Raw genomic sequence first — 72,089 nt, 5'->3', positions numbered from 1 at the left:
CGTGTAAAAACCAGTTTCTTTCAGAAATAAATTTGTGGTCAGACAAAAATTAGAAATGTCAAACTCCCTTTTGCCCAGGGTTACTTGCATCTACCCTACCCAAAGGGAGGGGACAGTTGTTGACACCTAATTTTTGTCCTCCTCGACTAAATTTAACCCCAAATTTTTTTAATTTTGAATAAAATCAAAAAATTTATTTCATCCAGATAAATGCGCTCTAAAATATTTATTTGGGTTAATTTTGTCATTTAATTGACAATTATACGTTTTTGTATTTACATATGCAAAGTTGTATAAATTTTTTTTACTTAAATGGACATTTTTATCAAAATTGGACTTTTACTGATTAAGCTAAACCGATAAAGTCTTGATTTAAATAAAATTTGTTCTCCAAATTAATTTATTTGGATAAATATTTATTTGATTTTATTAAATCAAGAAGCTCAGGATTAAAAGAAGTATTAATTCGTATTGAATTTTTAATTTAATTAAGTCAATCTATAATATTTGGCCATAATTGAAAGCAAATTGGTCATAATTGGAATGCAATCGGTCAATTGATTTACAATTTGGTCAAAATTAAATAAATTTAGCTAAATTTTAAATCTCAATTGGGGTTATATTTTAAATAACCCTAAATTACCAAAATCTCTCCTAATTTCTACCCAATTCCCACCAAAATCAAATTCGATTTTAGAAATTCAAAAATTGTACTACATTGCAAAATTCTCCCTCAACCTTGTCCTTTCTCCAATTTTGAAATTCAAAAATAGTACTACATTATACAATTTCCCCTCAACCATGTCCTTTTTCCAATTTTGAAATTCAAAAATAGGACTACATTGTACAATTTCCCCTCAACCTTGTCATTTTTCCAATTTTGAAATTCAAAAATTGTACTACATTGTACAATTTCTCCCACCTTATCTTCAATTTTAAAAATTCCAAAAACACCTCTAAATTTTTTATCCCACATTGGTGGATTAATAGAATTGAATCTCCATCCTTTCCTATAAGTACTACCATTATTTTGGTAGAAAGCAAGTCTCAAAGTCAAAAAAGTTTCAAAGTCAAAAAGTATCAAAGAGTGGAGAAAACTTTGGAACAAATAGTTAAATTTCTTTTCTTTGGTAATATTTTTTTAAGCAGTAGTCTAATCAGGGTTCTCAAAAGATTGCTTTTCAGTGGTGATCAAGACTTCGAAAAAATTTTGAAGTCTCGTTTTGCTGCCTCAAGAAAGGTAAACACACCTTTTTCTTTTAGTTTTGTTATCGTTTTCTTCTTCATCTCCTTCTTTGTAGTTTCGTAGTTTAAATTTTATTAGCTAGGATTATTTGTTGTAGATGGCCTTGAAGGCCATAAGATATTGTGATGTCAATAATATGCTTATTTTCTTGTTCATGGGATAAGATGAGCTAAGAATAGTTAATATTGATTGTTTCACCTTTTGGCTTTATTCTTTGATTGTTATGGATAAAGTGTTGATCTTTGCTTAAAATATATACTCATGCTTTGTTTAAATTCATTGTTGGTGGATATGTTTGTTTTTTGCATGTAAAGTTGTTTCCTTTATGTTGAAAAGAATAGTTAATATTGATTGTTTCGCCTTTTGGCTTTACTCATTGATTATTATAGATAAAGTTTTGATTTTTGCTTAAAATATGTACTCATATTTTGCTTAAATTCATTGTCAGCAGATATGTTTGTAGTTTTGATCTTTGCTTAAAATATGTACTCATGCTTTGTTTAAATCAATTGGTGGCGGATATTTTCGTTTTTAGCATGTAAAGTTGCTTCCTTTATGTTGAAAAGAATAGTTAATATTGATTCTTTCGCCTTTTGGCTTTATTCTTTTATCATTATGAACAAAATTTTAATCTTTGTTTAAAATATGTACTCGTGTTTTGTTTAAATTCATTGTTGGCGGATATGTTTGTTTTTAGCATGTAAAATTATTTTCTTTATGTTGAAAATAATATTTAATATTGATTGTTTCGTCTTTTGACTTTATTCTTTGATTATTATGGATAAAGTTTTAATCTTTTCTTAAAATGCATTCTCATGCTTTGTTTAAATTAGTTATTGGTGAATTTGTTTGCTTTTAGTATATAAAGTTGTTTCATTTATGTCAAAAAAGGAATGGTTACTATTGTTAAGAATCTGTAAAATTATTTCTCAATTTGAAGTAGTGAGTTACTCGTTTTCGTGGTCAAAACTTCTTTGATTTTCTCTTTTTTAGATTGAAAAGTAGTTAGGGTTATAGATTTTGTTGAAATGGTATAGAATTAAAATAGGATTTGGCATAATTGTACATTTTTTCTTAGAATTAATCTTTTACTATTTCTCCTATCTTATTTTCAAATATCACTTCACAAATATGCTTAATATATGTTATTTGCTTCACCTCTCTTAATGGTTTACTTCTTAAAGTGTTTTTATTCGTTTAGACGTCCCATTGTTATTCACATGCTATAGTAAATTTTTCTTCTAAGTTATAGATATGTTGATTGACTCCACTTTGTATTGAAAAAATATTGTTGCATTAGTATGTCTTGTATTTCATATTTGAGGTGTTATGAAAAATTTTCTCATCTCTTGCTCATTCTCCTTTTCTTTGTTTAATGAAAACATGCCTTAGACTATATCATATCTTAGTATTTGAATCAAATATGTGTTGATCTATAGGGGATATTTGTCTAAAGTTTAAGCAACTATGCTCGTGGATCCATGTCTTTCTTTTCAAGAGCTAGTTGATTATATTGTGCTACATTTAATTTTTGTAAGATTGTTTAAGAGATGACTTAATTTCTTTTTAGTAAGATAATTTGGTTTACTTTTATATCATAGTTTACTATTTCTTTATGCTTGAGAATGTTATTACTTTCATCTTATCATTTATCTATTAAGTGTATAATTTTTGAACATATATTAATTCTTTTTCTTTTACCTCTTTTTGTGCATGAATCTATTTTGGAGTCCAAATGAAATCCATTCCTATTGTATTTCGTAATGGCCCAATGAGACCCACCTCTCCGAGTCAAGTCCGAAGTTCAAATCCAAAGTCGATAATATGGTGTGCAGATGCAAAAAAATAAAAGAAGACGAAAAATAGGTCAAAACCCATTGATGAGGTAGCTAAGAGACTTGAAAAGTCTCGATTTTTATTATTGCTTTATCTTTATTTATTCACTTAGTCATTTATTTATTTATTCATTTGGGTCTCGAAGCCAAAGTTGTAATTTAATACAGGTGAATTGAATTTTACGCCTCAAAAGTTCAAAAATTAGATTAGGACAGGTGAAGATGGGCCAAAAGACCAAATTAGCTTAGGACAGGATTTATTAATTTGGACCAAATGGCTTAAGTCATTTAGTCTTCCCCTTTCTCCTTTATATGCTCATTATTCTTAGTTTTCTTAGACTTAGTTAAAATCCCCCCTAAGAAGTTAAATTTGTTTTGCACAAATCTTGAAGAAAATTTTTTTCCTAATCATTTTCTTTTCAAAAAATAATTTTTCTTTTTAAAGTTAGTCAAAAAAGTTATTTTCAAATAGTCTGAATAAACGCAAGTTAGCGGATACTCTTGGTGCCTTAACAACCTTCCAAGAGTATTAATAGGAACCACTTACTCAGAATTTCTAAACTTAAAAGATTTTTTCTGTTTTGAATCTTTTAAATAATAATTTTAGTTTTTCTTGATATCTTCGCAAAAAGCAAGTAGTGACTCTATAATTTCTTAAATTATTCAAAAAAGGCTCAAAAATACCCCTGAACTATTCGAAATAGCTCAAAAATGCCCTTCGTTAGATTTTTGGCTCAAAAATAAGCCCCCCCCCCCCCTCCGTTAAATATTTGGCTCAAAAATACCCCTCCCTCTAACGAAATTCGGAAAAAGATCAAAAATACCCCTCTGTTAAATATTGGCTAAAAAATACCCCTCACGTAACAAAATTAAATTATTTCAATTATTTCGTTAATTTATATAAAGTTCATCATTTAATTTATATTCCATTAATTTGTTTAAGTGAAAATTCATATTTCGTTAATTTCGTTAATTTCTTAAATATTAAAAAGATGTAAAGTGAAAATACCTTTTTAGAATAAATGTATGTTTATTTTTCAAATCAAATTCAACCAATTTATATTATAATTCAAATACTTTTTTTCATTATCTTATTTTTAAAATTAAAAAATACTTTTATGTAAAAAAAATTAAAGTATTAGGGTTAAAAGGTTAAAGTTATGGTTTAATTCAATCGAAATAATTTAATTTCGTTAAGGGAAGGAGTATTTTTGAGCCAAATATTTAAGTGAGGGGTATTTAATGAAATTAAATTATTTCAATTATTTCATTAATTTATATAAAGTTCATCATTTAATTTTTTATTTCGGTAATTTCTTTAAGTGAATTTATATTTCGTTAATTTCTTTAAAGATTAAAAAGATGTAAAGTGAAAATACCTTTTTACAATAAATGTATGTTTATTTTCCAAATCAAATTCAAACCAATTTATATTATAATTCAAATACTTTTTTTTATTATCTTATTTTTAAAATTAAAAAAATACTTTTATGTAAAAAAAATTAAAGTAATAGGATTAAAAAGTTAAAGTTAGGGTTTAATTCAATCGAAATAATTTCATTTCGTTAAGGGGAGGGGTATTTTTAAGCCAAATATTTAACAGGGGGTATTTAATGAAATTAAATTATTACGATTATTTCGTTAATTTATATAAAGTTCATCATTTAATTTTTATTTCGTTAAATCCTTTAAGTGAAAATTTATATTTCATTAATTTCGTTAATTTATATTTCGTTAATTTCTTTAAAGATTAAAAAGATGTAAAGTGAAAATACCTTTTTAGAATAAATGTATGTTTATTTTTCAAATCAAATTCAACCAATTTATATTATAATTCAAATACTTTTTTTCATTTTCTTATTTTTAAAATTAAAAAAATACTTTTATGTAGAAAAACTAAAGTATTAGGGTTAAAAAGTTAAAGTTAGGGTATAATTCAATCGAAATAATTTAATTTCGTTAAGGGGAGGGGTATTTTTTATCCAAATATTTAACATTGGGTATTTTTGACCTATTTCAGATAGTTCAGGGGTATTTTTGATCCTTTTTCGAATTCCGTTAGAGGGAGGGGTATTTTTGAGCCAAATATTTAACGGAGGGGTATTTTTGAGCCAAAAATCTAACGAGGGGCATTTTTGAGCTATTTCAGATAGTTCAGGAGTATTTTTGAGCCTTCTTTGTAAATTATTTTAAAATTTTCTTTAAAGTTTTGAAATAGTTTAAAAAGTCAAAACCAAATTTTTTTCAACCCTTCGAATAGAAAAAAGGGCAAAAGAGCGACTACTAGACACCCTGTGATCTTGAATCGTGCTCTAATACCAAGTTTTTCACAACCCAAATCGAGGCCCTGGATGCGACGGGCATCCCGAACTATGATGGCCCGAGAGACCCCTTAGCTTGTAATCATAAGCGTAACTTATCTATTATAATAATGTGGAAGTAAACTAAAAACATGATAATTCTATTATTTCAACTTTACAATGCGGTACATAAGTCCATAAGAAAACCCAAAACCATCTATAACAAGTCTACGAAGTCTCTACTGGACTGAAAACAAAAATCTGTCTGAAATCGGGATAAAACCCAGTGGGATAAAACCTTGGTTAAGAAAAAAAGAGTGCAGTGCGCATTTACTCCCCTGATAAAAACAACACTTAATATTTGGGAGACGACGCATCCCATTCTTGTATCTCAACTTCTCAAAGGTTGATGTTGACAATACTTTAGTGAACATATCTACTAGATTATCACTTGAATGAACTTGGTGTACATCTATTTCACCCGTCTTTTAAAGATCATGATTAAAGAATAATTTTGGTGAAATGTGTTTTGTTCCGTCTCCTTTAATGTATCCTCCTCTTAATTGAGCTATGCATTCGGTGTTGTCTTCAAACAATATTGTTGGAATATTCTCTTTCAAAGTAAGGCCACATGTTTCCTGAATGTGTTGAGTTATTGACCTCAACCGAACGCATTCTCAACTTGCTTCATGAATGGCTATTATCTCTACATGATTTATAGATATAGCAATCATGGTTTGTTCTATTGAACGCTATGATACAGTTGTACCTCCACATGTAAATAAATATTCTGTCTGGGATCGACCTTTATGTGGTCAGATAAATATCCTGCATCTACATAACCAAATAATTATGAATCGTACTTATTTGAGTAAAATAATCCCATATAAGTAGTTTCTCGGAGATATCAAAGTATATGCTTTGTAAGACCCTGCAAAATCCCCATCGTTTCAGTCATATATAGTATGCCAAAAGAGGTTCCAGACTTAGAAAATCTCAACTAAGTATTGACACTTAGTCTAATTTTTGGCCTCGATAATTCAATGAATTTATTTTAGATCTTTCCGACCTTAGAATGACGATTTTAAAGTTGATTCGTGATCAGGGACGTCAATAGGTCACCTTGGGTGAGTTTTGGATTTTCGGACGGCGTTAAAAGATTAATTAGATGTCCAAAACAGTGGGTCGACTCAATGGCCATCGCGTCGATCCCTTCGATGCGGCACGTTGGGTATCGCATCACTGGGTAGTTTTTGCTCATTTAAAAATATGACTTTCCAAGGGTAATTGAGTCATTTTTCCCACTTTTATTCAGCCCTAAATCAAGAAATTAAGCTATCATAAGGGCAAAATCACTCACTTTCTCTTAAATCCTATAAAGAATAAAACCCTAGGTCATTCAATTTCAAGTCCAAGCTTTAAGAACGCACCAATAATTTTCACTAATTTAATTACCAAGGTATGTTAGGTTTTCATCCTTGAGTTTCCTTCCACCCCTGGAGTTCAAGAACCTTTTTTAAAAAACTATAAGTTTATTGATTTCTTGATTTACATGTTTAAATGGGATTGTGTTCATGTATGTATGGATGTTTGGTTTTCAAATCAAGATTCATTACAAGTTTCAATTGAATTAACTATCATGTATGTAGAATTATGTGATTCTCATGTTAAACTCTTGAATTTACAAGATGAATGTTGTATCTATGATGTTTATATCTTGATGAATTCCATGTGCATTAATTATGCTCCCCAAGTGTTTGATAGAATGTCTATATGAATTGAGTAGTGAATTCATGACATGTTATCATGTGGGCCCATTCATGTACAAGTTCATGCCTCTCAAGTCTTTGACAAAATGTCTAAATGAATGCATGGTGAATAAGTAGTCAATGTAATGCTTTCAAGATTTTTCCAAGTTTTTGCTATTGATGAAATCGATTCCTAGGGGTATTTAATACCAGAAAATCTAGTTGTTTACTTAGAATTACAGTAGCTAAAGAATAGTCTCAGTAACGTCACGATCAGTAGTACCCAGTAAGTTACAGAACTCACCGAACTCAGTCTAGTTCAGTCAGTCAGTTTACACGATCAGTAATAGTTCAGTCAAGCCTAGTACAGTCTAGTGATCAGTTTAGTGTCTATTCAGTTGGGAGTGGGATTCAGCACCGAACGAACCTATGGATGGGGCTTACCTTCCGGTTGAGGGTGCGACCTTTAGTAGCAGTCCCTTAGTTCTAAAACTACATAGCCAGCGTAGGTTAAAAGTATCAACCTGCCAGTTAAGGGTTGATAAAGTGTTCACCTACCAATTGAGGGTAACATATATCTCACCTGGCAGATGAGGGTGATTCTTTAGTGGATTCACACAGCCATTGTTAGTACTCGTGGTACGGTGCTAAAACCCTCCTAACTAGGGTCACAGGTTGAACCCCAACTCAGTTTATAATCGGGGTATATCAGTTAGATGAACACTCCCACGGTTATAGTTTCAGTTTTAGACTCAGTATATAACTCAGTTCAGTTTTATATAATAATGACTGTCAGAAAAAGTCACCCAGATATCAATAATACAGTTATCAGTAATCTCAGATATCAGTCACTCAGTTATCAAAACTCAATACTCAGTTTCAGTATGATCTCAAATACAATATATATATGTGTATATGCACAGTATTACGTAATCAATAGTTACAATAGTTTCAGTTATCCATGTACTCTGGTTCAGTTATATTCATATCATTCAGTCAGTAATTGTTCATGCATACGAACCCAGGCATATCACTCTACCTCACTTAGTATACCAATACATTCAAAGTACTGACACATACTCTTTCTTTTACGCTATGATGTCTCATATCATAAGTTCAGATGAATAGGCTCCTGACTGTTATTAGACAGAGTTATTATTTCAGCATTTCAGTAGTTCAGTATGTTCAGTAGTCAGAGTTAGTTGGTGACTTATCCCATCAACTCTATATTCAGACAGTTGAAGCTTTTGAACTAGAATATTTCAGACAGATGTTCAGTTTTTCAGTATTACTATTAGTATTCAGTATTTATTTTAGTATATTGAGAACCTTATGGAATTTCAGTTATATTTCCACATATGTTATCAGTATTATTATTCAGTGCTCACAGTAGGTACCAGTCAGGGGTTAGCTTATGGTCCTTTGGGATTGTAAGCACCGTGTGACATCCAGGGTGCAGACTCGGGCGTTACAAACTTGGTATCAAAGCCTAAGGTTCAACAGAGTCCTAGGTAGTCTGAAAGTCACGTCAAGTAGAGTCTTGTGCATAGGTGTGTAGCGTGCCACACTTATTAACAAGAGACTATAAGGCATTTTTAGGAAAAGTTTCCCTTCTTTCAATATTTATGTCGTGCGAGTGAATTTAAACTCTCTTTCTAATCCAAGTTTCCCTTTTGTTTACATAATATTCCTACCAAAAAGACTAATGGAAAAAAAACTGGAAACCAGCCAGCACCTCTGCCCGTTCAGGCAGATCCCCTAGATGAGCATATTTCTCACACATAATTCAGAGCTGCTTTCACCACTATAACCCATTCTATAGCATCCCAGAATAAATGCCTAGCTACTATTTAGGCCAATCTAGTGGCCAATACTACTGCAGCTAGAATTCGAGACTTCACCCGAATTAACCCTCATGTATTTTTAGGGTTTAAGTCTGAAGAGGATTCACAGAAATTCCTTGACATGGTACAGAAGGTCATAGATATTATGGGGGTAACCACTAGTGAGAGTGCTGAGTTAGATGCATATCAGTTATAGGATGTGTTTCATACATGGTTTAAGTAGTGGAAAGCAAATAGGGCCGCAGATACAGGGCCTATAGAATGGGAGGAGTTTGTTACTGTCTTTCCAGATAGGTTCTTCCCATTGAATTTAAGGGAAGCTAAGGTATTATAATTCATTAACTTGAAGCGGGGCAGCATGATAGTGAAAGAGTACTCTCTCAAGTTTACTCAGTTAGCCAGACATATTCCTCATATGGTAGCTAAATGCAGGTCTAAGATAAGTTTATGCCTGGGTATCCAAAAGTGTGGTCAAGAAATGCAGGACCGCGATACTAATTAAGGAGATGGATTTAGCTAGGTTGATGGTCCATGCACAGCAGATAGAAAAGTAAAAGACTAAAGAAAAGGAGAGGGAGAGCAAGAGGGCTAGAATGGGTAGCTTCAACTTCACTCAGCCTAAGTCAAATGGGAGTAATCGTCCTCAGTTCTTGCCAAAATCTTCAGTTCCAGCTCCATCCGCAGCCAGTGCTCTAGTGCCTAAGTTCAGAAATAGTAATAAGGATAGGGCTCCAGGCTCTAAGTCTTAGGGTAATGTTATCAATGCTCAAACAAATTATCTTAGCCAAAAGTATGGCAGAAACTATCAGGGTGTCTGCAGAGTTGGCAGCGATGTGTGTTTTGGGTGCAGCAAGTCAGGTCATAGAATTAGATATTGTCCTCAGTTAGGTTTGCAGGGTCCGTACAATTGTCCCCCAGCCCAGCCCGGTTGCCCGGATCAGCAGGGTGCCACTTCCATTGCCACTAGTGGGCAACGCCCAAGTAGATTCTATGCACTTTAGTCCCGACAGGATCAGGAAAGTTCTCTTGATGTGGTCACTGGTACATTACAAGTTTATTATTCAAGTGTTTATACTTTTCTAGATCCAGGAGCTTCTTTGTCCTTTGTAACTCCTTATATAGTTGTTGACTTTGGAGTCAGTTCTAAAATCCTAGCAAAGCCCTTCTCAGTCTCTACCCTAGTGGTAAGTCTATCATAGCCCGACGGTTATACAAGAACTATTCGGTTACGTTATCTTAGAAAGTTACTTTAACAGACTTAGTAGAGTTAGAGATGACAAATTTTGACATCATTCTTGGCATGGATTGGCTTTATTCATGTAATGGTTTAGTTGACTGTAGAAAAAGAGTTGTCTATTTTCTAGATGACTGTTGTAGACATGATGCTTATAACTTGATGAATTCCATGTGCATTAATTATGCTCCCCAAGTGTTTGACAGAATGCCTATGTGAATTAAGTAGTGAATTCATGGCATGTTATCATGTGGTCCCATTCATGCACAAGTTCATTCCTCTTAAGTGTTTGACAAAATGTCTAAATGAATGCATGGTGAATAAGTAGTTAATGTAATACATTCAACATTTTTCTATGTTTTTGCTATTGATGATATCGACTCTTGGGGGTATTCAATACCCAAAAATCTAACTATTTACCTAGAATTACAGTAGCTACAGAATAGTCTCATTAACGCCACAAACAGTAGTACCCAGTCAGTTACAAAACTCAGTGAACTCAGTCCAGTTCAATCAGTCAGTCTACACGATCAGTAACCGTTCAGTTAAGCCTAGTATAGTCTAGTGATTAGTTCAGTGTATATTCAGTTAGGAGTAGAATTCAGCATCAAGCAAACCTAGGGATGGGGGCTCACCTGCCAGTTGAAGGTGTCCTTTAGTAGCATTCCATTAGTTCTATAACTACGTAGCCAGCGTAGATTAAAAGTATTAGCCTGTCAGTTGAGGGTTGATAAAGTGTTCACTTGCCAGTTGAGGGTAACACATATCTCACCTGGTAGATGAGGGTGATTCTTTAGTGGATCCACACAGCCATTGTTAGTACCCGTGGCACGGTGCTAACACCCTTCCAACTGGGTTCACAGGTTGGACCCCAACCAGGGTATGTCAGTTAGATGAAAACTCCCATAGTTACAATTTCAGACTCAATATAAAACTCATTTCAATTTTATAGAATCAAGATTGTCATAAACAGTCACCCAGATATCAGTACTGTTATCAGTATTCTTAGATATCAATCACTCAATTATCAGAACTCAGTATTCAATTTTAGTATGATCTCTGATAAAGTATATATATATATATGCACAGTATCGCATAATCAGTATTTATAGTAATTTTAGTTATCCATATACTCTCATTCAATTATATTCATATCATTCAGTCAGTAAATTTCATGCATCCGAACCCATGTATATCAGCCTACCTCACTTAGCCTACCAGTATGTTCAAAATACTGACACATACTCTTTCTTTTGTGCTATGATATCTTATATCATAGGTTCAGACGCACGAGCTCCTGACCGTTCTTATTAGCTTAAGTTATTAGCAGCAGTTATAGTAGTGAGTCCTCATATTTTGAGGATAGAGTTATTATTTTAGCATTTCAATAGTTTAGTATATTCAGCAGCTAGAGTTAGTTGATGAATTATCCCGTCAACTCCATATTCAGACAGTTAGAGGCTTTTGTAGTAAAATATTTTAAACAGATGTTCAGTTTTTAAGTATTCAGTATTTGTTTCTATATTTTGAGAACCTTATGGCATTTTAGTTATATTTCTGTTTATGTTGACAGTATTATTATTTAGTACTTACAGCAGGTACCAGACATGGTTAGTTTGTAGTCCTTCAGAATTGTAAGCACCGTATAATGTCCAGGGTGCAGACTCGGGGCGTTACAAAGTTGGTATCAAAGCCTAAGGTTCAACAGAGTCCTAGGGAGTCTGAAAGCAACGTCAAGTAGACTCTTGTGCATGGGTGTGTAGCGCGCCACACTTATGGACAAGAGATTATGAGGCATTTTTAGGAAAAGTTTCCCTTCTTTCAGTATTTATGTCATGCTAGTGAGCATGAGCACTAGTTAAAATCTCTCTATAATCCAAGTTTCCTTTCTATTTACAGAATATTTCCCCCAAAAAGACTAACGAAAGAAGAAATAGAAACCACCTAGCACCTCTGCCTGTTCAGGCAGATCCCCTGGATGAACATGTTTCTCACATGAAATTCAAAGTTGCTTTCACCACTCTAGTCCATTCTGTAGCAGCCCAAAATGAATGCCCAACTATTGTTCAGGCCAACCCAGTGGACAATACTACTGCAGCTAGAATTTAGGACTTCACCCAAATAAACCCTCCTTTATTTTTAGGGTCTAAGTCTGAAAATGACCCACGAAAATTACTTGACATGGTGAAGAAGGTCAAAAATATTATGGGGGTAACCGCTAGTGAAAGTGTTGAGTTAGCTGCATATCAATTATAGGATGTGGCTCACACATATTTTAAGCAGTGAAAGGCAGATAGGGCCGCAAATGCAGGGCCTACAGAATGGGAGAAGTTTGCTACTTCCTTTCTAGATAGGTTCTTTCCATTGGAGTTAGGAGAATCTAAGGTGTTAGAATTCATAAACTTGAAGTAGGGCAGCATGAAATTAGAGGAGTACTCCCTCAAGTTTACTCAATTAGCCAGATATACTCCTCATGTGGTAGATGATAGCAAGTCTAAGATGAGTAAGTTTGTTCTTGGGGTATTCAATAGTATGGTCAAGGAGTGTAGGACCATGATACTAATTAAGGAGATAGACTTAGCTAGGTAGGTGGTCCATGCGCAGCAGATAAAAGAGCAATAGACTAAGAAGAAAGAGAGGGAGAGTAAGAGGGATAGGATGGGTAGCTTCAACTTTACTCAACCTAATTTAGAGAGTGGTAATCATCCTCAGTTTTTCCTAAAATCTTCAGTTCCAGCTTCGTCCTCAGTCAGTGCTCTAGTGCCTAAGTTCAAAAATGGTAACAAGGATAGGGCACCAGGCTCTAAGCCTTAGGGTAGTGTTAGAAGTACTCGAATAAATCCTCTTTGATATAAGTGTGGTAGAAACCATCGGGATGTCTGCTGAGCTAGCAGCGATGTGTGTTTTAGGTACAGTAAGTCAGGTCATAGAATCAGAGATTATCCTCAGTCGGGTTCACAAGGTCCGTACAATCGTCCTCCAACTCAGTCTGGTCACCCAAATCAGCAGGGTGCTACTTCTAATGCCACCAGTGGGAAATGCCTAAACAGACTCTATAGACTTCAATCCCGACAGGATCAGGAAAGTTATCCTGATATGGTCACTGGCACGTTACAAGTTTATCATTTACATATTTATGCTTTGTTAGATCCAGGAGCTTCTTTGACCTTTGTAACTCCTTATGTAGTTGTTGACTTCGGATTTAATCCCAAAATCCTAGAAGAGCCCTTCTCAATCTCTACCCCAGTGGGTATGTCTATTATAGCCCGGCGGGTATACGGGAACTATCTGGTTATGGTATCTCATAAAGTTACTTCAATAGACTTAGTAGTGCTAGAGATGATAGATTTTAACGTCATTATTGGCATGGATTGGATTTATTCATGCTATGGTTCAGTTGACTGTAGAAACAGAGTTGTCTATTTTTAGTTCTTGGATGAACCTGGCCTAGAATGGAGGGGTAGTACTTCAGCACTTAGGGGTCAACTTGTTTCCTACCTTAGAGCGAGAAAAATGACGTCTAAGGGGTGTGTTTATCATCTCATTTGAGTTAAAGACTCTAGTTCCGAACCCCTAAACTTGAGTTAGTTTTAGTAGCATGTGAATTTCCAGATATGTTTCTTGAAGAGCTTCTCAGAGTTCCTCTCGAAAGAGAAATTAACTTCAGAATAAATCTTCTTCCAGATACTCAGCCTATCTCTATTCTGCTATACAGAATGGTTCCAACAGAACTAAAAGAGTAGTTGAAAGACCTTCTAGATAAGGGATTTATCAGACCCAGTGTATCCCCGTTGGGGGCACCAGTTCTATTCGTGCGTAAGAAAGATGGTTCTCTCAAAATGTGTATTGACTACCGTCAGTTGAACAAAGTCACCATCAAGAACAAGTACGCATTTCCCAAAATCAATGACGTGTTTGACCAATTTCAGAGTGCCAGTTACTTTTCTAAGATAGACCTCAGATCAGGCTATCATCAGCTCAGAGTCAGAGAATGTGACATCCCAAGAACAGATTTTAGAACTCGGTATGGTCACTTCAAATTTCTAGTCATGTCATTTGGTCTTACCAATTCCCCAGTAGCTTTCATGGACTTGATGAACAGAGTATTCAAGCAGTACTTAGACATGTTCATCATAGTCTTCATAGATGACATTCTTATCTATTCCCGCAGTGAAAATAAATATGCAGGCCATCTTAGAATAATATTAAAAGCCCTCAGAGCCCATCAGTTGTTCTCCAAATTTAGTAAATGAAAATTTTGGCTAAGGTCAGTATATTTCCTTAGTCATATAGTTTCTAGTGATAGCATTAGAGTTGATCCTCAAAAGACTGAAGTAGTGAGAAACTGGCCCAGACCCATCTCTCTGTCAGATATCAGGAGTTTCTTGGGATTGGTTGGCTATTACCGATGGTTTGTTAAAGGATTTTCATCTATTGCATCACCTATGTCTAGATTAACTCAGAAGAAAGTCAAGTTCCAGTAGTTAGATTCTTGTGAGAAGAGTTTTTAGGAGTTAAAGACTAGACTTACTATAGCCCTAATTTTGACTTTACCAGATGGTTCAAATAAGTTTGTTATATATTGTGATGATTCCAGAGTTGGTTTGGGGTGTGTTTTGATGTAGAGAGGTAAGGTCATAGCCTATTCCTCTAGACAGCTTAAGCCCCATAAAAAGAATCACCCCACCCATGATCTGGAGATAGCAGATGTAGTGTTTGCCTTAAAGATTTAGAGGCACTATTTATATGGGGTATATGTTGATGTGTTCAGAGACCATAAAATTTTGCAGTATGTATTCTCTCAGAAAGACTTGAACTTGCGCCAGAGAAGATGGTAAGAGTTGTTGAAGGACTATGACATGAGTGTTCTATATCATCCAGGCAAGGAATATATAGTGGCTGATGCTCTCAGTAAATTGTCCATAGGCAGTGTTACTCGCATTGAGGATGGTAGGAAGAAGTTAGTTTAAGAAGTTCATCAGCTTGCCAGGTTGGGTGTTCGTTTGGTTGATTCAGCTGAGGGTGGTGTTTGGGTGTAGAATAATTTGAAATCTTCCTTAGTTTCTGAGGTGAAAGAAAAGAAGGACAGAGATCCCAGTTTAGTTAAACAGAAAGAGTCAGTCAGATATCAGAAGGTAGAGATTTTCTCCCAAGGGGGAGATAGTGTGTTGCATTGCCAGGGAAGGCTATGTGTGCCATGTGTGGATAGCGTGAGTTAGAAAACTCTTGCAAAGTGCATGGTGCGCGTTACTCAATTCACCCAGGGGATACTAAGATGTACCGATATTTGTAGGAAGTCTATTGGTAGAGTGGGATAAAGAGAGACATTGCAAAGTTTGTGGCTAAGTTCTCTACGTATAAGCAGGTTAATATTGAGCATCAAAATCCTAGTGGGTCTATGAAGGAGTTCAGTATCCCCACTTGGAAGTGGAAGGAATTGAACATAGACTTTGTGATGGGTTTGCCTCGTACTCGTCGTCAGCATGATTCGATTTAGGTCATTATGGACAGGATGACCAAATCAGCCCATTTCTTACCAGTTCATACCTCTTATTCAGGCGAGGATTATGCCAAGCTCTTTGTTAGAGATTTGGTCAGATTTCACAGAGTTTCGTTATCCATTATTTCAAATAGAGGTACGCAGTTCACCTCTTATTTTTGGAAAACCTTCCAAAAGGGTCTTGATACCCAAGTTCATCTCAGTACAGCCTTTCACCCTCAGACATATGGTCAAGCAGAAAGGACCATTCAGACCTTAGAATATATGTTAAGAGCGTATGTCGTTGACTTTAAGGGTATTTGGGATGACCACTTTCCTTTGATTGAGTTCGCGAATAATAACATCTATCTTTCCAGTATTCAGATAGCTTTGTTTGAGGTGCTTTATGGGAGGAGATGTAGGTCTCCCATTGGTTGGTTTGAGGTAGGCGAGACTACATTGGCAGGGCCTGACTTGGTGTTTTACGCCTTATAGAAAGTTTAGTTGATCAGGGGGAGGCTTAAGATAGCCCAAAGCCGACAAAAATCATATGCAGATGTGAGAAGGAAAGATCTCAAGTTTGAGATTTGAAAATTTATGTATTTGAAAATCTCTCCCATGAAGGGAGTAAAAAGGTTTGTCAAGAAGGGGAAGCTCAGTCCCTGATATGTCGGTCCTTACTGAATTCTCAGCCATTTCAGAAAGGTAGCTTACTATCTTGAGTTGCTTTCAGACTTAGCTTCAGTACACCCAGTGTTTTATGTCTCCTTGCTAAAGAAATGCATTGGTGACCCAGTAGTTGTAGTCCCTATAGAGGGTATATATGTTCAGAACAGTCTCTCTTATAAGGAAGTCCCAGTCAAAATCCTTGATTTTCAGATTAGCAGACTAAGGACTAAAGAAGTTCCTTTGGTCAAAGTTCTTTGGTGAAATCAGTCCATTAAGGAAGCTACTTGGGAAAAAGAAGCAGACATGCGAACCAAGTATCCTCACCTCTTCTCCGCAAACTCATACTCATCTTATGGTAACAGTTTTCCTTAGATTTACTCAGTTCCATGCTCAGATTTCCTTTACGAGCTTAGTTATCAATTACAATTGCATATCATCCCCATGACAATCATGCATTCATAGATCAGTTCAGTCATGTAATCATGCTTCAATTGTGAATGTTCAGTATGTAAACTCAATCTATTAGTATCACAGCTTAGTCAGTCTCATTCGAGGATGAATGTTCCCAAGGGGGAGATATTGTAAGACCCCGCAAAATCCCAGTCGTTTCAATCATATATTGTATGCTAAAAGTGGTCCCAAACTTAGAAAATCCCAACCAAGTATTGAAACTTAGTCTCATTTTTGGCCTAGATATTTCAATGACTTTATTTTTGATCTTTTCGACCTTAAAATGTCGATTTTCAAGTTTATTCATCATCAGGGACGTCGATAGGCCACCTTGGTGAGTGTTGGATTTTTCGAATGACATTAGAAAGCTTAATTGGATGTCCAAAACAGTGGGTCGACGCCATCTCGACACGACACGTCGGCCATTGCATCGACAGTATGTTTAATTTCTAGTGAGCCAATGCAATCTCGATGCGTCACGTTGGCCATTGTATCGATCCCATCGACGCGGCACGTCGGGTATAGCGTCACTGGGAAGTTTTTGCTCATTTAAAAATACGACTTTCTAATGATAATTGAGTCATTTTTTCCACTTATATACATCCCTAAAACAAGAAATTAAGCTATCCTAAGGGCAAAATCACTCACTTTCTCTCAAATCCTCTCAAGAACAAAAAACTAGGTCATTCAATTTCAAGTCCAAGATTCAAGAACGCACCAAATATTTTCACGAATTTAATTATCAAGGTATAATAGGTTTTCATCCTTAGGTTTCCTTCCACCCTTGGAGTTCAAGAACCCTTTTTAAAAACTATAAATTTATTGATTTTATGATTTACATGTTTGAATTGGATTGTGTTCATATATGTATGGATGTTTGGTTTTCAAATCAAGATTCATTACAAGTTTCAAATGAATTAACTAACATGTATGTAGAATTATGTGATTCTCATATTAAACCCTTGAATTTGCAAGATGAATGTTGTAGCCATGATGTTTAAATCTTGATGAATTTCATGTGCATTAATTATGCTCCATAAGTGTTTGATAGAACGCCCATGTGAATTGAGTAGTGCATTCATGACATGTTATCATGTGGTCCCATTTATGTACAAGTTCATGCCTCTCAAGTGTTTGACAAAATGTCTAAATGAATGCATGGTGAATAAATAGTTAATGTAATGCTTTGAAGATTTTGCCATGTTTTTACTATTGATGATATCGAGTTCTGAGGGTATTCAATACCCGAAAATCTAGCTATTTACCTAGAATTATAGTAGCTATAGAATAGTCTCGGTAACGTCATGAACAGTAGTACCCATTCAGTTGTAGAACTCAGTAAACTCAGTCCAGTTCAGTCAGTCAGTCTACACAATCAATAATAGTTCAGTCAAGCCTAGTACAGTCTAGTGATCGGTTCATGTCTATTCAGTTGGGAGTAGAATTCAGCACCGAGTGAACCTAGGGATGGGGGCTCACCTACCAGTTGAGGGTGTAATCTTTAGTAGTAGTCTCTTAGTTCCAGAACTATGTAGCCGGCATAGGTTAAAAGTATCAACCTACTAGTTGAGGGTTGATAAAGTGTTTACCTACCAGTTGAGTGTAACACATATCTCACCTGTCAGATGAGGGTGATTCTTTGGTGGATTCACACAGCCATTGTTAGTACCCGTGGCACGGTACTAACACCCTTCCAACTGGGGTCACAGGTTGGACCCCAACTAAGTTTATAATTGGGGTATGTCGGTTAGATGAACACTCCCACAGTTACAGTTTCAGCTTTAGACTTAGTATAAAACTCAATTCAGTTCTACAGAATCAAGACTGTTAAAAATAGTCACCCAGATATTAGTAATATAGTTATCAATAATCTCAGGTATCAGTCACTCAGTTATCAAACTCAGTATTCAGTTTCAGTATGATCTTAAATACTGTATATATATGTATGTGTATGTATATATATATGTATATGCACAGTATTGTATAATCAGTATTTATAGTAGTTTCAATTATCCATGTACTCTCATTCAGTTATATTCATATCATTCAGTCAGTAATTTTTTATGCATCCGAACCCATGTATATCAGCCTACCTCACTTAGCATACCAGTACATTCAAACTACTGATGCATACTCTTTCTTTTGTCCTATGATGTCTCATATCATAGGTTCAGATGCACGGGCTCCTGACCATTCTTAGCAGCTCAGATTATCAGTAATAGTTATAGTGGTGAGTCCTCATATTTCTAGGATAGAGTTATTATTTAAGCATTTCAGTAGTTCAGTATGTTCAGTAGCCGGAGTTAGTTGGTGACTTGTCTCATCAACTCCATATTCAGACGATTAGATACTTTCGTACTAGAATATTTTAGACAGATGTTCAATTTTTCAGTATTACAATTAGTATTCAATATTTATTTTAGTATTTTGATAACCTTATGGCATTTTAGCTATATTTCCACATATGATATCAGTATTATTATTTAGTACTCACAGCAGGCACTAGTCATGAGTTAGCTTATGGTCCTTTGGGATTATAAGCACCATGTGACGTCCAGGGTGCAGACTCAAGGCGTTACATGCTTAATTCCATTCCAATGTCTCCGTGTTGGGGAAGAACTAAATTTTGCTAATAAATTTACAGCAAAATATATATATTGTCATGAATTTCTAGCAAGATACATTAATGCCCCAATTGCACTAAGATATGGTATTTCAGCACCAACAAGTTCTTCATCATTTTCATAAGGTCGAAATAGATCTTATCAAGTGATCTCACAACCATCAGGGTACTTAATGAATGTTCTTTATCAATATAAAATCTCTTTAAAATGTTTTCAGTATATGTGGATTAATGGACAAAGATTCTATTTGTAAAATGTTTAATTTGTAGACTAAGACAAAATTTTGTCTTTCCAAGGTCTTTCATTTCAAATTTTCTTTTCAAACATTCTATTGTCTTTGGAAGCTCTTCAGGAGTTCCAATGATATTCAAGTCATCAACAAATACAGCTATTATGAAAAATTCAGATCCAGACCTTTTAATAAAGGCACAGGACAGATTGGGTCATTTTTATACCCTTCTTTAAATAGGTATTATTTAAGGCGATTATACCACATGTGTCCTGATTTTTTAATCCATATAAGGATTTGTGAAGCTTGATTGAACAATTTTCTCGAGAATTTTTATACGCATCAGGAAATTTGAATCCTTCAGGAATTTTCATATAAATATCACTGTCTAATGAGCCATATAAATAGGTTGTGATGGCGTCCATCAGATGCATATCAAGCTTTTCATGAACTGCCAAATTAATAAGATACTTGAAAGTGATTGCATCCACCATCGAAGAATATGTCTTCATATAATCAATATCAGGACTTTGCGAAAATCCCTGTGCTACAAATCATGCTTTATATCTTATGACATCATTTCTCTCATTTCTTTTTTTCATAAAAACCCATTTGTACCCCACTTGCTTTATACCTTCAGGTGTTTGGACTATAGGTCCAAAAACTTTACGTGTTTTAAGCGAAGCTAATTTAATTTTGATTGCATCTTTTCATTTTGGCCAATCATTTCTCTGTCTACATTCTTTGACAAATTTTAGTTCAAGATCCTCATTTTGTTTCATTATTTCATTTGCAACATTATAAGCAAAAATATTGTCGACGATTAAATTATTTCAATTCCATATTTTTCTTGATGAGACATAACTGACTGAGATCTCTCTATTTTCATTATTTTTAGGTACCTGAGCCTCTTCTAAGTTTTTATCAATTGTTATGTCTTGTTGCTCTTCTTGAGTAGCTTCCTCCATATTATGATTATTTTGATCATTTGCTCCTCTTCTTTTTTGAGAATTTTTATCTTTGGAATTTATTGGTCTACCACGTTTTAAGTGTAGTTTAGACTCATTTGTAGGATTCAATTATCCTACCGGTACATCAACTTGAATGGGAGCATTCGCTGCTGGAATGTGAGATTTTGTAACTCTTGATAGGTCAGTGAATGCATCTGGCAGTTGATTTGAAATGTTTTGCAAATGAACTATCTTTTGAACTTCTAGTTCACATTTATTTGTATGAGGATCTAAGTGAGATAATGATAATGCATTCTAGTCTATTTTCTTTTTCAACCGCTTATTTTCTCCCCCCTAATGTTGGATATATTGTTTCATCAAAATGATAATCAGAAAATCTTGCCGTAAATAAACCTACAGTCATAGGTTCCAAATATTTTATAATAGAAGGAGATTCATACCCAACATATATTCCCAACCTTCTTTGAGGACCCATTTTTCTGTGTTGTGGTGGAGCAATTAGAACATATACCGCACATCCAAAAACTCTTAGATGGGAAATATTTGGCTCTTGACCAAAAATCAATTGTAATGGGGAGATTTTATGATAACTTGTGGGTCTTATCCACACAAGAGTTGTTTCATCCAAAATAGCATAACCCCATATCAAAATAGGAAGTTTTGCTCTCATAAGCATTGGTCTAGCGATTAATTAGAGGCGTTTAATCAATGATTCTGCTAAACTATTTTGAGTATGAACGTGTGCAACCGAATGTTCAATTGTTATTCCAGTTGATACACAATAATAATTAAAAGCCTAGGATATAAATTCACCCACATTATCAAGACGAATTATCTTTATTGTATAATCTAAAAATTGTGCTCTTAACTTTATTATTTGAGCAAGTAATCTCACAAATACCAAATTACGAGTTGATAATAAACACACATGTGACCATCTTATAGATGCATCTATTAAAACCATATAATACTTAAATGGTCCACATGGAGGGTGAATGGGCCCACATATATCACTCTGTATACATTCTAAAAATACAGGAGATTCAATTCCCACTTTAATTATTGATGGTCTAGTGATCAATTTGCCTTGATAACATGCAGCACAAGAGAATTCTTTAAATTGAAGAATCTTCTGGTTCTTCAATGAGTGTCCATATGGATTCTCAATTATTTTGCACATCATATTAGAACCGAGATGGCCCAACCGGTCATGCCAAATAATAAAATTATTTGAATTAGTAAACTTCTGATTTACTATAGCATGTGTTTCAATAGTGCTAATACTTGTGTAGTATAAGCCGAAGAAAGAGAGGGTAATTTTTTAAGTATATATTTGTTACCCGATATTATTGTAGTAATATAAAGATATTCAATCTTTCCATCATTTGTAGTCTCAATATGATATCCATTTTGGCGAATATCTTTGAAACTTAATAAATTTCTTTGAGACTTACTACAATATAATGCTTCATCAATTTTCAAATTTGTTCCTCTGAAAAGTAATAAGTTAGCTTTATCGGAGCCTTCAATTAATCTTGTACTACCAGATATAGTATTGACATTGGCTTCTTTCGTTACCAAAAAAGAGAAATATTTCTTATCTTTTAAAGTAGTATCTATGGTAGCAGAATCTATAAGACATATATCATCATAACTGATTTTGAATCCAACTAGTAATTGGAGAATTTCCATATCCTTCAAAAAAAAGCATACTATAAGAAATTTGAAAAACTAACATAAGAAATTGCATTAGAAATTTAGAAATTAGAAATACGCAGTACTTTAATAAAACAAAAAAATATAATTGCAAACAAAAGAAAATAATAACTTTCTTTATAATTTATTCTTCAATAAGGTGATCAATTCTTCAATCAATATACTCATAGAAATCTTCAGCTCTCAAATGGGTAATATCTGAGAGTCCTTTAAAGTCATCATCTTTGTAAGCAAGGTTTGCCTCATTATCATTATATATATATTTGATGGAGTTGCTTCATCATCATCACCTCGAAAGGTCAAGTGCACTTCCACATCATTTTCTTATCTTTTAAGGAAATCTTGATAAAGTTTGACAAAATAATCAGGCGTACGATAAGCACGTGCCCAATATCCTTTCATACCACATCGATGACAAATATTAACTTTATCCTTTAAATGATTATTTTGAGAACCTTTATTATTCTCTTGTTTATTTTCACCATTATGATGAAAATTATTTCATCCTCTTTCACGTCTTCGCCCACGTCCACGGTCATGGCCTCGACCACGATCGGGATAATAATTTTGCCTTATTTCAGGCTGATCATGCATTGCTACAACGTTCACTGCAGGGAATGGAGCAGATCAAGTGGGACGAGCTTTATGATTTTTCATTAACAAAGTATTATTCTGATCTGCCACAAGTAGGCATGTAATCAATTCAGAATATTTCTTAAATCTTTTTTCACGATATTGCTGTTGTAGCAATACATTAGAAGCATGAAAAGCGGAAAAAAGTTTTCTCTAGTAAGTCCTCATCAGTGATGGTTTCTCCACATAATCTTAATATTGAACTTACTTTATGAATAGCAGAATTATACTCAACTACAGTTTTAAAATATTGAAACTGAAGGTGTATTCAGTCATGTTTAGTTTTTGGTAATACTGTCAATTTTAGGTGGTGATATCGGTCTTTCAAGTTGGTCCATAATTCGAGTGGATCTTTCACAGTTAATTATTCAGATTTTAATCCTTCGTGGAGGTGATGACGAAGAAAAATCATAGTTTTTGCCTTATCTTGACTAGATGCGTTATTTTCTTGTTTAATAGTATCTCCAAGACCTCTAGCGTCAAGGTGAATTTTAGCATCAAGAACCCATGATAAATAATTCTTTCCGGTAATATCCAGTGCCACAAACTCATGTTTCGATAAACTTGACATAGTGAAACTATCATAAAAAGATTAATAAGTTAGATATAATGATATTTTCCAAATAAAATAACCATCTCAAATAAGTTTAAATAGAATCATATATTGTTAATAGATTATTATCAAAAGTTGATTTCCTTTAGCAATTTATATTTTTTTTTTGTGTGTGTGTGTTTAGAATCTGAAAATAAATAATTACATAATAAATACATATCTTATAAGGGATCTCGTGCTGATAACGTATTGAGAATAAATACGCTATAATAAACTAAAATAAAAGGAAGGAGAGAGAGATGTATAGATATAAGAATATGATTTTATTTTTCTTTTGGTGTGTTTTTACAATGTAGAAGGAAATGCCTTTTATAGGCAATAGTATGTGTAATTAGTGTAGTATGTGAATGATATCCACAAAAGAAATACTTTCTTTACATGCTACAATGGTATGTGTAGTATGTGTAGTATGTGAAGTATGTGTAGTATAGTATGTGAACATCCACAAATAACTTATTTACAATATATGTCAATTATAAGTATTTCTTAAAAGGTGTGTAAAGTACAAACTAAACAACTAAAGATAGACAAAACTATTTTTATACTAAGTGAAAAACTATTTTTATACTAGGTGCAGTACTTTTTGTTGTTATTTTAAATTAAGTTCTATTTCTGAACGTTTTGTTCTGGCGTGGTAAATAAAAATAATAAAACCCTAGAAGGAAAAGAAGACGAAGAAAAAGTATTATATAAGGAAAAAAAATTGGGCAATTTTCATAAATCCCAATAGTTTGGTATCTAATTACATAAAATTTTGATTATATTACATAAAATTTTGATTTTTCATTCATTGTCGCAATACATAGTTAAGACTCGTTATACATCACCATATGATACATTAAGTACCAATATATAACTCTTATGTATTAATGTTATAGAGATATATTCAGATACAAATGTCATATGTCAACCAAACATGTCTTTCTTATGTATCTGTAACCTAATATTCAGTAAGATACAAATATATCTTTTTATTCTTTTCTATCAGATACATCATTTTTATGTATCTTCGAACTCTTTTAAAAAATATAACATTCTTATTTATCTTCATTAACATCATCATCTTCAACCTGCATTGATGAATTTTCAAACTCCCGTCGTACTCTACCCCCAACTCCCTTTGTCGTTGTCTCAGGCCCACTTCTCTAGTAAACTCTTCCGATGAGACACCAAATAGACCCCAAAAAGAGGTAAAGGAGGGTAAAATGAATGTAATTTTTTGTGACATGGGAAGAGAAGAATTTGGTAGAGATGGCAGCAAGAGCAACGGTGAGTTTAACGACGATTGCCCACACATACCCCTCGATTTATCAATTAAATGTCAATCTCACTTGTTCTGTTGAAAATTCATCAGACAAAACTATTTCTGACATTTAAGAAAGAAGAAATAATTCGTGAATTATTTAATCAGTATCGACGGAAACGAATGATTGGTGGATGGGGGAAATAAGGAGGAGACCTTTTAAAAAGGGAAATCAGGGATTTATGTAATTGGTTTAAAGAATCGAAATTTTAAGTATTAGTAATAAGTTAAAGTGTGGATTTGTGTAATTTTTCCAAAAAAATTCTTAGAGAAAATAAATAAAGTCTCCATCAAACTAGTACATTTTTTTTTTGAAAAAGACACTTAAACTTTACAAAGGTATAATAATCCTCTTGTTTTTGTTCATAGTGAATTTATTACCCCATTATAGGTCCACGTGGCGTGAAGAGTGTATTATACTCTCTATGAGAGCGTGAGATGAGCTTAAGACTGAAAAAAATTTACTTTTTGCTCCCACGTGGCGTAGAGTATGTTTTTTGCTTTCATTTATTCAAAATAGTAACTTTTGTTATAAATCTATTTACATTATAGTGAATGTCTATATAGATAAGATCTATCAAAAATCTAATAAAATCTATCAAGATCTAGTCGATATCTACTAGGATATGAAATATCTATCTTTTAGAGAGAAACTAGGAGTATTTTTTTCAATAAATAGAGGGATTTTGTTCATTGTATTCTCAATCATATGATCTCTCATCCTCAAGAGAAGTAAAGAACCCCCTCCTCTTCTCTCTATTTATTCTTCTTGTTCTTAATTTATATTTTATAACATGTTATCAACACAAAACTCTGTCTCCTTAAATTTGAAGGCTAAGGTATTATTTCTTTCTTTTCATATTGTTAATAATCTTACAAAATCTAAGTTCGTTGCCTCGAGCAAGAACTATCTTTCATAAGTGTTAAATGATGAAATCCAATTAGATGTTATGGGTCTTGAAGACACCATAAAGAAAGAAAATACAACATCTAATCAAAATCGTGCTAAGGCTATGATTTTCTTACGTCATCATCTTAACGAAATTTTAAAAATCAAATACCTTACTACTAAGGATCCACCTGTTTTGTGGAATAGCCTAAAAGAAAGATTTGACCATTTGAAGATGGTCATCCTCCCAAAAGCACGATATGAATGCATGCACAATGAAAATAAGATGTTGGATTCAAACCCCATCGATTTATACCTAAGACGCCTTTATATGGATAAGACGTTGAGTTTGAATCTAAATGCACCATATTAATGATATTATGATGGTGAAGGCAAAAATAATATGTATTTGGTAAAAAATCATGAAACTTGTCCATTGAATATGCTCCATTCCATGAAGTAAATGTGGTAGCAATATATGAGTCTGAAAGATGACAATTTTCTTCATTCTTGAAGTGAATGTGGCAGCAAAATACGATATACTCTCTAAGATATGTTAGAGAAAAATTCTCAACATTATATGTATGCCTCAATTTGCTCCTGAAGTAGCAATATTATGAAAAGGGTTATAAGCTATCATAATTTGATAGGCTAAAGGCACAGTTATATTTCATTTCTGGGGAATGAGAATTTTATTAATGCAAACGTGCACGTGATTGTGATGGTATCATAACTCATCTTCGAAAGAGGCTGAATAACTGAGAAGAGTTATTTTGAAATATACTTCTAAGGTAGTAAATCTGAAATTTATTCATGTAATAGTAAATCTGAAATTTACTAAAGTAAAAGGTACATGTCATGATAAAGTTGGAGTATGCTAGAATAAAAGTTCATAAATTGACATGAATGATTGCGACATCCCAAAGATGTGCATACTGATTCTTCATTATTTTTAATGTTGCTTGTTCTTATGATAAGTTGGTTGGACCAACTAATGTTGGGATTGAATCCCTTAAATCTGGAAAGTATAATAGGTGAATATGGGCCCGTTCACCTATTATGTGATATCTTGAAAAAATGCATCAATAAGATGATCACATGTACATTCATTGTAAACCTGCAGTTTGACATTCATAAAGTTGTTTGCTCAATAAAATTGAGTTGAGAGCATAACTGTCAGATTGTGTAATCAAGACAATTCATCTTGATGATGATGGTTTGGCATTGAATGCCTTCGATAAATATCTAAACCATTGCTAATAAGAACAAAGCTTCATGTGTTGGTCTGAAATATGATATGTTGCATATAATAGCACTTGTATGCATTAGACCAATAAATTATGATTATTTCTTTCCTATCAATTGGTTCAAGGTCATGAACCAACTATTACATCTAATAGTTGATGTGCGGTATACGATTAATGAATATATCATGATGCACAAAGATGGATTCCTCAAAGAAGTGAAGGATGTATGTTGGTTTTTCTAACATAAGGAGGAGATTATAAGCGGCTATGAAATATGTTAGGACTTATCATCAGATCCTCATTCAAAAGATAATTCAAGTCAAATGCCGAAAGCACCTCATATTTAAAGTTGCAAGTGCTCCTATTTTGCGTTCTTAAAGGACAAAATCTACGCATGCATGAAGCGTGGTAGACTAATCGATTCCAAATAAAATAATCGTTAAAAAATAAGGAGCAAATAATCATATTAAGAAGGCAATGTGCTCTTGAAGAGCCTATGACATAACACTTCATGAAACCTTATGAGAGGTTCAGGTACCTGAAAATAATAAAGTGATGAGATCTCAAAATGCTATGTCACATTGTGAACCGATATAAAATGTGAAATCATCGACGATATCATTGATACAATATTGACGTAATATTGTAAAATATTACGAGGATCTGAATTCTACGTTTATTTAAGTATGCTGACGTAGAAACATTTATCAAGTGACATGAAAGGATGCATCTTGATAAGTATAAAATTTATTTGATTCGCAATCCAAATACTTGACGATGTCACATGTGAAATGCTGAATATTGTCACTTGACAAAATTTATATGAAACTTTATAAGGATTCAAAATGTTTGAAGCATATAAAAGTTTCTGGGAAACTTATTTATAATCCTTATATTGCATAAGTTTATAACTTGAAAATCATTGGAACTCTTGGAGAGTTCTCAAAGCAATAGATTATTTGCTGACATGAGAAATATACCAATTTGGATTGTCTATAAAGTACCATATCTTAGTACAATTGATGTACTAATGTATCTTGCAAATACTATAAGGCCTGATATAGCCTTTTTTGATTAATTTGTTATCAATGTATAATTTTGTTCCTACTAGGAGTCATCGAAATGGGATCAAACACATGATCTTATTTTATTCTAAAGACTGCAGCCCCGATCTTGTTGATTATGTTAATGTTGGGTATTTATTTAACCCCATAAATCTCGATCTCAAATATGCAATGTGTTCACATGTGGAGATACTGTCATATCTTGGAGATATACAAAGCAGTCTATCGTAGCCACTTCATCGAATCATGCTGAGATAATAGCTAGTCATGAAGCAAGCTGAGAATTTCCACGGATCGAAAGAAAAAAGAAAGTTCGAGCAAATATTTATTTTTAGATTCTTTTGTCTGTTAGAAAAATGTATGGTTGAGGTTCATGATACATCTCATTCGAAAAAAATATGGTTTGAAATGCGATAATGTACCCACAATTTTATACAGAGATAATGCAGCATGTATAGCACATCTTAATGGAGGATTTATAAAAGGAGATAGAACGAAGCACACTTCATCAAAGTTTTTCTACATACATGAGCTACAAAAGAATCGGGATGCAAAGGTTCAAGGATGTTCTCATTAGGGGAAGTTACTGTGCGTTGTACTCTTTTTTTCTTACGAGGTTTTGTCCCACTGGATTTTCCTTGTAAGGTTTTTAATGAGGCAGCATATATGCGTATTTTTAGAGATGTGTACTCTTTTTCCTTCACTTGATTTTTTTTTCATTGAATTTTTTCTAGTAAGGTTTTAACGAGGCACATAATCTATCAATTAGACACTCAAGGGGGAGTGTTATAAATGTATTTACATTATAGTGAATATTTATATGGATAAGATCTATCAAAATCTAATAAGATCTATCAAGATCTAGTTGATATTTATTTTAGGATATGAAATATCTATCTTTTAGAGAGAAACTAGAAGTATTTTCCCCTATAAATAGAGGGGTTTTGTTTATTATATTCTCAATCTTATGATCTCTCATCCTCAAGCAAAATAAAGAAGTTTCTCCTCTTCTCTCTATTTATTCTTCTTGTTCTTTCTTTATATTTCATAACACTTTTTATTTTATTTGTATTTTACTTTTGTTTTTCTTTTTTCTTATCATTCCTACCAATCATTCTGTACCTCTAAATTTTTTTCATATTTATAATTCTTTTCTTCACTTTTTTCTTTCTCCTATCTGATTATTTTATGTGAGTTTAATAATGGTGATGGAGAAAGATTAGGCACGAAGGTTCTGCAATTATTTGCTCAAAATTATAAAGGATGATTTTCATATTTTATTTTGGCTCTATTGAATCAATTTTTGATGATATTTTCACAAAAAAGCAATTTTAATTTTTTTTCTTTCTTTTTTCTAAGGAAGATTAAATGGTCTCAATAGCTATTTTTTCTCCTGAAATGGAGATTGAGAGTGGTGATGTCGTGAAATATCTAATATGAAAAATAATTGTTTTACTAGAAAAGATGTTGATTCAAATTTCAAATTTGAATTTGGTGGTAGTTTGAGTATTTAGATTTCGATGAAGATGGATTTGATATTCATAAACTAGTTAGTGGTAGCTTGGCAACTATTTGGTCACCTTATAGTGGAATTGGTGACTGTTGCAGCAACAACGACGGAATTGAATGGCTATGGCAAAGGAACTTCAACGGAAAATGTGAAAAAAGGAAGAAAAGAAATAAAGAAAAAGAAAAGAAATTATTTAAAAATATATGGCTATAATTTCTAAAAAAAAAAAATTAAATTAATTTGACATGTGTCAAATGATGATTGGCATGTGATACACACATTGTTGGTATAACTGGTGTTAGCTGAAAAGGGAGATATATAATACTTTAAAATTATTTAAGAGGGTAATAGATCCCATTTTGAAAATTTTAAATAGCAGGTGTCTCAAATTCTTATTTAAGTGGATGAAAAAATTGATACATACACGAAAGTTTCAAAAGGGAAGAAAAACAAAACCTAGCAGAACATATTAGAGGTTTTCTCATGGGATTAGTGAAGAAAATTAAGACTAATGCCATAAGAAATTCTGCATTCCTCAGTATATTATTTTTTGATATATTCTCTAGACTATCTATCAAATCTTTAATGTGTTTCAAATGTGTTTTCGGATTATCTAATATTCTAATAATAGATTCTTTGTTAACCTCCATCATAGCCGCTCTATAATATCTCGTTCGGACCATAGGACAAACCTTCTCAGATTAATTAAAACCCTACCTTATTTTTACCCATTGACGCCAGAATCGATTTACATCGATGAACTTATCTATTTTTTTTGTTCGTTATTACTTGAACGGCTCAAAAATCAAGATAGCAGAGTTTAATGTTACGACTGAAGAAATCAGAACTATTTCACTATGAGACGATTGGGACGATACAGTATACAAGTTTGACATAGAATTGTTTTTAAACTTGATAGAAATTGATGGCAAATTAGCAGCAATTTCGTCAAATGCTTTTAGTCAGATACAAGTTTGGATGTTACAAAGTGCTGAAACAGAAGAATGGGTGCAGCATCCTCCCATACAACTACAAGATCAAGTGGTATCAATACATATGGTACATTCATCATCACGCTTTTGTTATACAAATTCTCGTGACGACACAAGAAGATTTTAATAATTCATGTCTCGGAAAAACTGATTTTATTACTCCCTCCGTTTCATTTTACTCGTTCCAAGTTTCTTAATTTGTTGTCTCATTTTACTTGTCCTTTTCTACTTATCAAGACAAGATAAATTTTTTTCTCATTACACCCTTAATATAATTGATTACTCCTTATTATTAGCATTCTTGAAAAATATTTTAAAGAGGAGTATCATGGTGTACTACATCATTAAAAATACAAATAATGCTTTGGTATTAGTCATCCATCAATATTGGAACTAACAACAAGACACAATTAAGAGGGACAAAATGGTAAAATTATATTACCAATTATTATTTTTTTAATAGTTATGTCATATCAATTTGAAATGGATAAAATGAGACGAAGAAAGTATATGACTTCAAGGAGCAGATGTTGAGAGGAATTGATATCTTGGGGCTTGCGAATAAGATTATTGGTATTTATAGTTTCGAGGAGTATTGGATTTACTCGTTGGGATGGATTTGATTTTTTTTCATTTCTATTACAATTTTGATGATGTTAAGTTTGAAGTTTTAGTAAATATTCCTTTTAGTTGATCCTCTTTTTAAAATATTTATTTTAATTTATTTGTCTAAATTATAAAATCAAAATTATTTTGCACATATTTTTTCTATTCCATCAAAATCAAGAGTATTTTACACAAAAAAATTTCATTCTATTCTTGATAATATTAAATATAATCATATTTTTTAAAATTATTGAAAGTAACAATTTTATATTTTCAATACTAACTTTAAATATAAAACTTTACTTTTTCTTCACTTTTCAAGAGTAGCATGTATGAATTGAAATAATTGCACCAAGTTTCTATGTTTAATTGACTATTGAATTTTATAATGCCAAAAAGGGTAAAAAAACACTTCTAATTATTGATTTTCTTAAAGAGTGTCAAGGCTAAAAGGTCGTCTAATTCGAAAAGAAGAGTAGGTTGCAGGTCCTTAATGTTTTATTAATAATAGTTTTGTCCGAAAATTTGCACTTTTGGTCCCTGAAATTGATCGATTGTGCAATTTTGATCCATCTGCTTGTGAAGCATTTAATATTGTTCGACTGTCAAGCTTCCTGCATCTCAAGTAATCTATTACTCTATGAATAAAGTTGCATAAAAAATACAATATCAGAACTATCAGTAGATAAATAGATACAAGATGAAGTTGCTGAGTGTGTTTGGGGATGGTTACATTAAATAATGTACAATTTTCTATCGTTTTCTTCTCAGCTGATTTTGCTACAATTTCACTAACCCAACTAGCAACTATAACTGAAGAATTAACAACGTGAGGTGAAAGAATACGTACACAGATAATTCTAGGTAATAGAGCACAAGGTTAAAGAAAAAAATTTGTACAAAATTTCAGCAACTCAGCTCTTTTTAGGTGCTTTTGGCCGTGTTCTCATCATGCTTGCTCTCCGGGCCACATCCCATGCCTTTTGAGGTGCCAAGACACCAGCCTGAGATGCAAAAAATGACTCATAGCCGGGTGAATCAAAGGCGAAACCAGTATGTTTAGATTTCTGTCCAGGCAGTTGCATTATGGCATATCTCCTTGCTTCAGCTGGAGAAAGCTCGTTACTCATCTCCAATAAACCAATCCTACCATCATCAATCTCGTGCTTGTGAATTTCCTGAATAATCTGATAATCATATGGCCAAAACCATCTTTGTGCCCTGAAATGAAGCAACTAGTACTGTTAACAGTGAGCTACTTAGGTGTTCACCAGGTGAGTTCCAAGCTTCCACCATGTAGGTATAATTCGACTCCACATGTCCTTCCCGTTTGAAAAAGAAATTAGACTAGAAAAGGTTTATTTTAAATGTATCAAGTAGGCTGTGCTGCCTAAGGACTTGCTGTGCCATGATCCTTGCAGCATAGAGCAGAACAAACAAAAGAAGGTAGATCTACGTTGGCAATGCGAGTGAGAAGAAATTATAGACATTGCATCAGTTAACTGTCATCTGCTGCCCATTCCTTAAAAGCCATATTAAGGTCAAGAAGTTTGGTGCAGTTATCATAGAATCACGATCAGCAAAACAGAATAAGAAACTCTTTGAGGCATAAGAACGCTAAAGGGAAGAAACAACAAATATTGGTCGTACAAATGAGTTTTCATGTGAAAAATGAAATGAAAATAAAATTGGTAAAGACATAAAAAAATGACTCTTTATGGCACATAATTTTAAGCAACTGTGCTGGCATTAATTATATGTAGACAGGTACTCCGGTGGGAAGCAATTGCTTTCAGATATCTCAGCTAGTCACTACGTTGTGAATTCACATTCACATATTCTTATTTAGACAGTGATATAACCTTGAGAGGCAGCCTACTTGTGAATTTGAAAGAGAATTGAAATAAAAGAACAATCTAGCAATATGTGCTATACTGCAATGTAATACATAATATTGATCCAAGCAGTTTAAGAAAATTTACTCCAGAGACTTACCCCTGATATAGGAAGTCAACAAAAAGTGCAGCAACTGGTAGAAGCAGCAGCACGAGGTAGAAATAAAGAGTGCTCATCAGGACAAAGATGACAAAGTAGATACCCTCCTGTGGAGAACAAAACCAACACGTTAGAAAGTGAATAATTGATCTTAGGAACATATCAAAAATGTACGGAAACTCACCTGTTGTTTGTTTAAGTGGATACCCGAGTAGATAAAGACAAAAATGAACCATAATAATATGCTCCCTCCAACACTAATGTGATGCCATCTTGTAATTGTGTTGCACATCATAAGGAGACGCAAATTGACAGTAATAACAACACAGGTGCAGGCCATTGTACTGACATCCCATACGCCAAACATCTTGCCAGATGAATTTATGCCCTTCGTACTCGAAGCAGTTACAAAACTATACAAGACTAATGATTGATATACTGCAAAAAAAGCCCACGTAGCCACAACTCTCCATTTGAAGAATGTATTTCTAATTCCTTCCCTGTATAACTCAGGATATTTCTTGGAGAGAGATGCACTGACATCCTAAATGCACAATAAATGTGTATAAACAACATCGTAGTTAGAGAAAGAGTCATCACTAACGTACATCCCTAAAGCTGAGACAAAACTTTTTAAAAAATCAGATACCTTCTCAAAAAGCCCAAGAATAATCACAGGAAGTGCTGTGAAGATCACATTGTAGAGAGACTGGAACCAATCATCATAGAACCTTTGACCAGAGAACCCAGTGCGAAAGGTAAACCAAAACTGAGTCAGTGTAAACATCAGATTCTTGTAAAAGAAATATGTCACCACCTGCATATAAAACTTCCAGATCACATAACTACCAGTGCGCATCATAAAAGTTTGCAGACAGAAGACCAGATGAAGGTAAACCTTGCATATTCTAAGATATGACCAGCGTCCATGGACAAGCAATAAATCGGTGAGAAAGCGGAACTGAGCTATTGCAAAATCACTAGACATCACGGCCTGCATTCCCTCCTGTCCACTTATTCCGACACCAACATGAGCAGCTTGAATCATACTCACATCATTAGCCCCATCACCAATACTAAGAGTAATTCTCTGTGCCCCCTTCCTAACCAAGCTGGTTACCTGAAAGCAAACAGGAAGTCGCTAAATATCTCCCGCGTAGAAGCTTTGACAATCAAAAAGCTCATCCTAACTTCACGAACATTACAGTGTTTTATATTTTTAACTTCAAGAATATCACCAAAACTCAACTGTAATGGCGACTCTTGAACAAATCAAACTGTTGATAGTGAAATGTGAACCCCAAAAGAGCATTTCAAGAAATACAAATATGCCAAAGTTATTAAAAAGTGATAGTGTGAGATAGGAACAGATTTGATGACTGCATCCATGTTTATAGCTAAGAAACATGTTTCAACACGAAGAAACCACAACCCAGTTGACAATTTCCAAAGTGGCCTAAGGACCTCACCTGAGCTTTCTGTAAAGGAGAAACGCGACAGCAAACCACTGCACTGCAATTCAAGCTCAAATTCAACAACATTACACGGAGACTTGGGTCTAAGGCGTACATTAAGACCTTCCCATCAATTACTAGAGCTAACTTTGGTCCAGATGGCAAACGGAGATGCTCTTGTGCTTCTTCATAACATCTCCTGAGCTCATTCTTGACTGTATCTTTCATAAAACGAGCAAGCTCCACTTGGTCACCCTTGTAAAAATTCACGGTAATTGTTAAATGTTAGTGGATTTGCCAACTGACAAACAAGAGAATCAAGAAATGCTGCTCACTCTATCTTCCACTTCTCTGATTTCATCAGTTTCTGAGCTAATAACAAATTGTTTCATGTTGTTGTTGATCAAATTACATGCTGCAATACACAAGTGAATCAGGACAAGATAGTAAATTGAAAGTAAATATCAACAAATCATAGTCTGCCTATTACTTATACCCACCATAAGCAATGTTTATTGCTGTTTCTAGTTTATCCCCAGTAAGCACCCAAATCTTAATTCCAGCCCTTGAAAGAGTCTCTATGCAGGCAGGTACACCTTCTTGAAGCTTGTCTTCTATAGCAGTGCATCCAATCAAGACAAGATCCTTTTCTATCAGTTCTGACACCTGTGTAAAGCTACACACTTAGAAAAAAATGACATGTGAAGAAGCACTTTAATTTTAACCACCAGTAAATTTTGGATGAAGAATAGTAAAAGAAGAGCTCTAGGGAGTGGAGGAATTAAACTGGGTGGCTGAAGAAAAGACTCTCTGCGGTGGACAGAGAACAAAGGTGTAGTCTCGCTACAAGGACACTAAATGCTACACTAACAATAGACTGGCCATGAAAGGCTATCTGGAAAACTAATAAGAAGGATTATCTCTCTGTGCAACAGGTGTTATTGCGTGAAAGGGAGACAGATTCAGTAAGCCATCTTTTTTATTCATTGCTCGGTTTCTGTGGAACCTAGTGACTGTTCATCTTAAGATGGACCAAAGGAGTTAAAACATGTTCTTTGGTGCTGGAAGGAATAAAGATCCAGAAGAACGAGAGGAACTTATGGCTATAACTTTGTGCATTCTGTGCGTGTTACGGAAAGCAAGAAACAACAGATTCTTTGAAGGAAGAAGCTCCTCGGTTCAACCGAAATACTCCTCTCTCATTCCTTTTTGGTTTGATATTCAAAATGTGAACAACGTAGATGAGTGTTAGATTTTATCAGCTCCCTCCATTTCTACAACAGATGCTCTTTTCAGCTTGTACATCTCAGCAAAGCTACACTAACTTGGTGCTATAAGCATATCATACCTTCTTTAATGAAAAAGAGAGGAAAGAGAGAAAAGAGCTCGAAGCTACAGTACATTCTCTTTTCGCGCATTAACCATTTGGTATCCAAAGCCTACTGGCCAACTAATTCTTTTTTTTTTTTGCTTAACCAGCTAGTGTCTAAAGCCCACCATCCAACTAATCCAGACTAATACTGAGTAGGACCACTAAGGGGGGTAAAGTGATTCATACCAGGAAGTTTTCCACTCTCAAGGCTAGAACCCAAGACCTCTGTTTAAGGGTAAAGAAGTCTCAACCATCCCACCACATCCCTAGATAGCCAGCTTAAGTACATAGTGATAAGAACTGGCATCATCAATAAATCATCAAAATGTATCTCTTAATATACAAACTCCATCCATTATATTCTTAAGATGTAAGAATTTTGTAACAGCTGTTAACAGTAGGCAACAATACTTGAAATCTACTTAAGATATTTTTGAGGTTTTGAACATGTAAAAGGAACATTGGTAGAAAGCTTCCTATCTGCAATTGTTTATTTGGGAGACCATACAGTTGGTAAAGTATTACCTATTAATATATAGAATGTTACCTTTCACCAACAAAAAAAAAAAAGAAAAACCTTGAAATCTACTATGGTCTATGAACTGTTACCAATAAGCTTCTTTTTTTTAATAATCGAGAAATCCCCAAGGGTCGCTGGCGCACAGCTTCAATCTTGGCGGATAATGGGCCCACCCCTCTACCCTTCTCCACTTAAATACCAAGCTTTTGTCAGCAGCATGGTTCGAACCCATGACGTGCACCTAACTCACACCTCACAAGCTGCACGGGTTACTAATAAGCTATTAATGAAGTTTCATTTACATCATCCATTCTCTGGAATACATCAAACTATACTTTGAAGATAATTTTGGAACCTGCGTCTGGCACCTTCAGCCGAAAGGATAACAACGAAGGGAACTTTTGATAATCTAGACTGCATGCTGAACCCAACAACCCTTGCCAAAAGGAACTAGCAGATTCTCAAGAAAAGAAGAATTTAACTGTGCCAAACAACAATTAACAATCATTACATAAAGTTCTTTTTTCAAAACACTAATCATTACATAAAGTCTCCTCCAAAATGTAACAAATCTGGAAAATATAACAGCAGTGTTTTCTTTTGATAAGGCAACAACAGTGTATTCCCACTTAGTGGGGTCTGGGGGGGTAAGATGTACGCAGTCCATACCTCTACCTCTGATGAAGTAGAAAGGCTGTTTCCGAAAGACCCCCGGCTCAAGGCACAAGATATCACACAAACACATAGTAAAGCACAGAAGCAGATGACATAACATAAATACGGCACCCATAAGGAATATAAAACAGAGGAAAGCAGAGGAAAGCACACAGATTCGTAATAAGCATGGAACACTGAATACGGAATCATAACGGGAATAAAAAATTAAAAAAAAACCACCAAGTAATTCCCTACACTAGCGACCCAATCTGGCCCTACTCTTCTGCCGTAATTCGCGTCTTCCAGACCTTCCTATCTAGGGTCATGTCCTCGGTGAGCTGTAACTGTTCCATGTCTCGCCTAATCACCTCACCCCAGTACTTCTTCGGCCTACCCCTACCCCGCCTAAAACCATCCAACGCTAGCCTCTCACACCTACGGACCGGGGCATCCATGCCCCTCCTCTTCACGTGTCCGAACCATCTCAATCGTGCTTCCCGCATCTTACACTCCACTGAAGTCACACCAACCTTCTCCCGGATAGTCTCATTCCGAACTCTATCCCCTCGAGTCAGTCCACACATCCAGCGCAACATCCGCATTTCTGCCACCTTCATTTTTTGGATGTGGGAGTTCTTAACTGGCCAACACTCCGCTCCATACAGCAAGGCCGGACGGACTACCACCCTATAGAATTTGCCTTTAAGCTTGGGCGGCACCTTCTTATCACACAGCACCCCCGACGCGAGTTTCCACTTCATCCATCCCGCCCCAATACGGTGCGAGACATCCTCGTCAATCTCACCGTTACTCTGGATCACGGACCCGAGATACTTGAACTTATCCCTCTTACATACCTCCTGTGCTTCCAGCTTCACTACTACCTCGTTCTCCCGCCTCACGTCATTAAACTTACATTCCACATACTCTGTCTTGCTTCTGCTCACCCTGAACCCTTTAGACTCAAGAGTTTGCCTCCACATCTCTAATTTGTCATTTACACCCCCTCGAGTCTCATCTATCAGAACTACATCGTCTGCAAAGAGCATACACCACGGCACCTCCCCTTGAATACGCCGCGTCAACACATCCATTACTAACGCAAACAAAAAGGGACTAAGAGTAGATCCCTGATGCAATCCTGTCCGGACAGTGAAATGCTCTGAGTCTCCTCCCGCCGTCCTCACCTGGGTTTTCGCTCCCTCATACATATCCTTAATTACTCTGATATATGCCTGCGGTACTCCCCTCACCTCCAAGCATCTCCAAAGCACCTCCCTGGGGACTTTGTCGTAAGCCTTTTCCAGGTCGATAAACACCATGTGCAGATCCTTCTTCCTTTCCCTATACTGCTCCACCAAACTCCGTACCAGGTGGATTGCCTCCGTCGTCGAGCGGCCGGGCATAAATCCGAACTGGTTTTCCGAGATAGACACTATCCGTCTCAGCCTCACCTCGACCACTCTCTCCCAGATCTTCATAGAGTGACTCAATAACTTAATCCCCCTATAGTTATTACAACTCTGAATGTCCCCCTTATTCTTATAGAGAGGGATCATGGTACTCCACCTCCACGCCTCGGGCATCTTTGCTGTCCTGAAAATTTCATTAAACAATCCAGTCAACCACCTTACACCAGCCTCTCCAACGAACTTCCAAAACTCCACCGGTATCTCATCCGGCCCCGTCGCCCTACCCCTACGCATCCTGCGGACTGCCTGTCTAACCTCTTCTACCTTAAAACGTCTACAATAGCAATATAAGGAAAATATAACAGCAGTGTGAACTACAGATACGCACCTCATCTAGTTTCTTCTCTCGCTCTCTTAGAGAAGATTTTGCTTGAATGAATTTTTCATTCCAACTTTCATACACATCAGGGTTTAGATCTCTATAGGCCAAGCAAAGTGTACGAAGTCCAGCAGCACCAAAGTGTTCCAAGTGCTCCCTAGTCCTTTTCTTCAAATCACTTTCTCCATCACGCAACCTCTCATAAATAACATTGTCTGCACCCTGTCAAACGAAGGTTCTATGATATTGTATACAAGTAATCCAGGTAAAATATCCTTCTTTGTAAGTGCTTACCTTGCAATAGAGTACCAATCTGCCATCAGGATAGCGACATACAACAGACTGACGCTTTCTCGTACTGAATAGAAAAATAAGGATAACAGTCAAACCTCATACCATCACGCAGATAATGAACATAGTCAGAAAGTCCAAACACCTGTTGAATTCAAGGACATTCAGAATCTCGTAGGGAATATCTTGAATCTGTCCCATCTTCTCAACATGTGATTCACGCACATAAATCAATGTTGGAGTACGCCTGTAAGACTGTAAAATTAACAGTGGACCAGAAATAAATAGAAAAGCAAGCAGAGAAACAATGACACAAAATAAGCAACCTTAACTACAACAACAACAACAACAACATACCAACCTTAACTCTTTCCATAATTTGATATCTGAACTATGTATTAGCAGACAATGCCTTTCTACTAACTGATCTACCAGAGAATTACTCTTTCAATCAATAAAATACCAGACAACCAGTAATATACTTTTTCCTACCTAATCCTACACCTAGAAAATAGCATGCAATTAAAAAGTTGACACCTCAAGAAAATAAATGACAATAATTTAGTTCATGTCATCGCTAGATATCTCAATTCTCCGTTCACTCTATACATAAAATCTCCTACCCCCAATGCAAACAAGTCAACCACCTACCAAAATGGTGATTATTATCCTTATCTAACCTGGACTATTCTTGGACTTATAGTAAGTGTAACAGAATATTCTGTTAAGAATCTGTAAATGTTAGAAACAGTTAGCACTAGAAACAGAATTTCACTTTCAATTTGAATCTCTTCTTTCCATGCTTGAAGAAATTAAGAATAAGTTTTAAAAGCACAAATTTACATGCAAACTCCCATGAAATGTTGATTGGTTTCACCACTTAGACTTGAAGAAAACAGCATCGTTAAGTCTTCCAGCCAAATAGTTTATGTTAGTACCCTCCTAGGATCCCACATATATTCACTTTTTAACAGATTCACAATGAAATTGTATCACTTCCAGCAGCATAAATGTAGCAGAAATTCTACTTTATCTTTCTGAAAGAGCTAACTAAAATTATAAGTTCCACGCACTTGTAAAAGAAGAATCCGAAGTTCTTTGCTGCAGCAACCAAAGCAGCTTCATCAGGAGACGCTGCCTGATATCGTATTTTTTCTGGGGTCTCTTCACCTTCAGGAAGCACTGTATGACATATTGCAAGGCATCTGAAAAATTCCTGAACAAACAACCTTGGTCATTGTTAGGTTAGAGGTCAGTGCGCACTAAAGAAGAAATCAGACTACATTTTTGTGAAAGTTTGCACCATATCAGCTCTAATGTGAATGGAGTCACAAGCAAAAGTTACTAACCGAGTCTTACATTCCCCCAAAAGCCATATACAAAAGTTGTTTATCTAAATGTTCACCATTTTTTATTAATATATGGCCCCAACTTGTTCCCCATATAAAAGGAAACAACAATGATTATCAAGTCTTCTCTTGATAATGCGGGAAAGATGGACATTGAGTTTAAGACAAAGGGAGTAAGAGAGCAGAAGTCAATACCGCTCACTATCTGGTCTTTTATTTTGAAACAGAAAGTTAATGATATTTCATTGTTCAGACAATAGGGCACACACCAACTGATTTTCATGGTTTTATTCCACCATGATACTTCAATAATATTTTGAAAAAAAAAAATTCTGATACTAAAATAATATACCTTGCATGAATCAGCATTAGGTTCATTCCTCCAGGCACCTCGCATCAGCCGAGCATCGTCAAAATTGAAACCTTTTTCTCGTGCCTCGTTTGATGATTTTTGAACCTACAAATTCTCTGAATCAGTGCAATGCAACGCCATGAATCCTTTTATATCCCTAACTTAAAGGCCATTTACCTCAACTCTCATTCCACTTCTTTGGGCAGTTCCCATCTCAATTTCAGTAACACCATTTCCATATGTCTCTCCTCCAATGGAACACTTAAAGAACTCCATCAAGTTCCTCGTAAGAGTTCCAGTTTTGTCAGAAAATATGTATTCCACCTACCCATAGAGATCAATGATCAAAGATTCACAGGTTGACAGTTAAATTCACAGCATAAATTAGAGCCAAGGGTAAACAAGGACACATTGCATTGCAAGCAAATTAATTTCACCATACTAGTCACCGACTCAAAATTACCTGCCCAAGTTCCTCATTCAAATTAGATGTTCTAGCCTGTGCAGGGGTGTTACTCTCAGCATGGTACATGTGTAAGTCATTGTTGATAAACTTTGTGGATTGAATAAACTTAACCATCTGTAAGTGAAAACCAGAGAAAAGATAAGAAAAAGAGAAAAGATGGTTCAAATTAAAATTATGCATATCACAACAACAAAAAATGCAATAAGATCCACCTCAACAGAGACATAGAGAGAGATGGGAATAATCGGTGAATAGAGAGTGATTAAGGTGAACATGGTCAAAGCAGCAACCTGAGCACAAACATAAAGAGTAATTAGAAACAAATACTAAGAAAAGACAGGAAACACTGAGAAGGTCAACAAGTCAAGAGAATCTAATAGTTACCACAAATCTATTGTCAGGATTGGATTGTGCGTCTGAGCTGCTTTCAAACCGTAAATAAAAATATTTCTTATTTATGAAGATACCACTGCAAATATCCAAGCAACCTTTTCAACACTGATAGGAATACAAAGCAGTGTTCTAAAATGATGTACAAACTAATCGAACCTGCCAATAGCTCCCAATAAACACATGCAGAAGAGAACAGTAAAAAGAGTTAGAATAAGCTTATCAAGTTTCTTCTCCAAAGAGCTTCTCTTGGAAGGAATCTTCATGGAATTCATCATAACCTGTAGTGCAAACGCAGTTGAAGATTTACCAAAAGTACAAACCTAAGCAAAGGAAAACTAAAGTCACGAAGCAAAGCGATAAATATAACCCAATTGAATATTCGTCAAAGACAGGATGTTCCAAAATCTTTAAATAAACATATCCATGAATAGACTAAAAGGAGGAATTGTTACTGGACTAGTTAATGGATGAGTAACCTACTTCTTTAAATTATTTTTGAAATATGGCCAACAAAATGAACCTGTGCTCCCAAGAAAAAAAGAAAATAAAAGAGGGAGAGGAGGAGAGAAGAGATAGATAGCGTGCATGGGTGTGCGGTAGCTTATAAATAAAGATACAGAATTGATACCTTTGTTTCATGGCCTGTGAAAATAACAGCCCCAACAAGATACTCTGTGTTTCTCAGGCTGCAGCCCTGTAAAAAATACAGATAATATCAAGAAGGAAAACACTAACCAAATTCAATAAGTTTAGTTTCTCTGCATCAGAGAAGAAGTATAGCAAAATAGCAGAGGAACTCCAACGTAATGCCACATAAGGGAAAGACAAGGCCTTGGGTCATCTTAACAAGAACCATCAAAAAGAAACAATAAACCTTAAGTTTTCCGTCTTGCTAGTTTCTACAACAGGATATTTTAGGAACCAGAGAGAGAGAGAGAGAGAGAGAGAGAGAAAGAAACAAAAGCAGAAAAATAAAAGAACCGGAAAAGACAAGTACCCTTAATAGAAGTTGATTTGGACCGAGTGGCAAGGTTTGCTTTTGACTTATCAGATTTCCAGCAAAAGTGTATAGTGAGTTATTGGGTTGCTCACATTGTACTTCTCCTGGAAAAAATAAACACGCAACATCAAACATATTGTCCATCAAAGGCATATAAGTGCGTGCATTATAACCACATAGACAAGATTTCACTAAAGACGTAACAAGATCACCATCATGTGCTATAAACAATATACCAATAGCATATCTGTTGATAAACATTTGCAGGAGATCATAGATAATCAAGGATACTAATTTAAATATTGAAAGTTGTTCGTTTGCAGTAACATATATTTAAACATGAGACTAATTTATCATTATATGAACATCATGCTAACAACTGCTCACCAGTCTAGTATCTTCTGAACTTACATGAGAAGTAACTATACGTAAACCATGACTATTGTTAAAATTCTGTAATCAAGATAACATCAAAAGGCATGTTTCACCAATTCTGATGGTTGTTGTTGATTCTACCTAATCTGATGCTTAGGAAGCAGGAAAATAGGAGAAAGCTAGACTGAAGGAATTCAGCATGCCTATTCAGACGCTAAATTACAACAAAATGTTGGCTCAAGTTTAAGATAGAATTTAGACATCAGAAACTCCACATACATGCATGATTGTTCAGAAACATTAGACAGAGCCGCAGCAGCACAGAAGACCAACCTGTAAATCCAGAGACTTTATCAGGAGTCACATAATCCCAGGTTTTCTCTAGTGCTTTTCGGATCTTTAAATTAGTTTCACCATCCAAATTTGCGGTCTGCAGTAAGTCATATATAAATAGAGAAAGACGGTAAAGATTAGAGACCAGGGCATATGTTTATGAGGTATAAAAAAACTCTTTCCAAAATAAACTAGACCGAGCTAACTTTTTTTCACAAAAGGAAATTAAAGGAGGTCATATTGATGCAGACCAAGTACAACCTCAATGTAGCAGACCCCGTCAGGATTTGTGCTGGCAAGAAATAGAAGATCTGCTGGAAAGAACTCATCCTGCTTAACCTGCACAAGAATAGCCAACTTATACCACTTGATATTTTCCACCGAAACAAAGAGTATTTCCTAGATTTTATCAATAATTCACAAAACAAAATTTTTTTGAAATACTGCAACTAGTTTTGAGAAGCATATTTGAATTCCTTCCAGTAAAATTTTTGCTTCTGAGAGGAGTGGAGTGTGTTCTCCAAATAAAAAAATGCTCCGTAATCATCCTAGAAGGTCTACCAAATTTAATGACAGCCAGATAGTCATATCCCTCTAAGGTGGGAGCTAACCGACTGAGCTGGACAGGCAGATTGGTGTATGTCTATAACTCTTCAGATTCAATCCCACAAAAATACGGACTTGACCATTATAAATTTTAGAGATTAGATCCAACATTCTCAGCCACCAGAGCTTACCAGTACTTCCGTAACTGAAGTATTCCAGTATTTATCTAATGTCTTGTTTAATGATGTGTAAAACAGCATTCTTGAGTTGTGTGCCACCAATTCAATATAATGAGAAGACAGTCTTAAATTTATGATTAGGTAGGTCAGCCTCTATTTCTTAATGTAGTTTTGGATCTCACTAAATAGCAGATTTTTGGTCTTTAACATGGCATTGCTCCAAGAATGGATGTAGTAAAGATAATGCCAGTAAGGGGAAGGTAAATCAGCAGTCTAGAATCTTTCTCAACAGCGATTAAGAGGATGCCAGTACCAATTAATCAGCATCTTCCGCAATGCATGTGAATTCACCAAGAGAGAAATGTACAGAAATATGAATTTATATAATTTGGTAGTTCCTATAACTATCAACATGGTTCATTCAGAGCCAGCATTTAAAAGGTCATGCATGCGACGAACTGATGCCAGACATCCAGCTCTAACATCATCAAATGCACATTCTATTTTGATGAAGTTCTAGCTCACATTTTGGCAAAAGAAGCATATCCACAACAGCTTTGACCTAATACAGATTTTCTCCTTTGATGACTTTTAGATCAAGAGTTTGAGTGGAAACAACCTCTTTCCAAAATTGCAAGCAGAGGATTGCTTCGTCTTGCTGGTATATGCCCACTCTCCTCTACCCCGTACTAAAGCATTTAACTAAATAAAATTTGACTAGCTAAATGACTTTGTGACTTAAACCTTAAATAGTTGGATATGTCTCCGGAGTTTATGATCAGAGTAAAATCTCTTTTGAAAATATGAGATTAAAGAGTCGGTTAGTGTTGGGAAAAAGTAATATGTTGGAAACAATTGAGCACTTCCCAATAAAATGACAAATAATAAAACTGTGCACTCCAACACGTCTTTTATAAACTGCTATCGTCTGTGGTTCCATTTACCTAGGTACCCAAGTACAATCTCCAAACATGTCAGTCGACTAAGAAACTGGTACATATGGACCAGTCAAAGCAGAGAAAAAGGCTTCTAAAACATGATTGTACCCATGTTGAATACATAATTGATAATAAAAAACAAACACAGGTCCATGTGAAATAGCCATTAACATAATGACAAACTAACAGAAGATAAAATTACATAACAAGCTAACAAAGGATAATTCTTATGTCAGAATACAGACAAAACAAAAGTTGCTAATGAGATCCACAAACAAAAGAGCTTGACCGAGAAAGCGGCATAGCTTGTTGGGTGTAAAATAGGAGGTCATCTATCCCACAAGACCTAAAGCAAAAGAGAGCACAGAATTGCAATGACTGCTTTATACATTTACACTTACTCTCACAATATCTCCAGCTTGCAGCTTCTTCCAAGGTACACTGACCCATTGCTGATCTTGAAACACATCTATAGAAGTATTGTTAATTGACAAGTCATTCTGAAAACGCTTCTGCAACAGTATCAAAGGAATAAGAAAAGAAAATGTAAGTGAATAGGTCAAATGCAAAAGGAAAAACATAAGAGTCTGTTAATCTATCTTAAGAATGTCACAAAAAATGGCATTTTAAGAATTAAAAGCATGAGAAGGAAAAGGAGCAACCAGTACTCACCCAATCCTCCCAAGCCTCCTTAATAAGAGAGACAAGAAGCACCAAGCTCAAAGGAAGCACATTCGTAATTGGACTTACAGGACTGCATTAGAGCAATTCTTTTCAGAAGTAAATACACAGCAAAAAACATAGCTCATCTAATGCTACCCAATACCCATTCATTTCTAGAATAATTTTTGAGAATGACTTTTTCTTTTTGAAAATGCTTCTAAAACAATTTGCAAGATCATTTTATCACCAGATCACCAAACTAGAGGAAAAAAATAATTCTCGGCTCAATTTTCATTCCTCATGATAAAGCAATCCCCCACTTTCTTCTTTTGATGAAGAAAGTAACCCAATTACTCTCATGAGCACATCCCCCCTTCTAAATTTTTGGTGTTTGGGGAGAGGAAATAGAGAGGATAAGTAAACCCACATAATACATGCAGACAACAGAAATTCACGTACCTAACTGGAGTGCACGACAAAATTGAGATCATAAGGAAATACAGATTAGCCACCCGCCTGAACTGTCATTATAAAAAGAAGGGTGAAGAGATAAGAAGAAGATCACAGAAAACATGCATTGAATAATACAGCTGATTGGGCTCTTCATCCAAATCTACGGCTATGCAATAACTAATCAAACTGAAATGTCAATGATAATTGATAACATCCCGCCATTCCAAATTTCTAGTATGCTAATATTTCCAATTTTCTCAGATATCAATCTAATTTTGTTCTGAAGCACATTGACCAAAGTGCCTAGTGTCCTTAATTCCTGAAAGACATGAATTAGGACCTCTATGAGACACATGGCTAAATGTCATTTGGTGCATTTAGATTGGTCTGATGCCCCCATAGGCCACAAGTACATATGTGCGCACCTAGGCTATAGTAGAATGGCTCACAGCTGAGAGCTGAACTCATTCCTAATGTATCTATTTACCAGAAATAGAACTTTTTCTTTTAATAGGTGCTCACCGAAAGAAAGAAATATCAAAGAGAAATGAGCATATTTGCCATTTGAGTTTCATTTCTACATAACAGGCGATCGGTTGAAGCTCTCTTCCTACTAACAAAAAGAGTTCAAAGTAGAAACTTCGTCCAAGTCGCTTTTAAAGTTACAAGGATTAACATGTAGGCGGCAAGGGGAATATTTCTGAGATCTGCCAATGGAAAAGGTATTCATATATACCTTTTAAAAAATATAATAGAGAGGAAACATCTCTTATTAGTTTTCTGTTTTTTTAATAGATACAGTGGGACTACATCTTATTCTAGGTTTTCATGAGATTTTTTCTTCTCCAGTACCATATTGCATGGATGAACCTCTACTTAAAAGTTAAAGAGTCAGTCTAGTTACTCAAGAAACTTCTCTCTACAGCCCCTGTTGATAGGTTTGAACATGGCATACATGATTTAAAATGTGGTCAATCCAGTGAATTAATACAAGATCATGTGATCTATGTATTAAACGTCCTGCATAATAAGCTCAGATACACCTGATTTGACAAAATTTTGCAGAGCTGGGTAGTTTCAAAGTCACTTTTAAAGTTCCAAGTCACTCAAATGATATTTTTTCTACATTGATGTTCTGAAAGAATTTTAGATATATAGGACAGTGGAACTGGAGTACACTTCTGTAAATATGGTGTTGGTACAACCCAAGTACTGTTTAGCTCATTTTGTATATAAGATACACAATTTCTAGTTTCAAAAGGAGAAAAACATGTCACGAGGGAAGGGAATATAATCAGGAATCTGCCTACAGAAAAGGTGAATACATGTTACCTTTAAAAATATACATCTTTATTGTTTTTCTGTTTTTTTTTAATAGCAGCAGATCTTATTCTATTTCCCCATGAGCTTTTTCTTCACCAGTACCATATAGCATGCATGAACCTACTTCATAATCTATATAGCTACTCAAGAAACTTCTCTCTACATCCTCTGTTGATAGGTTTCAACACGGCATACATGATTTGGTCCTTCCAAGGAGTTATTGCAGGATCATGTGCCTATGGATTAACCAGCCTGTATAATAAGCTCATGAAGACCTGAGACCCCACTGTGTGGGAATACATGGGTTTGTTGTTGTTGTTGTTGTTCCAACTTACGCACTAAAACTTACAGCTTAAGATTGGTAGAGATGCATACAACTTAAAGAGGTGAAAGAAAAAGCAGAAAACACAGTATGGGAGATAAAATAATTTACCTGTTCAAATAACCCTTTTGGCAAGAATGTTATGATGTCATACTTCGTAGTTGACACGGAATTTCCCTGAAAAGGAAAGGGAATTCACCACATTGACTCAGATGCAATTTAACACTTGAAAGGAACGTGATTGTATGTGGACACATAACAGGTACTAGTCATCACATGTATGTTTTTACCTACCCTACATCTCCCAGATTGAAAACTATTGCTTTAGTCTCCACATTATATTGCAAATATAAATATCATAAACCAAAACACAGGAAACTCAAAGTATTTTGCATTGGCTAATTACTAAAGCCAAATACACCATCTATATTACATGGATCCTTCATTTGCATTGACATGGCCGTTCTGAATTGGTGTGACAACAGTTTTAGTACTTCAGTCAATTCTTGAAGAATATACTAAGAATAGTTAAAACATAGACACACCATACTAAATACTTCCACGTTTCCAATACTGATAAATAAATCCATGTGACATAGGTCACCATTATAAAATAATGCATTTCATCTAAAAAAAAAGGGCAAATACAATTAAAGAAAGAGACATAAAAACACCCCTAAACTCGTCGCGAATTATCAATTACACACATACTTCGTGGAGGTCCTATAAACCCATTACACTATTTTAAAGTGAAACAAATACCACCCGAAAACATAACCAGATTTCGGCATGACGTAATATACACGCACCGGTTAGACATCATTTTTTCTTATTCTATTATCTTTTTTTCTTTTCTTTCTCTTTGTTCTTTTTCATTTTTTCTGGCATCATTCTTCCACCATAGATCAACCCACAAGAGCAAAAATGGCAAAAATGTGCTAGATGATTGCAAAGACGTGGAATGTATTGTTTTTCAACGCCATATTTGTAAAGAATGGTTCTTAAACCCAACTCAACCCCAAAAGCTAACTCATGAGGGGAGGATTGTCCAAGTCCATATAAAGAGACCAAATACCTGTCCTTTTCCGATGTGGGACTCTTAACAATATTTATTAACTTTTTCCAATAAATCTATTGCCTCATTTAGATGGTAAGCCACCATCATTCATGGGCCTACCCAGAGATTCCAAAATCAAACACCAAATCGATAGAAATTTTTCTAAAAAAAAAAGTGTAAAATCCACTAATATGAAATTCCATATTCTCCATTTGAAAGTTATGTAATATATGTTGTTTGTTTTCCTTTTCTTTCCATTCTTCTTTAATTTGGTTTTTAATAGTTTTTTGTTACATTAGTTTCTTGCCAAATGATTGTGTGATATATGGTCAGGATTTGAAGTCTTATTTGCGCCTTTTTAGTTTCTTAATTTTGGGTATTGTAAATTTCTCTTTCGGACTAGATCTTTAGAGCTCTTCAAAAAAGGAGGAAACGAAGTTGGGGAAGATAATCTTTTGATTCAAGTCAAAATAGTTTTAATTAGACTCTCAAGTGGACAAGAGACTAACAGCTTTGGACAATTTAATTAACTTCTCACACGCCAGAAATATGTGTATTCACCTTGAGGACACCTCAACAGATAGGGTGGTGTTTATTCCAACTTAAAATAGTTCAAGGGGATCATCAGACCCACACAAAATATAAGTGTGTGATTGATAATTGGGGATAAGTCTTAAGGGTGTTTTTATGCATTTTCCCTACAATTAACAGAACCAAAAAACTTATGTGTGAAAGGGAAAAATGAAAAAGAGTTAATAGTGCAGCAACTTGCCATTCCAAGTAGTATTTACCTATCCAACATTTTCTAGTTATTGAAAGGGAGCCTTAATGCAATTGCAAAGTTGTCATTATGTGTTCAGGAGGCCACATGTCAAATCACGGAAACAGATTCTTTACGAAAATTCAAGGTAAGGTCGCACACAATAGAATTAAGATGGTTTGATCCTTCCCCCACACACAGGGGGGTAGCGGAAGCTTAGTACATTGGATTACCCTTTTTATTAAACTCAGAAAACAAAGTATACTCGAAATGTTTCAAGTTATTACCCGTCGACCAATTTCTAGACCCACATTCACCATTCCAAACCGATGCATCTGATTTAAAGATAATAGGCAAATAAAACAAAACTTCAGATTATCATCGTGTCAAAAACAACTACAACAACATCTCCAATTTAGTAGGCGTTTGGCCATGAAAACCAAAAATTTTTGGAGTTAGGGTTGGAGTTGAAGTTGGAGGTGTGTTTGTCCATGAATATAAATTGGAGTTATTTTTTGAATTTTTGTAAGAGAAATGTGAGTGGAAAAAGTGAAAAAGTGAATTTCCAAATAAAACTCCAAGCCAAACACCATTTTTGAAATAAAGTGAAAAAAAAAAATCTGAAAAAAAAAGGAAGTAAAAGATCCTACGGCCAAACGGGGGCCTTAATCCTGCAAGTGGGGTTTGGGGAGGGCAGAGTGTACAAATACCTTACCCCTACCTCCTAGAGCTAGAGAGGTTGTGTTTCGCATAAACCCTCAACTTAAATAAAGCATTTCAAATCAGTTTGAAAAAGAGATCACAGAAATGAAAGCAATAACAACAACGAAATACAACAAAATGGAACTAATGTACTGTGTCAAAAACATATACTCCCTTTATTCCAATTTATGTGGCACAGTTGAATTTCGAGAGTCAAACTTTTAAGTTTGACCGTGAATTTGTACATGGAATCTTCAAGTTGTTTGAATAAAGTTTATATATTTGAAAACTACTTAAAAAATACTATAACTCACAAATATTGACTAGTTTCAATCTCGAAATCCGAAAGGTGCGACATAAATGGCGTGAGGGAGTACCACATCCTAAATAGGCAACTAAATGAAATGAAAAGAGTAATGGTGAATCACCAAGTCATTTTGAATAAAGTAATTCACCAGTTCATTTATCATAAACCCCAAGAACACAGAAAACTCAAAATATTTTAAATTCTTACACACAATAACGAATCCCTAAACCCACATTTCACCATTCTAAACCAATCAATTTGATAATAAATTAACAAAAAAAACAAAGACTTTAAAATGCACTATAATTAAGAACTAATGACAAGGGCAGACCGATGTACTAAATCTCATGCTATGTGCGGGTCCCACAAGGGTTTATTTATTGTGCATGCTCACGACTTGAACCGTGACCTCTTGTGAAACAAAGACTTTCATAGAGGAGAGGAACTATTATACACAATAATTAGGAAAAAAGAAAGGAACCTTGAATTTGGCGAGAGAATTTGCATCACGATCATTAACAAAAACGGTTCGATGACCAGGTGCTTGCGGTTGAACTTTACCAAGACGAATATTCTTCGAAGAAGCTATACGATTCCTCATAGCTCCATCTGCACCTGATCCAGATCCTCCTCCTCTCCATCTCCCCGGCATTCTTCTCCGATCTCGTCGCCGCCGGAAACAAAAAATATCTCTTCAATTATCCCGATGACTTCGACGGAATATTCCTCTTTATCGTCGACGTCTCCGGACGGAATATTCTCTTTCTAGAATTATTTCGCCGGAACTACGCCGTCGTCGCTGGTGAAATTGATATAATTCTTCTTATTCTTCCTCTTCTTCTATATAGTTTTTTCCAAGTTGAAGAAGGCGAGTTTTCCAATGTTGAAATTTTCATAAATTTGAATTCATCATCACCTTCATATGCCTTGCAAGGATTTCTCAATTCTCAACCATTTTTTAAACCGCGTTGAACAAGAGAATATTTTTTGGGAAAAAAATGAAAACGGGAAACGAAAAGAAAAGGATTTTTTTTTTATGTATAATATGTTCCGAATTTTACACGTAGGACGACGGATTCGCCCGTGAGATACTTTGCGAATTTTTTATTCCTCCTTAATGGCATATTAATTAAAAAAATAATTAATAATGTAATTAGTTTATTATTGTACCTCTATTAAATATTTTTATTTTAATTTAAAAAAGGTAATTAATGCAAAGGATGAAATATAAAGAAAAAAAACTGTCTCTTCTTGATTAATGAAAATAGACAAGTAAAATGAGAAATCAAATTAGAAAATTTGAGATGGAGAGAGTATATTTTTTCAACAGATACTTTGTGAATTGACTATGACATTTTATGTGCTTCAATTTCCTATAAATACGAGATTGGAAGGCATCTTTGGAGTAACTGATAAAGTTGGTGTTATGTGATTAGAAGGTTACGGGTTCAAGTTTTGAAAATAATCTCTAACAGAAACACAAGTTAAGGTTACGTACAATACATCTTTGTGGTAGGATCCTTTTTCTGAATGCCTTGCATAGCAATAATTTTAATAGATCGAACTGTCCTTTTTACGAGATTAAAATAAATATGAATATTTTAAATAAGTACTTGATTCAATTCTAGATTAAAAAAACAGAATTGCTATTTTTACTATCAAAATAAATGAAGATCTCTCAATATGTGCACTTCATTAAGCTAATAAAGTACAAAATAAAAATTAAGTCTTATATCATTTAATTCAATTTATAATTAACACTAAAATTCCTAATCTAAATTGAAAGGATCACGAGAAAACTCGTAACGCAGAAAAAAAGTTAAAAAGAAAATTATGATTTTATGATGAATATATGCAAAAAGGGACTAAAATGTCTTTCAGTTATGTAAATGGTATAAAAATATCCTCCATCTATCTATCAGGTCTAAAATAGTCTTTTCGTCTACCTATTGGGCTTAAAATATCTTTTCCGTCTACTTATTGGGTCTATTTTATCCTTTTACGTAGTTAAATTACATGAAAATGTCATCCATAAAACTTAATTACATTAATAATAGTACTTTTTCAATATTACAAAAATATTATATATATATATATATATATATATATAGCCATTTAAAAAAATCAGAAAATATAATTATAATTCCTAATTTAATTAACTAATTATCAATTCATCTTAATTTAAGTGAAATATTTTCAATCTTAAAATTAAAAGTCGAAAAGATAATTCCTACTTTCAAATTTTTCTCTCTCTTATATTCAAAATTCAAATATTTTTAAATAAACTAAGTATTTCATTATTTGCTCGTGTATGTTTCGTTTTGTTTTCATGTATGTTAATCATCTAGTATTATTTTATTATCGTGTATTTTTAATTCTAATGTAATGGGTTAACCATAATTTTTTATGGATAAATATTTATGGAATAAAAATATTGGAAATACAGATATACCATGTATTTTTGTTGTATAAATATAATTTATTCAAAGTCAGATTACTATTATATTTTTTATATAATTTATGGAATACATATTCATGGTATATCTCATTATGTCGGAAGTACTTTTCTTGTTAAAAAATTATTTATTAAATATAAATATAGATTTTCATTATTACATGGTATAATTTTTTTATATCTAAAATATACCATGTATGTTTATGATATAAATCTATTTATATGGTATAAATATAATTTGTATAATATAAATATATCATGTATTTTTATGGTATAAATATACCATATATTTTTGTGAAGATATCATGAAAGATGGCAATAAAAATGAAAAATATAAAATTTTGATATAGTATATGAAAAATGAATGAACAAAGGCTTTCATAAAAATAGGCAGTAAATAAGAAATATGAGAATTTAATATATAATTATTTTCCTATATTTTAGAATCTGTGGTAAAAGTAAATATTTTATATGGTATATCTGACAATCAACTAACACGGCAATGTATATGCAATAATTATTTTAACATGGCTATTTATATTGTTTTTCTTTTTATTTATCAGATCAATTTAGAATGATGAAAAATTGATATTGTGCACTAATTATTTGGTTAATATTAATAAAAAATGATAGAAAGTTTATGTAATTTAATAAAGATAAGTTGTGGTATTATAATTTTTTCTTAAGTAAAATGGCAAATAGCCCTAATAGGTAGACGGAAAGAGCATTTTAGGCCTAATAGATAGACAAAAAAGATATTTTAGGTCCAATAGATAGACGAAGAGCATTTTTACGCCATTTCATAAAGTTAAAAAGCATTTTAGGCCATTTTCTGTATATACAATGAAGTGTGACAGGAGATCTAGAATGTCTTCTATTACTAAGTAAGCCATATATGAAGGAAGATGTCAATGGTCTTAGTTTATTTCGACATCAAAAGTCACTACTATTTTAAACTTAGGATTGAACTAATCACTTTTTAAATTACATAAGATCTATTTTTATTATATTTATATATTAAGAATCAAACCTCACATTGAAATTAACGTTAAGCTAGAGATTTTGAAAATAAATTAAAGGGGCTAAAGGTTTCAAGATGAGAAGGATCAAGACTAAATATTTGAAGTGTACATACAGTTATACTTCTCATGAAGTCAAGTAGAGAGGAGATTTGATTTTCAAGTCATTATCTCCAAGAGAGGATGTTTCAAGTACCCAGGTCCTTAATTTAAGGTAATGGAGAGATTAATGGTGATGTCACACATTATATTAGGACAAAGTCTTTGGAGTTGACGAAATGGAAGCTCATATCTAGAATCCTGTGTGATAAGAAGGCACCGTCAAAACTGAAAGATAAGTTCTAGAAAGAGTGATAACTAGACTGACTATATTGCACGAGGCGGAATATTGATCAGTGAAAAATTCTCATGTTCAAAAATGAATGTTGAGTAGAGATGAGGCAGTCAAGGTGAATGTGTTGGCTTACTTGGATATATAAGATTATAAATGAAGATATCGACCGAGACAAGATCGAAATGGTCCTCATAGTCACCAACATAAAAGAAGTGAGGTTAAGATGGTAGTTGAATGTTCTCTCACTTTTCTATTAGATAGATTTGGTGGTCATACTTCTATCTACTTTTTTACTAGTAGTATTAACACTAATGTTGTTTCTTACTTTAAAGCTTTGATTGTCACTTGTGTTTTTCGTGCTTTAATTATTGCATTATTATTATTGTTCTTTTGTTATGAAATATAAATTAAGAATTACAAGAATAAATAGAGAGAAAAATGGGGAAACTTTTTTATTTCTCTTGAGGATGACAGATCATAAGATTGAGGATACAATGAATAAAATTCTTCTATTTATAGGAGAAAATACTCCTAGTTTCTGACTAAAGGACAGATACTTCAAATCCTGATAAATAGCAACTAGATCTTGATAGATCTTATCTATATTCTTGATAGACATCCACTATAATGTAAATACATTTATAACACTCCCCCTTGAATGTCTAATTGATAGATAATGTGCCTTGTTAAAACCTTACTAGAAAAAACTCAGTGGGAAAAAATCTAGTGAAGGAAAAAGAGTACACATCTCTAATGATACGTATTTCAGCTGCCTCATTAAAAACCTTACGAGGAAAACCCAGTGGGATAAAACCTTGAAAGGGAAAAAGAGTACAATGCGTATTTGCTCCCCCTGATGAGAACATCAATGAACTTTTGTATCCTGATCTTATGCATTGTCTTCTTGAAAGTTGCAGTTGAAAGAGACTTGGTGAATAAATCAGACACATTATCACTTAAACGAATCTGTTGCACGTTAATATCACCATTTTTTTTGTAGATCATGTGCATAGAAAAACTTTGATGAAGTGTGTTTCATTCTATCTCCTCTTATGAATCCTCTATTAAGATGTGTTATGCATGTTGCATTATCTCTGAATAAAATTATGGGTACATTGACACATTTCAAATCATATTTTTCTCGAATGAGATGTATCATGGACTTCAATCATACACATTCTTGGCTTACTTCATGAATAGCTATTATCTCAGCATGATTCGATGAAGCGGTTACGATAGACTGTTTTGTATATCTCTAAGATATAGCAGTATCCCACACATGAACACATAACTTGTTTGAGATCGAGATTTATGCGGGTTAATTAAATACTCAGCATAATCAATAAGATCGAGACTGCAATCTTTAGAATAATATAAGATCCTGTGTTTGATCCCATTTTAATGTCTCCTAGTAAAAGCAAAACTATAAATTGCTAACAAATTAATCGAAAAGGCTATATCAGGCCTTGTAGTATTTGCAAGATATGTTTTGTCAATTGACAATATTCAACATTTCATGTGTGACATCTTCAAGTGTGTGGAGTGCAAATCAAATAAGTTTTCATTTACCAAGATGCACCATTTCATGTCACTTGATAAATGTTTCTACGTCAGCATGCTTAAATAAACGTAGAATTCAGATCTTCGTAATCTTTCACAATATTGCGCCAATATTATGTCAAAGATATTAATGATATGTCATTTCATATCGGTTCACAATACGACATAACATTTTGAGATCTCATCACTTTATTATTTTCAGGTACCTGAACCTCTCATAAGGTTTCATGAAGTGTTATGTCGTAGGCTCTTCAAGCGCACATTGCCTTCTTATTGCGATTATTTTCTCCTTATTCTTTTCAAGGACTATTTCATTTGGAACCAATTGGTCTACCACGCCTCATGCATGCATAGACATTGTCCTTTAGGAACACAAAATAAGAGCACTTGCAGCTTAATATGAGATGCTTTCGACATTTGATGTGAATTATTTTTTGAATGAGGATCTGATGATAATTCCTAACTTATTTTATAGCTGCTTATAATCTCCCCCTTATATTAGGAAAACTAACATTCATCATCCATCTTATTTTAGGAATTCATCTTTGTGCATCATGGTATATTCATTAATCGTATACCGCACATTAAAACTATTAGATGAAATAGTTGGTTCCTGACCTTGAACCAATTGAGAGGAAAAAAATAATCATAATTTATTGGTTTGATTCATACAAGTACTTTTGTATATAATATTTCAAACCAATACATGAAATATTTGTTCTCATTAGCAATGGTTCAGCTAATTATTGAAGGCATTCAATGCCAAACCATCACCATCAAGATGAATTATCTTGATTACACAATCTGAAAGTTATGCTCTTAACTCAACTTATATTGAGCAAATAATTTTATGAATGTCAAACTATAGGTTTACAATAAATGTATATGTGATTATCTTATATCGATGCATCTTAATAGTTCACATGACTAGTGAGCGGGCCCATATTCACCTTTTATATATTTCAGATTTTAAGGGATCCAATCCCAAAATTAGTTGGTGCAACCAACTTAACATGAGAACAAGCAACATTAAAAGTACTGAAGAATTTTCTAATTCTTCAATATATGCTCAATACTCAGCATGCACATCTTTGAGATGTGACAATCGTTCATATCAATTTATGAACTTTTGTTCTAATAAACTCCAAGTTTACCATGACATATAAACTTTTACTTTAGTAAATTTTAGATTTATTATTACATGAATAAATTTCAAATTTACTATTTTAGAAGTAGATTTCAAAATAACTCTTCTCGGTTATTCTGCCTCTTTCAGGTGAGTTGTGATACCCATCACAATTAAGTGCACGTTTGCATTAATAAGCTTCTCACTCCCCAGGAATGAAATATAATTGTGCATTAAGCCCATAAATTATGATAGCTTATAGTCTCTTTTAAGATATTCCTAATTTAGGAGCAAATCGGCATATATATGGTTGTAGAGAAATTTTCTCTAACATATATTATAATCATAATAAACGTGTGAAAATATTATCACTTTTGATAATTATTATCATATTGTCCCTCCACACTCATATTCGTACAATGAATCACTTGTCTTCTTTCAGACATATTAAGCATTGCTACCACATACACTTCAGGGAATGGAACATATCCGTATGGTGCATTGGCCATCATTATATCAACAATATGTTGCATTGAGATTCAAACTCGATATCTTATCCATATAAAGGTGTCTTAGGAAATAAATCGATGGGGTTTGAACCTAACATCTTATTTTTATAGTATATGCATTCATATCGTGCTTTTGGGAGAATGATCATCTTCAAGTGGATAAATAACAAGTAGATCCTTAGTAGTAAGGTATTCAATTTTCAGAATTTCGTCAAGATGATGATGTAAGAAAATCATAGCCTTAGCACTATTTTGATTAGATGTTGTATTTTCTTTCTTTATGACGTCCCCAAGACTCATAGTATCTAAATGGATTTCAGCATCCAACACTCATGACAGGTAGTTCTTGCTCGAGGCAACGAACTCAAGTTTTGTAAGATTATTAGTCATATGAAAAGAGATAAAATAATACCTTAGCCTTCAAATTTGAGACGACAGAGTCTCGTGCTGATCATGTGTTATAAAATATAAATTAAGAACAACGAGAATAAATAGAGAGAAAAGAGAAGAGACTTCTTTATTTCTCTTAAGGATGAGAGATTATAAGATTGAGGATACAATGAACAAAACTCTTCTATTTATAGGAGAAAATACTCTTAGTTTTTAACTAAAAAACAGATACTTCAAATCCTGATAGATATCAACTAGATCTTGATAGATCTTATTAGATCTTGATAAATCTCATCTATATTCTTGATATACATTCACTATAATGTAAATATATTTATAACATCTTTCAATTATTACATGTTTTTCATGTTTCGATTATTGCATTATTGCTTTGTCATTCTTATCATCATCATTCTCAAGAAGACTTGATATGTTGGGTTTACACACACCATGAGAGTGCATTTGGGTAAATTAGTAGTTTGTAATTTTCCTTAAAGAAAATACATAAAGTCACCCCACAACTTGTTCGATTTTTTTTAAAAAAAATTAAAAATACACCTAAATTATACGGGCTACCTATTACCCCACGAAACTAGTTAAGACCATAAAAAATAGCCCTTTTTTCAGCCAACATCATTTGCAAAACAAAAGAGTGCAATCACGCACCAATTACAATTTGCCACGTGTTAAATATTTTTTATTTTCATTTATATTTTTCTTATTTTATTACTCTAATTCTTTTTTATGTTTTTCTCTAACTCTAATTCTTTTTTATTTTTTCTGTTTTCTCTTCTTCCATTTTCATCTTGTTCATACTTAATTAGGTTTCTTTACAATGTCAAGTGAGTTATTTGACAATGAGAGTATAATTCATCAGTAATATTTTGGCTGGAATATGTTTCAAGAAGCGTTAATATAGCAGAGTGATTAGTGATACTTACCATATGCAAACCTAAAGAATTGCAACAGGTTTCTGTCCTTTATGCTGCTAAATAGGCGTCTAAGAGCAGTTTCATTAACAAAACACTTTAAATTTTAGACAATTCTTTGAATCCTATTAAAACTTTCATTAATGGAACTATGGAAGCTGCTGAAGATGAATACCTTAGTAATGTTGCTTTATCAAAGAAATTTGAAATAGTTACGAAATGTTTGGTTTGAAGTATTCATGCTATATGCTTCATTTCATACCCATCTTTCTCAAATAAAAGAGTTGGTGGATATTCTTCTGTATATTTATTTTCAGTTCTTTACCTAACTTCGGATCTTTCCCTCATTTTTCTTTGTGCTTCATTTAACCAGTACAGATACTGATGAAATGGCGGACGTATATCTAGTTAAAGGGATAAAGAAGGTTGTCTCAACACTTACAATGGCTGAAGCCTGAGTTGGAAATTCTGTTAAATCCCAGATCTTTGAAGCGTTGAATTACAGTCTTTTTCATTTTTATTGAAAGTAAACACCGATACGATAAAACTAATCATTACTAACACCGACACGATAAAACTAATCATTACTCCATTAATTGAGAAGAAGAGGAAGAGGAAAAATAAAGACATCATTAATGGAGATTAATGGAGAAGAAGAAGGAAAAACAAAAGAAAAAGATAGAAAATTGAGGGGAAAAAAATAGTAAAATACAAAATAAAAAGATGGGACCTTTTTATTACACATGACATCTTTTAATTGATTATTTTAGTCAAATTTTAAGCACTCACGCATCTTCTTTACGTGTCTACATGCATAGGCAAAATTTTGGTCAAAATAATGTATTTACAATGGTTTAATTAAGTCTTGGGGGTAATAGATTACCTGTATAGTTTAGGTGTCTTTTTTAAAAAATCAAATAAATTGAGAGGGCACTTTCGACAATGTCATCTAATTGGATGCTGAATTATGTGAAAATAATTTATGTTTGGTAATTTATTTCAATATAGGAAGTTGAACGGACCATAGAACGGACCATAGAAGAAGGCAAGAAGCAAAGGACTTGGCACAGAACGTTGTGACATTTCAAAATTTTTGTACGTCGCGGTTATTGGCTCATTCTAATCGTGTATACATCGTGTTGGTTGCGTATTTTTTGGGTGTCGATTTTTATTTTGATTATTTAGCCTTTCTATATTAAAAAAAATACTTATTTATTCTAACAAATTAAGAATTTTTTTTTTCAAAATAAGGTTTAGAAATCAACATGTAACAGTTCAAATCAAAAGCTAATCTGTATCCACTGTGGCACTTTCGACAATGTCATCTAGTTGGATGCTGAATTATGTGAAAATAATTTATGTTTGGTAATTTATTTCAAAAGTGTTTTTGATAAATGGATTATGTTTGAATAATCTTTTTCAATAGTTTCCTTTGAGAGGTAAATGATAAAAAAAATATATATATCAATAAATTTTTACTACTAAAATCATTTTATAGAGAAAATTCATTTTAAATATCTATTATAATATTTTTAATTAAAATTAAATTTTATTTAATTAAAAAGTACTTACCTATAAATTTTTCAATCAATATTTATATACATAAATATATTTAAAAATCTTAAATAATGGTATATTATTTAAATAATTTAAATATTACTTAAAAACATCAAACAAACATGAATTTAAAAATTATTTCATAAATTAAATCACTACATGTGAAAAAACTCACCATATGCTAACAAATATGTCACTTTTCATGATTTATTTATTTAAAATTAAATATTTTTTTAAAAATTAAGTGTTGTCAAAATGCAACTTGATCTTGCAACGTGATCTTCTGTCATTTATTATCATTAATAAAAAAAGAAAATGAGTGACAAATAAAATAATAATATATAAATTATAAAATTAAATAAAGAATTATGATGTAAATATGAAGTATAAAATTTAGAAATCAAATTTTAATCAAATTTATAAGATATGCCAATTAATTAATAAGAAATATATATCATTCACACACACATATGTGTGTTTGTAAATAATAGGTGTTATAAATATATTTACATGTCTATCAAGATCTAATAAGATCTATCAAGATCTAGTTGATATCTATCAGGATTTGAAGTATCTGTCTTTTAGTCAGAAACTAGGAATATTTTTTCATATAAATAGAGGGGTTTTGTTCACTGTATTCTTAATCTGTGATATCTCCTCCTAAAGAGAAATAAAAAAGTCTCATCTCTTCTCTCTCTATTTATTCTTATTATTCTTATTTTATATTTCTTATTATTCTTATTTTATATTTCTTATTTTTCTTATTTTATATTTCATATCACGTTATCAGCACAAGACTCTCCTCTTTTTTTAAGAGCAAAGGTACGTTTTCTTCAAATTCATCTTAATGAAGATATTGATCACTCTTTTTATGGACAGTCGTTGTAGATTGATATGTAAGACTTATATGTTGTATTTGTACTATAAAATAAACCCATATGAATTGTCAACTTGAGTTAAATACCATCTCAAAAAGATAATGAAACCACTGTTTCTTCAGACTTGAAAAAACACTGAACCAATCCTTTATCAGAATTGCTTTGAAAAATCAGTATAGTATCTTGTATTATTTTATTCAAATCAACATATATGTTTATCTAGTGATGCAAAGTTCCTCTGTTACTTAACAAGGTTCAAATTTACATTTGTTGTACTTCATAAATTTCATAGTGATTAAATTTATTTATGTTAGTATTCATGTAAAATAGTAAGACGGTGAATTCAAATCTTATAGCACTCTAATTAGACATCGGATTAGAGTCCCGATGCACCATGATAAGATGTTGGGTTCAAGTCTCATTGATTTATGCCTAAGACACCTTTACATGAATAAGACGTTGTGTTTGAATCTCAATGCACCATATTGATGATATTAATGGTTAAGGCAAAATAATGGGTATTTGGTGAAAAATCATGAAATCCGACCCATTGAATATGTTCCATTCCATGAAGTGAATGTGATAGCAACATATGATAAGTCTGAAATATAACAATTTACTTCATTCTTGAAGTGTATGTGATAGCAGTGCATAATATGTCTAAAAGAAGACAAGTGATTGAATGCACGAATATACGCGTAGAGGGACAATATGATAATGATCATCAAAAGTGATGATATTTTCACACGCGTATTATGATCATAAGATATGTTGGAGAAAAATTCTCTACGTTATATGTATGCCTCGATTTGCTTCTGAAGTAGCAATATCTTGAAAGAGGTTCTAAGCTATCATAATTTGATACGCTTAAGGCACGATTATATTCTATTCTTCGGGAATGAGAATTTTGATTATTATAAATACAGATCTAGACCCTGGGGTAAAATTTACTGTATATAAATTCAAACGTGCTCGTGGTTACAAGAAAATCACAATCTACCTCCAAAAGAGGCAAATAATTGAGAAGGGTTATTTTGAAATCTACTTCTAAAGTAGTAAATCTAAAATTTATTCATGCAATAGTAAATCTGAAATTTATTAAAATAAAAGGTACATGTCATGGTAAACTTGAAGTTTGCTAGTATAAAAGTTCATAAGTTGACACTACAAAAAAGAGATCAAATTGTGGGGGTTAATTTTGTGGTTTGCGGGGGTTAAAATCCCCGCAAAATGTAATTGTGGGGGTTCCCAAAACCCTAGGAATACGAGCCGTCACAAATGAGTTACGACAGTTTTTGTCGACCCCCATAATTAATTTACAGGGGTTATTTTGCGACGGTTACAACCCCCGTAATTAATTTGTGGCGGTTATTGACCCCCATTATTCTAAATTTAATTCTTTTAATAATAATTTTTTATTTAAAACTTGCGGGAGTTAAAGCTCCGCAATTGTTTTATATTTTTAAAAAAATTAGTAGGACCTATTAATTTTTAATAACTAATTATAGATTCTAATTTTAGCTCAAATTTAATTGTTTCTTTAGGCATAACCTACAATCCAATATTTGTTCAATTCATATATCATTAATACAACATGAGTAATTAAACATTGTAATTGACAAGCATATCAAAAATAAATTGAACATTAAACTTCAAAATTAAATTTTAACATTAACATCTTCAAACTCCAAATTTTCAACATTAACTATTATCTTCAAACTCCAAAATCAAATTTAAACACAAAACCTTTAATATTCTAAGATTTACTCCAACCACACAATTACATCGTCATAATTGAATATCCAAGACAAATGCAACGAAATCAAAGAATATCGTTAGGATCATTATCATCGCGTGTTCTCCTTGCATCCATTGGCGAAATGGGTCCACTAACCGCATCACTTGGCTACATAAAAATGAAAAGTATAAAAATCAAATATGGTATAATGGTGTCTCCAAGGAACACAATCACAAATGAGTTAAATAATGGGTAAAACGGGCAATCAAATAGTTGATCAAGAGTGCTTTAAGGGATAATAATGAACTTAATAATGTAAAATCACTATGTTCACTCTTTTGTGTGTCTTCAAAACAATAATAGCATCGAAGAGAAACAAGAAAAATAGAAGTTAAACAGAGGTGAATTCTTGTCATATGGAAACCCACTCGTCTTTGTTAAAAGCTAATTACACCAGGAATTTCTTCAAACATCCCACATACCATATAGTATATTATGTCATTTCATTTTCTTCACATTACCTCCTCTCAGAATTAAAAAAAATGCAGTCCAATATCAATTGGTTCTCGTTCTATCCTCCTAATACGAGCATAAGGAAATTTCATATATTCTGCCTGTCCTCCCATTACCCAACCCACCTATGTGCCATTGGAGACTTGAATAGGCGAAAGCTTGCATACATTCTCCACCCTATACAATCTCTAAGTATCTTATGCCATGAATATAGAACTACTAAACACCCCAATTCCACATACGGGAAAAAACATTTGTTTTTTGTGTAATGAAAGTTCTATATGGTGACTGGGGTTCAGCGGGAAGCCTGCAAATATTTTTCATATTTTTATTTTTATTGAGAATAGTGGTGTCACCTTACCTGCACTTCGACATTCCACTGGTACGTATGCAAATATACATATACACATTAGTGTTGCTCAGACTTTTCAAAAAAGTAAACAGGTGCATGTCGGATTCTATTGAAGCATTTTTGGAGGATCTGACAGGGTATGACAGTATTTTTGGAGAGTTCGAGCAACATAAGTCTCTCTCTCACACACATACATATAGATGTCAAGTACCTGTAGATTAAGACTGGAATTCTCTCCTTGACAAGCAATCCTACTATAGATATGGTCAGTATCTCTATGTCAAGCAATTGATAATCCAGAATGTTGTAAAAGCAGAAGAAAAAATAAATTAGTACAACTTCAGCTTGTAACTGTGTTATAACTTTGTATTGATTTCATTTGTAGCAAGTGATGTTGAGAAACAAATTCATTTATATTTAGCTGACCATAAAGAATATCAATTGTCTTAGGAGGGGAACTTAAGAGACAAGCTTGTGGATCGACTCACATGCTGCAGACATCCCAGCTGTGAACACCAACAAGCCTTGCATGAAGAGCCCTTCTCACATCTTGTCGGTTTAAGTAATTGACAGTTTCATCATCGATGCAAACATCTATTTTCTCAGTATTTCCCTAGTAATTAATATCAGTAAGACACAGTCAGTGTTAGTTGGATAAGACGCTGGTGAAGCCTAACGAAACAAAAAGGAGACAGTATTGGGACATTAACATGGTTGAAGCAATAAATTACTTGTGAACTTATAATTTTGGACTGAGATAGCACCGATGACATACAGACATCGAGGGTAATATCATACTTGTATATGAATTTGTTGGTTTCTCTACTGACTAAGCTCATGACTCTTGAACACATTAGCGATACGTTGTCTCTGTAGTACTCACTTACATAGCGAGAATAATTGCAAAAAGAAGTGAACATTCTGTACGTGGAGTCTGATATTAGGCCATGAGACCAGAAGTACCTCTTCAGAGGTTTTCCTCTCGAATTCAAGATCAACAACAAGAACACAATGTAATGTGGTTTTCCTCTATAGAGGTTTTCTAATTCAGATGTACCTCTCAGAAGTTGACATTTTCCGTTAGCTTCTCCAGTTCTGACGGTGTTAAATAACTGTTATGATTATGATCAAACTTACGAAAGAGCCTGTAATAAAACACAATTAGATGATAAGGATTAGTGAGATATTAATCCTTATGAACTTTTTTAGATGTTCAAGATTCTGAATTCATTGAAAATATGGTTCAAAACTTGAGAGAATATTGCATACCTTTTAATGGATTCAATGTTGGGGCTACCATCATCTTTTAGAAGGTCCTCGAATTTACTTACTTGGTTTTGAATTTGCTTCAAAACTCTTGGTACGAGCTCCTTAATTTTAAATCTCTCTTTTTGTTGTCCCTCCGTGTATGCCTTAACTACCTGCATATATACGCAGTTGGAACGTAAATTAATTTACTAGCTCAAACTAACTGTAATTATACTCCAACTTCTTTCAACGATATTCTTTTTGTTTGACCAACTAAAAGTGATCTTTTTGGTTACAAAACTAGCCCCTAGTGTCAGACAGAAAAAGAAGATGAACTTTTGCCTCATCAAGAAATTTCTACTTAAAGAAAGTTTGTGACTAAAAATATTCCTACTTATAGAAAAAAATTCTCAGGAACTGAAACTTCAGAGAAAGCATGGTTTCTTCACCTATCTAGAATCAGTATTATTGTTCGCATCATCTGAGAAAATCCTTTGATGGCTACAATAGCAATAGAAGTAGACGAAAACCAAATGAAGTTAAATTTCTAGTGGTACACAAAACATGAATGGAAAATCGCCAACACATACAGCTAGTGCAAGTAGAGGTTGCAGAGATATACCTCAGCTAAAAAAGTTTTAAGTGGGTCTCTACTTCTTTGAACCTTTTCTTTGATCCTTTTCCACGAGATGGATTAGTATTGTCCATTGCAACTCTGGCTAGCTTCACAATCTTTCTAGCTTCTTGTGTTGTTGGATCTAATAGGTAATCATGTACATCACATAGGTGTGGGGCAGGTGCCTTCTTGCTTAACATCTTATCATGCTTCAAAAGATCTGCCCAGAATATTTGAATATGATGAGTACTATGATGTTCATTCAAAGTATATCCCACAAATTATAGCTTAATTACCTAGGTCTTTTGGATTGTCTTGAAAATGAGCCTTCAACCTGATTAAGACAAGCAGAAAAGTACTTAAGTTAATAGATTTCAAGTCAAGAACAGAAAAATACAATCATCCAAAAATCGAAAACCGATAACAAAAGGCTCGAAAAGTGCCACCTAATAGAGTAGGTGAAGAATAACAACAAAAAAATAGCTATATGAAAGCAAACTATTTACCAAGAAAAGGTAATGACCAAGACATTACCCACCAACTTTTCAATCACTTCTACACAAGTATCACCAAAACACCACAGACGTACTCCTACATACTAACCCTCTACCCTAATCTGCGTTCTCCACACCTTCCTATCAAGGTTTATATCCTCCGTAAGCTGAACCTAATTCCAAAATTGCCCTCGATGAACCACTACGTAGAAATGAGGTATATTGGTTAAACCATGCTCAGAATTAACACCTTCACATTGTGACGTTAAAAAGGGAAGGTCTTAAGTATTTCCCAAATTAACGAAGTATTCATTTTATTTGTTAACCTCGCTGGAGGTCCAGTTAACAATACTATAGTAATTGGTATCACGCTTTATTATTTGGAACCTTTTTCTCTGTTACCTTTCTCCCCAAATATGGTATTATGCCTCATTATCAATGTTAAGTGAATGTCATTTCTCGTTGTATAGCACCAAGAATACACAAAAGAGACTTGCATAAAATTTAATGACAATACCAATTTACCAAGCCTGGTGTGTGCATACAATTCCCAATCGTCTCCACGGCCACAGTCAATGAAATAACCATTTCCTATATTAGATGATACCTCATTGTTGTTATTGTAATTAACAGGAGCTTGATAAGAAGAACAAATTGATGGACCAGAGCTAAATGACTAGAGTGGTGGTTTCATAGTATTTAAGCTATTTTGCTCCCTTAAAGAAACTGTACCATCCAGTTCAGCAAACAGAGTTGTCTCAGGTTTCCTGGTTTGAGAAGGTGTTGCAAAAACAAAATCAAATAAATTTAATGAATCAGTAAGCATACCACAAGTATATAAAGTTACCAGTATGACACAAGGTGAATGTATGAAGACATTTTCATAAACTATAATACCCAAAATCACTAATTCAATCACTTCAACCATGACATTCTCCACCAACTTTTCAATCTAATTAACTTCACTACTTCAAGAGTCAAACTTTATCCCCATAAACTATAATACCCAGTCCCCCTCAAACTAAATCAAAGATACAAAACTATAATAATAAATCAAATACATAAATCACAAAATCCTGCCAGTTGGAATAAGCATAGCATACATACATTAGCAAACCTCAAAGAAGCATAGATTAACACTGAGTGTTGTATAATTAGCATAAGAATAGTTAATAAAAATAAGAAACAATTACCTGGGAGCTAGGAGTTTGAATACACCGGAGAAAAAGGTAATGACCGGCCACCGGAGGCACCAGAGTAGTAATGGCCAGAGCAGAGAGTAGCAGCCTATCAATGACTGGCGTACCCTAATTACCGCTATTTTGGAGAAAAATGGAGAGAGAAATATTTTTGGGGCTATTATTAATGAATATTGAGGGAAAAAAAGGGAAAATACTTTTTGAGTCGGCGCTATTTTTTTTTTTATGGATAGCGGGGGTTAAAATCCCCGCAAATGTATAATTTTTAGTGGCACATTTTTAACCCCTGAATTTCATATAATTTTGCAGGGGTTAGAATAACCCCCGCAAATAAATCTCCATAATTAGACTTATTTTTTGTAGTGTGACATGAACGATTGCGACATTCCAAAGATGTGCATACTGAGTATTGAACATATATTGAAGAATTAGAAAATTCTTCATTCCTTTTGATGTTGTTTGTTCTCATGATAAGTTGGTTGGATCAACTAATTTTGAGATTGGATCCCTTAAAATCTGAAAAATAAAAAGGTGAATAAGGGCCCATTCACCAGTTATGTGATATATTAAGATGCATCGAAGATGATCACTTGTACGTTTATCGTCAACAAGCAGTTTGACGTTCATAAAGTTGCTTACTCAATAAAATTGAGTTAAAAGCTTAATTTTCAGATTGTGTAATCAAGACAATTCATTTTGATAATGATGGTTTGAGATTGAATTGCTAATGAGAAAATCCTTGAATTGCTAATGATGATGGTTTGACATTGAATGCCTTCAATGAATAGCTAAATCATTGCTAATGAGAACAAAACTTCATGTGTTGGTCTGAAATATAATATATTGCATACAATAGCACTTGTATGCATTAGACCTATAAATTATGATTATTTCTTCCCTCTCAATTGGTTCAAGATCAGAAACCAACTATTCTGTCTAATAATTTTGATGTGCGGTCTATAATTAATAAATATACCATGATGCATAAAGATGGATTCATCAAAGAAGATGGAGGACGTATGTTAGTTGTCCTAACATAAGGAGGAGATTATAAGCGGCTATGAAATATGTTAGGAATTATCACCAGATCCTTATTCAAAAGATAATTCAAGTCAAATGCCGAACGCATCTCATATTTAAGCTGCAAGTGCTTGTATTTTGTGTCCCTAAAGGACAAAGTCTCTACATGCATGAAGTGTGGCAGACTAATCAGTTCCAAATGAAATAATCGTCGAAAAATAAGGAGAAACTAATCATAATAATAAGGCAATATACTCTTAAAGAGCCCACGACATAACACTTCATGAAACCTTATGAGCGGTTCAGGTACCTGAAAATAATGAAGTGATGAGATTTTAAAATGTTATGTCACATTGTGAACTGATACAAAATGATATATCATCAATAATATCTTAGATACAATATTGGCGCAATATTGTATAAGATTACGAGGATCTGAATTCTACGTTTATTTAAGCAAGATGACGTAGAAACATTTATCAAGTGACATGAAAGGATGTATCTTGGTAAGTATAAAACTTATTTGATTTGCAGTCCACATACTTGAAGATGTCACTCATGTAATATTGAATAGTGTCACTTGACAAAATTTAAATGAACACTTTCTAAGGATTCAAAATGTTTGAAGCATATAAAAGTTTCTGAAAAACTTATTTATAATCCTTATATTGTATACGCTTATAGCTTGAAAATTATTGGAACTCTTGGAGAGTTTTCAAAAACAATAGATTGTTTGCTAACATGAAAAATATATCGAATTGAATTGGTTATGAAGTACCATATTCAAGTGCAAGTAGTGCATCAATGTATCTTGCAACTACTACAAGGCCTAATATAGTCTTTTCAGTCAATTTGTTAAGCAAGACATATTTCTTCTCCTACTAGGAGACATCAAAATGAGATAAAATACATGAGTTTATTTTATTCTTAAGATTGTAGTCCCTATCTTATTGGTCATGCTGATGTTGGGTACTTATTTGACCCGCATAAATCTCGATCTCAAACATGCAATGTGCTCACATGTGGGGACACTGTCATATCTTGGAGATATACAAAGTAGTGTATCTAGCCACTTCATTGAACTATGATGAGATAATAGCTATTCATGAAGCTAGCCGAGAATGTGCATGATTGAGGTCCATAATATATCTCATTCGAGAAAAATGTGATTTGAAATAGGACAATGTACCCACAGTTTTACACAGAGATAATGCAGTATACATAGCACATCTTAAGGGAGGATTTATAAAAGGAGATGGAACGAAGCACACTTCATCAAAGTTTTTCTACATACGTGAGCTACAAAAGAATAGTGATATTAACGTGCAACAAATTCGTTCAAGTGACAATGTGGCTGATTTATTCACCAAATTTTCTCCGTTTGTAACTTTCAAGAAGATGGTGCACAAGATCGGGATGCAGAGGTTCAAGGATGTTCTCATTAGGGGGAGTTGATATGCGTTGTACTCTTTTTTCCTCACGAGGTTTTGTCCCGCTGGGTTTTCCTTGTAAAGTTTTTAATGAGACAACCGATATGCATATTGTTAGAGATGTGTACTTTTTTTTCTTCATTAGATTTTTTTTGCTGGGGTTTTTCTAGTAAGGTTTTAATGAGGCACATGTGTATTGTTAGAGATGTGTACTCTTTTTCCTTCACTAGATTTTTCTTCCCACTGGATTTTTTCTAGTAAGGTTTTAACGAGGTACATTATCTATTTAGATATTCAAGGGGGAGTATTATAAATATATTTATATTATAGTGAATATCTATCAAGATCTGAAGTATATGTCTTTTAGTCAGAAACTAGGAGTATTTTCTCCTATAAATAGAGGGATTTTGTTCATTGTATTCTCAATCTAATGATATTTCTCCTAAATAGAAATAAAGAAGTCTCCTCTCTTCTCTCTCTATTTATTCTTATTATTCTTATTTTATATTTCATAACAATAGGGATATTTTTATCATAAAAGAATAATTTTTTGCTTCTAATTTTTTTGAAAAGCAGGAATTTTCTACTTTTTTTCAAAAGTAAAAAAGTTACTTCTACTTTTTTTCAAAAGTAATTTTACAAGTTTATCAAACACTCATCTTTAAAAAAAAAAAAGTATTTTTTTTTGTGCTCCTTTTAAGAAAAAAACAAATCCCAAACAGCCTATTAGTTTTAATAAAATCTTTATTTCTTATTATTATATTTATGCTTCCTCTTATTTGGCAATCATCAAACGGCACCGTGACGGCTTAAAATTGGCCTTGGCCAATAATTCTCAAACATCGCTCCGTTTTGCAATGTTGCCTCAAAAAAAATATTCCCTAAAACGATCTACTTTTCTTTTTTATCCGATTCAAAAAAATGACCCATTTTTTTTTTAGGAAAAGGATAAAAATAACACCTAAAACTAAAATAATTCCACAAAACTAATACCTAAATTTAAAAACCCTATAAATAGCATAATAACCATTTATACGGTAGTAGTGTGGTCCATCTCCTCGAATGTTCAGTGCTTTAATTATTTGGAAATGAAAAAATGAAATGTCCAATATTCCTCGCCATTATATTGTGTACAAATTTCATTATTCAATTCCCTCTTCATACGTTAATCTTTTCATGTGACATCTTTTAATTATATTTCTTCAACTCTTTCACGTTGAGTACAAAATTAAGGGAGGAAAAATAAATTAACTAGTCTGAACAATCATGATAAAACAAACCAATTATCTTAGTAATAATATCTTTACCCTATAATTTTTTATTTTATTTAAATAGCCACCACCATAACCATTTATACGGGAGTAGTGAAATACACTTTACTGAATTAGTAGTACTGAAACTTGTTTCAATCTTCAACTTAGAACAAAGTCTCTCTCTTTATTTTATTTTTTTAGGCTAAACCCAAAATTCTCTCTCTGTCACTTTCACTCTCTTCTTCTTCGTACATTACGCGATCCCTGCACCTCCAAAGTTATTTTCCTCTTCTATACATACATTCACTTTTTACAAGTCATCCTCTATTTTCCTTCTTCGAATTTCCTCTGTAAAAGGTGTATTTATGTGGTATATATATTGTATCGATGTGGTATAAAAATGTATCAATCTAGTATAAAAGTGTATTAATGCGGTATCAAAGTGTATCAATGTAGTATAAAAGTATATCATTATGGTATAAAAGAGTATCAATTGGGTATAGAGACTGCACGTACTTGCATAAAATTTCCTTTCTCTTTTTTAAAAAGTGTATCAATATAAATATAAAAGTGTATCAATGTGGTATAAAAGTATAACAATTGAGTATAGAGACTGCATGTGCCCAATTGGGCCAAATAGCTAAAAAAAAGAATTAATTTAGCCAACTG

The 72,089-nt window shown here is 33.6% G+C and overlaps 1 protein-coding gene and 1 long non-coding RNA gene across 3 annotated transcripts; both read right to left on the bottom strand.

The window, feature by feature from the left end:
- Positions 1 to 31,869: 31,869 nt before the first annotated feature.
- LOC107847560 (phospholipid-transporting ATPase 3) lies at positions 31,870 to 51,818 on the bottom strand. Of its 2 annotated transcripts, none has more exons than XM_016691894.2 (27): positions 51,282 to 51,818; positions 48,086 to 48,151; positions 46,336 to 46,397; positions 45,886 to 45,967; positions 45,615 to 45,725; positions 43,812 to 43,889; positions 43,551 to 43,647; positions 42,840 to 42,946; positions 42,471 to 42,536; positions 41,999 to 42,120; positions 41,834 to 41,918; positions 41,662 to 41,739; positions 41,447 to 41,563; positions 41,161 to 41,307; positions 40,984 to 41,088; positions 40,356 to 40,498; positions 39,428 to 39,529; positions 39,286 to 39,349; positions 39,001 to 39,213; positions 35,152 to 35,317; positions 34,987 to 35,066; positions 34,667 to 34,906; positions 34,096 to 34,317; positions 33,847 to 34,014; positions 33,382 to 33,741; positions 33,198 to 33,304; positions 31,870 to 32,423 (listed from the first exon to the last, which is right to left on the bottom strand). In XM_016691894.2, the coding sequence occupies exons 1-27, from the start codon at positions 51,450 to 51,452 to the stop codon at positions 32,117 to 32,119; spliced, it is 3,666 nt and encodes a 1,221-aa protein (XP_016547380.1). In that variant the 5' UTR covers positions 51,453 to 51,818; the 3' UTR covers positions 31,870 to 32,116. The 2 variants fall into 2 exon arrangements, with proteins under 2 accessions (XP_016547380.1, XP_016547381.1); XM_016691895.2 differs by having other exon boundaries at positions 46,336 to 46,392; positions 51,282 to 51,317.
- Positions 51,819 to 65,216: 13,398 nt separating this feature from the next.
- On the bottom strand, positions 65,217 to 66,473 carry LOC124888448. The gene is made up of 4 exons (XR_007046584.1): positions 66,321 to 66,473; positions 66,031 to 66,244; positions 65,430 to 65,581; positions 65,217 to 65,305 (listed from the first exon to the last, which is right to left on the bottom strand). It is a non-coding gene; the product is annotated as an uncharacterized LOC124888448 (long non-coding RNA).
- Positions 66,474 to 72,089: the final 5,616 nt, after the last annotated feature.

The sequence above is a fragment of the Capsicum annuum genome, chromosome 11 (assembly GCF_002878395.1).
Source record: "Capsicum annuum cultivar UCD-10X-F1 chromosome 11, UCD10Xv1.1, whole genome shotgun sequence".
Taxonomy (NCBI): Eukaryota; Viridiplantae; Streptophyta; class Magnoliopsida; order Solanales; family Solanaceae; genus Capsicum; species Capsicum annuum.
The sequence above is the reverse complement of the archived record's forward strand: the minus strand, read 5'-3'. Positions and strand labels throughout refer to the sequence as shown.

Bases quoted from the DNA above. Each gene is read 5' to 3' on its own strand.
- LOC107847560 (XM_016691894.2), bottom strand. From the start codon at position 51,452: ATGCCGGGGAGATGGAGAGGAGGAGGATCTGGATCAGGTGCAGATGGA. The intron at 46,398-48,085 runs GTAAATTATTTT...TTATAATGACAG, and splicing joins CAAAAGGGTTATTTGAACAG to TTCAGGCGGGTGGCTAATCT. The intron at 41,308-41,446 runs GTAATTTTGAGT...CTCTATGGGTAG, and splicing joins TGAATGAGGAACTTGGGCAG to GTGGAATACATATTTTCTGA.